This window comes from Protopterus annectens, chromosome 6.part1 (assembly GCF_019279795.1).
Source record: "Protopterus annectens isolate FY-2018-M chromosome 6.part1, PAN1.0, whole genome shotgun sequence".
Lineage (NCBI taxonomy): Eukaryota > Metazoa > Chordata > Ceratodontiformes > Protopteridae > Protopterus > Protopterus annectens.
Window position 1 is genome coordinate 247,296,628 of NC_056738.1, and position 72,089 is coordinate 247,368,716.

A 72,089-nucleotide genomic window follows, 5' to 3' on the forward strand; every position below is an offset into this window, starting at 1 on the left:
ACCTCTAAATATACTACTTGAAGTTTTTAATGTGGTCAAAAACCTAGAAGCAGCTCCCCCCTCGTGGGTTTACTCTCTCTTACTCCAATATTAAAGGCAGATAAATACCCAACAAAATGCTCGTCTTACAGACCAATCTTATTGTTGAATGTGGATTATAAATGATTTATGGTCATACATACAGACAGATTAAAACAGTATCTCCCTTCTCTAATTGATAATGATCAAACAGGTTTTATTCTGAATAGAAATGTATACGATAATATAAAGAAAATATTGTCATAAATTGATCTGGCCAATGAAACAAAAGAAAATTTAACAATAGTAAGCCTTGATATTAATTGTGCTTTTGATTCTATAAATTGGATGTATCTTTCACTAGTACTAGAGGAATGCAACTCTTCTCAAAACTTCATATGGCTCATCAATCTAGTATATACTAATTCCAAAGCATATAGTAAAATAGGATCATTTACATCTGAACCAATAAAAATAACAAAAGATACAAACAAGGATGCCCTCTATCAACATTATTTACTCTAGTTATTGAGACATTTGCAAATTTTATAAGATCGCATATAGATATTAAAGGAGCAACTAGGAAGAAAGATCTAATAGTCAGGATTCAATTGTTTGTTGATGATATTCTTTTAACTTTAAAAGACTACAATAAATCTCTTATAACTCTATTTACCCTAATAGAAGATTTTCAAAGAAAATCGGGACTCACTTTTAATGAAAATAAAATGAAAATCCTGCCCATAAATTATAGTAATAAAGATATACAAGAAGATTTCAAGACATATATAACAAAAGAAAGACAGATAAATATTTAGGAATATTTATTGCAGAAAACATTAAAAAAATAATAGATATCAATTATGAGACTGACTTAGAAAATATAGAGCTCCTTATAAATAATTGGAATAAATACTTCTTTACTATGGATGAGAGACTTTTTATTATTAAAATGATCATTCTAATGAAAATGTTGTATATAGAACAGTGTCTTTCTTTACCTCCACCCAAAACCATTATAAAACAGATTAACTCATTAATCCTAATTTTTATGGCTTCCCAATAGACCAAGAATAACATTGAATAATCATATCAGAGACTGGTCAAATGGAGGTATTAGTTTGCCAGACCTTGAATTATATTGCATTGCTTCTGTCATCAAAACAATAATCTTATGGTCAAATTCCTAGTATGCAGCCAAATGGAAATCCATTTTGGTCATTTTAATACAATCTACTTTTTTGACACATTCCAATAAATATAAATTGTCTCATAATTCCATGTATTGGATACTAAAGAAGAATTTATAAATAATTCCAACCCTAAAATCAATTCTGACATAATTAATATAACAATAATAATGCTGAGAACCTTTTTCATCAAAAATCCATCATATAAAGCATGGTTGTTTATTATTTTTCCAATAGCTTACACAAAAAATATCACATCTTCTAATGAAGTGATTATGAAAAGTTTTAAAGTAGACAACTTAATATATTGGTCTCAATTTATGCATAAAGAGAATGCTTTAACAGCCCTATATGTATTGGATAAATTTAATCTGGAGAAAGAACTATGGTTACATGCTGAAATCTGCAAACAACATGTTGAAAAAAGAATAGAGATTATTTATTGAACTTTTAACAATCTTTATGCAGTAAAAGATAGATAGTAACAACATATTATCCAAAATATATAAAATAATAAGAATAGAGATGCAATACATTAAAGAATTATACTGGAACTATTTTAAGAATATAAATAAAAAATTCCCAAGTGAGGAAAATAAACGATTCATTTTAAAAACATTCTAAACTAACTACATCTTCACTGAAATGGAAACTGTTCTCATGGAAATATATACATAGATCATCTTATACACCACATAAATTCGAAATTATATCTAAAGATAGAATCACTTGTTGGGCATGCAAATTAGATGTAAAAGCTGATTGGGAACATACATTTTTTGAATGTGTTGAAATTAAAAGATACTGGGAAGAAATTAATTAAATTTTTTAAAGGCCCTATTCCCTGACAAATTCATATTGACCAAATTCTTGATTCTTTTTAATGCTCCAATACCTGAATGTGTTACAAAGGTGAAATATCCAATTTTGTGGAGAATAATGTCATTCGCAAGGAAAGTAATAACAAGAAACTGGAGAAGTGATATTATTCACTCTTTTAAAGAATTCAGAAACATCACTTCTGAAGTTTGCCATTTGGAGATTATCACAATAAGAACAAGAATCACAAGAATCACATCCTCATACAATTCATGGAAAGGACTAAATGAATTCTTAAACAAATAATGATTGACATATGATATCAACTGAAATATACACATATGTTTAATTGTGTATTAGCAACACCCTTTGTAAATAGTTGCTTTGTTAATTTACATCTTTCTTCCTTTACAAGATAAGAACATTAATTCATGTTCTATTCAGTTTAATATTATCATAACTTTTCATTATTAAGTATTTATTATTGTTCATGTTTGATTTGAAACTTTAATAAAAAATTATTAGAAAAGAAAGAGAGAATGTATAGTTTAGCTTGAGCAAATATCAAGTATATTTCTTTTATTTTAACATTCATTATAAGTCAATAATGAAGGAAATGCAGGAAGCTCTAGAAAATGAGTGGAATCCCAAAAGTAGCAGCATTACACTAGCATTCTACATAAACAAATGTCTACACTGTATTAAGTTTTCAGTAATGAAGGTCATTTCACAGTTGTATTTTATTAGGAACTCTAGATTATTAGATCATATTGGTATGAACATAATAAATGTCCCAAAAGAATGTTACAATATGCCTCACATTAACTGATTGTGTAATTGTGATTTATACAAGGTTCTATCCCATGTACACCTGGTAACATCAAGCAGGTAGTGAAGTATTGTGCTTATAACTGATTCCCTTAGTAAGAGGGGCTGTCATCCCATTAACTCCACTTCTACCTTTAAAACTAGACAGGAGTGAGTGTTAATGGCTGTGCCATTTTTCTGTGCCAACAGAATTAAATAATACTCAAACTCAACTCACAACAGTAGTAAACTATTCTAGTGCAAAAAGGATTCTGTAACTGAGGTTACAGGGTAAAACAGAAAGTAAGAAATAAAGCATCACATGCTGTGGTGGTTGGGCTACTTCACTTCTTCCCAAGGTATAAGATTATAAATGATTTATTTGATATAAAACTTGGTCAGTTCCCCTTCTTGGGTGTTTAAAAAGTAAAGCAATACTATTAATAACAGTAATAGTACTGGTGAGAACTTCACCTGTTGAATGTATTGCCACACTAAGTACTGTTGCTATGGTATGGGGCTAGTCTTTTATCACTTACATTCCAACCAGGAAGACAGGCTACGTACCTGTACTTATTATTATGACTTGTTAATGGAGATGACTCATTAGTTGTAAGAACAATGTTTAAATGAAAAGGTAACATAAGGAAAATGTCATAGGGATTTGATTAATTGGTGTAAATAAATTGCAGCAGGCATCCGTAACTTCAGGCAGTATTCTGTAAAGGAATATAAGCAGTTGGCTTATGCCCATCTACTATATGCCAGTATCACTGTAAATGCAATAATCATAAACTTAGTTTAATTTATATTAATACATAATACGTATGTACCTAACAACACTGAGAAATAGAGATGGTATTTTTACAGTCCTTTGCACTTGGTACAAAAACCATCTGTTAACATTAAAATGTATTTGTAAAATAATATCAAACATCTGAATACAAGCGTAAGTAAACTCAACTTGCTGCTGCATCCTAATTAAGTGAAAATGACATCTTGATCCATTTTTTACAGACATATAAAATATCACATCCCTTAGACAATCAAGTTTGTTTTATAAGTTTCTAAATCTCTCAAACTCTTGCAATTTATGCAATGCAGTAATTGGATTTAGGCCAACAGCTCCTGGTATAAATCCCAGTTTAATCAGGACGGTAAGTAAAGAAACATATAGCAGTTATTTTAGTTTCTCCTGTTTTGATGATCTGGGGTGAAGCATTATAAAGAAGCCAGATACAGCATGATTACTTTGTCCAGTCTCTCCCAGGTCAACTTGCATCTGCTAAACCATTTATGAGCTGAGCAAACATTGAAATATAAATATGTTTAAAGTCCCCTGTTCATACTTGGCCTGCTTCAAGATAAAGCTGTCAATAAGCATTAAATATTTTTAGTGGCAGGCTTCTGCAAGGTTAAAAGCAGCTCCTACAAAATCAGTGATCAGGGGTGTTACACTTGAAATGTTATGATAGATGCTGCCGACAGACTGCCAAGAGTCTGCTATACAATAGCTGATTTAAATCCTTTTCCATGTGGAAAACTTTCTTTTGAAAAGGAAGATGGCTGGAAAATTGTCTGAAGCTACCAGCTCTTCTGATGTGGTATGCCTGATTCCTTTAAAATATGGTAGTGTTATGGAAATTAGTTTTATTTTATAACAGAATAAACTGGATATTTTCATAGCACAGAGAAACAAACTGAATTATCAGCCTTGTTCTCTCTCTCTGTGGATTGAAACAAAATGAAGTAAGGGAAGACTTTAAACAAAATTAAATGTCCTGTCTTTAAAGTTTAATAGCAAAAACATTGTTATAAGAGATATCACAATGCTGTAGAGAAACATATTGGCAAAACTGATAGCCATAATATAGAGGATGGTTATATGCAAATTCCTTACAGAGTATCTATGTCTGTCTTGCATTATACTATCATTATAAAGGCAAAGTACAGAAATTTATTTGGAACTGAACAGATAATTATACGTGACATTTTAATTTTAGTTTTTATTCATGATGCATATATGAAAATGATCTGTGGTGGTGGTGCTGTGGTAATGTTGTCGCCTCACAGCAAGACGTTGTCCCATTTGATTCTCAGTTAGAGCGTCTTCTGTGTGGAGACATGCATGAATGGGTGTACCTTCGTTGAAGGTTGTGTCAGGGCTGGCAACTCAGCATGTAAAAATCTACTGCCAATCATTAGCGGACCGGAGTTCCGCTGTGGTGACCTCTAACCGGGAAAAGCCGAAAGACACAACAACAACATATATGAAAATGATGTGTAAATTAATATATGTATTTCCCTTGACAAACACAAAAATCCAGATAAACCAAGTTTTAGCAATAAAAACATTGCAATAGCTTGTCTAGTGACATCTTACTGTCTGCAGCAATTCAACTGCTACAACACATAAGATGAAAATGATTAATTATGACTGCAGTTCAAGCAGTTATCACTGTCAAATAAAGATGGTATGCATACCATTAACACGCAGATAAAATACAATTGCCTTTTGTGCTATTCTGTTGGTCAAACAAAAAAATTCCTTCATATCTACATTTCACTTTGGCGTAGTTAGTCATCTTTTACAATATTTTGATTGTCTGCACAAATAATCATCCTTTTACACATAAAGATTCTAATGTGTAAATCTGTCATAGATGTGGGCAGTAAAATATCATAGTCTCTATTCATTGTCAGTTTCAAAATATGCAGGACAAGTGTGAGGTGTCTTCCATACTTTGCAAGTCCATTCTAAATCATAGATCAACCACCTGTACCCTAGATTTGCCACTGCGTGCTTTAGGTACGAAAGTTAACAGTGTTGCATGCTACTTTGGTAGTCCATAGAAGGGGGTCTTTATAAATAACTAACATGGCATACTGCCCAGTTAGATGACTTGCAAACCACACTTCATAAATCACGAAGTTACAAAAGTTCTAGATAGGGCAAGGATCTTGAGGCATAAATTGTACAGCATTCATCTGGCATTCACACTTATGCCTTTCATTGGTGAAAATCAAAGTTTCTTCACCCTGCACAGATAGCCGATGTATGTGAATCAAGTATAAGAGTGCATGCATGCATATGTTTGTGGCTCACTGTGTAGGTCACAGCACTCACACAGTTTGCGCATGTGTGTGTGTGTGTGTGTGTGTGTGTGTGTGTGTGTGTGTGTGTGTGTGTGTGTGTGTGTGTGTGTGTGTGTGTTTGTGTGTATGCATGTGCACATATGTTTGCCTGTGAGTCAGTGTCTGTATGTCTCTGTGTTTGTGTATGTTAGACTCAGAGTCAATGTTTGCATGTGGTCATCTTAATACAAAGCTGATGGTAAGTGATCTGCTGTGCAGTTGTTTCAGCTATGCATGGAGTGGCTCATATTCTTGTAAATTCATGGAAAATATGATGCTGCCTTTTTGGGGATGTGGATGACTATGAATCATTAAATGCCATGTCAGTGCAACTTGGCTCATCAGTGTGGTACATGGTGATTTGTGTCGCAGCACCATTTAATATGAATACCGACCCGCATATCTGCATTTGTAAGGGAAGTCAAAAATACTGAAAATGATGCACTGTTATTAATATAGGCACAGATACTAGTATAATACTGGCTATGCTATGCCAGCAGTGGTGACATAGAAGGGTAATGCCCTGATTATGGCCTAGGTGACCTGAGCATGATTAGTGGCTCATGGATTGGATGGCGCAGGCTAGCATTATTGGCGTGCCTGTCCTGGGAGGAGAAGGAATGCTAGGCATTTCTCTAAAGAAGATGCCGGGCTACAAGGAAGTGGCATGCACTTGGGCCCAACCGCATTGCCCACCCAGTCTATTGATGATATCAACACACAGAGGAATTGACTTAGATCTGAGGGAAAAAACTAGATGCCTGAGGATGATGGTATCAGTACCAGATACTTGACGACCTCCTCCAGGGATAGGTGTAAGCAGAACCTGTAAGCTGACATCACAGACCTGGAGGAGCAAATAGGTCAATGGACCGTAGCAAAGAGGTATGATGATCAATGGGTTCTGGTAAAGATGGAGAGACATTTTGAATACATGTTCCTATTAGACTAAAATATAACACAACCATAATGAAAGACTGGGAAAGACACCAAGTCACTATAGATACAGTTCCTGAATTATTTTTTCCTGTTTTCACATTTACCATAAACATACAAACACACCTGATTGCTTTAGCTACCAAGATTTTACTGGCAAGAGCAACTTGATCATACTTCAGGAACTCATTAATTAATAATAACATAAAATAAACACAACAAATGTTTGAATTCACTTTGTACAAGTTGCACACGGTTCATAATGCCTTAAACCTAATGTGATCACATACATTTATATGGGTGTATTGAATAATATCCAAATACCCAAATGTCGGCATTCATAATGTTAACCAGAAAAGGTTGATAATGTGAACACCGATTGGCTGGTATGCATGCCCTGAGCAATAATCTCAGTGCATGCAAAATTTAAATGCAAAAAAAAATAAAAAACATCTTTATTTGCATGGGAGCAATCTTCATGCATCCTCCCATATGGGGGGCTGTGCCCGTACACCCACTACTAATTATATATACTAACTCAGAGATCACACAATATAGGGGAAAATCCATAATCCCCAATCCTGAGAATTGGCAGTCTCATACAACTGTCGAACATCTGCTTAGTCAACCAACTCTTGTCGAATAAACATATATCGGACAACTACAGTGTTGACGAAATTCAGTATTCCAATTCAAATATATCATAGTAGAAATGCTACCAAAGTGTGGTATAAATCATAAATCCAGACCTCTGTAAAATTCATCCATTTAATCAGCAACTCAGTGAAACAAGAACTTTGAAACATCTGCAAATCAGCGCTACTACTACTACTAATATGGATACTGCTAAGAGATGACTAAGGCTGCCAGAGCTGAGAAGTATGGTTCAACAGCATTATCAGTAGGAGGCATTGTTTTTTTCAATCTGTTATGGAGTTATTATCCCAGAATTGCAGCCCCCTACTCTCAGCTGGGTGAATATCTCCAGCAGTGGACCTTCTTCAACAATAAATTATCAGAACTGTGCACATCATCAACCAAGTTCATGTACAATTACTGACAATCATCTATCACCAGAAGAAGGCTGTGAGAAAAGCTTTACCACAGCTCAAATTTTAATGGCATCAACATTCTGTAAAGACTTGGAGGTATCAGCTCTTAGTGGGGATACTACCTGAGCCCTGTATCACAGAGCAAGAGGGTGAACCTGCATCATAGTCGTATGAGCAGGTACAGCAAGTCTCTGCAACCAGAGACATAACTGGGAACTTTTATATACTAGGCAGCATCCTGAAATTCACAAGAACTGTGGTCTCTTCTCCTACATTAGGACCTATCCACTATTCAAGCATTTAAGAAACTCCAGCTTCTCTTTAATATATGTCATTTTATTACCTTTTTTTGTGTGTTATCTTATCCTTAGTGCACTTTTTTCCTATCTGACAATCTAATTTCCAAAAGAACCTTCACTAGAGCAGAATAAAACTTAATTCCCCTTTGGTTATATCTTATCAGACCCATTAATGAATATAATGCACCTTTTGGAGTGGATTTATCCAAACATCACACAGCTTGAGAGAACTCAGTGATTCATTACTAAAAAAGTCAGTGCCCTCAAAAACAGAATCCTCAGTGAAGATCTACGTTTAGCCCTTTGGGCCTTGAAAGATTCAATCTTATATGATCTCCTATTCCTTCACAGCATTAATAGTACATCAAATACTCAGTTAAAGGACCTAAACCTTCATTAGCAGATAAGGCATGTTGACATGATGGATTCATGTTCCAATTCAAGCAAAGGTAAACCTGAATAATGGGATGGGCATTGTCAAATTCTCTCAAAGTCTATCATGTCTTGCCCTCCTAGAGGACAGAAGGAAATGTTGAATCAGGTCTTTTGCCTAGGCCTGAAATGGTTTGTAGTCTGATTTCCTAGTACTTATCTATATCTATATTTATATCTATATATCTATAACTATATCTAATTTATATATCTATATGTATATATATATATATATATATATATGTATATATATATATATATATATATATATATATATATATATATATATGCATCTACTCCATATAGTTGACTTATCATTTCAATAACTTTCACATGATTGAGACCACAGTGTCAAAAGTTTAAAATAACAAACACCCAGAACATCGTATTTTCCATCCGGGAAGCTAACCAATTGGCTACCAACAACTAAAATAGAAATGTAACCAAACTAAACCTATGGAAGTGAGGCGCTTTACTTCACACACACTCCATGTTGGGGGCTGGGCCCCCCACACCCCCCTAACTAAATATACCAACTAAATATACCAACTCTGAGATCATGCTACAGTGGAGAAAAGGGTAAAGTTCACCGTGGTGGCCAAGCAGTTAGTTTCCCAGAGGGAAAATATGATATATATATATATATATATATGTATATATATATATATATATATATATATATATATATATGTGTGTGTGTGTGTGTGTGTGTGTGTGTGTGTGTGTGTGTGTGTGTGTGTGTGTATATGTGTGCATGTTGTAAGCATGTATGCATTTATCTATCTTTCTTGTTTATCTATCTATCTATCTATCTATCTATCTATCTATCTATCTATCTATCTATCTATCTATCTATCTATCTATCTATCTATCTATCTATCTATTTCAGCATAACTCTTTCCTTTACTATCATAATAATGTAGGTCCTGTAACAACAGTCATATATGATTTTAAATGCCAGTTAAAGATCCAAATGAGTTTTGGTCAGGCATTCCCCACTTAACCTTAACCAGTACAGCCACTTGCAATCCCAATGAATATGCCCTAAAACCAATGAATTTTGCAGTTCTTTATTTCTGTATGCCCTTGCTTTCCATTGTTCTTTATAACACAAAGTATTTTTAAACAAGTCTTCTTACATTTGTAGACCATAGTGATAGAAAACAAAAATATTTTTGCCAACAAGGCAATAGCTATAATAATCATTGCAACCATTTTTAAGCATTAGTTCCAAATCATTTCCCTACAAATGCAAAATTATGATGTCTAGTTTAGTAGAGATGTTAGACCTCAGAATCAGTACCAGATGTAGTCAGCCAGGTCATTCTGTGCAGTCTTTTCCACTGCAGTTGCCATCTCTTTGTAGTTATCCCTCAAGCTTTCCTTTTGCATCCATCTGGTGCACTTTAAAACACAATAAGTGAATGATTGCCACACTAGTCACTCTCTTCTGCAGCCTACAAAAAAAAAAAAAAAAAAAAAACTGATAGTTGAGTTAAATATGGCTTGACAACTATGTTTATGATATGCACAATGCTGTCCTACTTTTACACCTTGATTTTTCTTGTTCTCTTAACAGATCCCCTTCCTACCTTTTTCTCATTCAACTTTCTTCCTTTTCTCTTTCCTCGCTTCTTTACTTAATATATAAAAAATCACTAAGCATTTTGATCTCCATATCTGCTTAACAACATCTATCATTGCCTCATAGTTATCTATATTCAGCCCAAGCCTGAAGGAATGAGCTGGCGGTCAGGTCAGTCTAATACCTCCATGTTTTATGACTCTCTTTACTGCTACCATCAAACTGCTAAACCTACATAAAATCCCCTCCCCCTTTTAAGTCATTGCAAATGCAGGTTGTATAGGCCTTCTGTAATACAGAAACACATGGAGCATGGCTGCATTGTTGCACACCCAGCTAGGAAAATTGACTCTACATGCCAGTTCTGCATAATCTTCTGATAACCCTTTCTAAAATGATTGGTCCTAGATGCCCATTGCCATAACCTAACCCGATCTTTTGGAATAACCAGCACTCCCCACACATCACAGGTCTGACAGACACCTGTCCTTGGCCCCCAAAACTTCACTTATCCTAAAGGCCTAATGATACAAAAAATAAGAATGCAGCCAAGATGGCATATGACCAGTCACCACTACTAATGTTATGAAACAAACTAAGAGAACAGATAAAATGTCATCACCTACTGGTTAACTTTTATCCACCAGGCACTCTTAGTCTTTCAATATACTTCCAAGTGCCAAATGTCTGATGAAATCCCCAGCACCTTCACCAGGGGTGCAAACTTTAATGTTGCCAGATGTACACTAACTGTCCTTACTCACTCTTCTATCACAGGTTTAGTAAATACCCTAAAATCAAACTGAGTGACAATTTCATATTCTGCAGTGGCAGCAATACAATAGGTTTACCACCTGCCCCTCTTTGTGAGGTACAGTCCCTTGTTGGCCAGTCATGTCCTGCAAAGAACATTGAACAATTGCAAATATCCTGAGACTTTATGACAAAAATTATTTCCTAAATTTTCTTTAATAGTTGTGTAAAACAGTTATTTTGTACTGAAACACATACATGTAAAGAGATTAAATATCACAGTAAAAACTCCAATAGTAAATAAAAATCAGTCCAGGCCACCAGTAAATGAACATTGAAGCTTTAAGTGTCCACCATAAAATCCACAATGAGCGCTTTTGTCTCCTTACAAGACTTCATCAGATAAAATTCACTTATGCTGCCCTTATTATTTATAGCAATCCTAATAATTGCCTATAATGTCTAATTAAAATTTAAAAGACCCAAGGTCCACGTTCTTATATATATATACATATATAATTGTACTACATATTATGTGCACATCAATCCATATATAATTACAAGAAGAAACAATAAAACACTTAAACATAAAATGCTAAAACTCTTTCAATTTCTAATAAATAACACATATATAACAAATTAATTCACACCCTCATGGATTTGGCTGCTAATACAGGCTTTATACTCACATATTCATTGAGACCAGGAAAAATAGTGGCCTTTAACCTTAGTCGCCATTTTAATTCCATGTTTAACAATACATTCTTCATGTCTCCACCCCTGTTGTTACTTTTAACCATATCAATAATAACAAATTTATAACCTTTGAAAGACTGACATAAAACTGAATGTTTAAACAAGGCGTTAGTATCTTTGCCTTTCTTGATGTCATATAAGTGTTCTCGTATTCTTTCTTTAAATGATCTTTCAGTCTTCCCTTTGTAGAATGCTTTGCATTCTATACATATTGCCAAATAAACTAACATCTTACTGTTACAGTTACCCTTATAAAATTTTATCATACTGTTTAGTCTGTTGTTTAAATGGATACTATCCTCTTTGTATATGTATGGGCATAAATTACAGCTACCACAGGCACTAGTCACTTTTTTGATTTTATCCTGTTTTTACGTTTTTTCAAACAGTCTTTTGAAATTCATTCCTGTCTTGAAAATAAATGTGGGGTTGTTACCAACTACCTCATATAGTTCTCTATTTGTCTTTAACAGACTCCAATTGGTTTTAATTATTTGAGTAAAGAGTTCTGTGAAAGTAACCACACCAAACAATACAGACCACTGCTTAAATGAATCCACGGGAGGCAGGCAGTTGTAGAAACACTTCTTTAATACGAACAGACTAAACGCTTTCACCAAACACACTTTGGCATCTTCAGAGTCAAATATTCTAATACAAAGACAAGACTTGTATACCCACTGATTACAATAATTAAATAATTAACTAACTAATTATTCGATCATCTCTTAAACAAACACATACCACTCAGTAATACTTAAAAATGTTACATACAAATATATATAAACTCATATATATATATATATATATATATATATATATATATATATATATATATATATCTATGAATATAAATATATGCAAAACTTATTACAACCTAACCAAATACAATATTTGAAGTATAAAAATATTATACAATGAATAAAATAAAAATAAAAATATATAAAAATACAATAAAAAAATGAAATTGAAATATGAAATAAAGAATATATGCTAATACATAAAAACCCAAATTGACTCTATATAATTCCATGTTATTCATAATCATTGCACACAAAACCATATATACATCCATACATATAAAATCATTTAATTTCATGTAATGTATAAAAAATACAATATAGACCTTGATCTTTGACGTTATAAATATAACAATTCACTGTGCATATCTTATCAAATAAGATTTCTGCCTCAAGGCCGGCTTCAAGGAAACACAATCATTTAAGCCAGGCTGCTTCAAAGCATTCAGCCTAAGCTGCCATTCCGCTTCAAGAAGAGCTACCCGGTTCCCAATATCGCCAACCTGATCAAACAGTCTTTTGAAATTCATTCCTGTCTTGAAAATAAATGTGGGGTTGTTACCAACTACCTCATATAGTTCTCTATTTGTCTTTAACAGACTCCAATTGGTTTTAATTATTTGAGTAAAGAGTTCTGTGAAAGTATTATATTCTGTAACACATGCTCCCTGAAAGTTGTTTTTTTCTTCCATGTTGTGTTTTTTAACTATGATTAAAGGTTGTCCCAAGAGTGCTGTGTATTTCGTACCCCAACCTCTATATACCTCATCCAGTACATCCCCAACTAAATCTCTAGGGTAACCCCTTTCTAAAAATTTTTTCCCCCACATTTATTTTCAAGACAGGAATAAATTTCAAAAGACTGTTTGAAAAAATGGAAAAACAGGATAAAATCAAAAAAGCGACTAGTGCCTGTGGTAGCTGTAATTTATGCCCATACATATACAAAGAGGATAGTATCCATTTAAACAACGGACTAAACAGTATGATAAAATTTTGTAAGGGTAACTGTAACAGTAAGATGTTAGTTTATTTGGCAATATGTATAGAATGCAAAGCATTCTACATAGGGAAGACTGAATGATCATTTAAAGAAAGAATATGGGAACACTTATATGACATCAAAAAAGGCAAAGATACTAACGCCTTGTTTAAACATTCAGTTTTATGTCAGTCTTTCAAAGGTTATAAATTTGCTATTATTGATATGGTTAAAAGTAACAACAGGGGTGGAGACATGAAGAATATATTGTTAAACATGGAATTAAAATGGCAACTAAGGTTAAAGGCCACTATTTTTCCTGGTCTCAATGAATATGTGAGTATAAAGCCTGTATTAGCAGCCAAATCCATGAGGGTGTGAATTAATTTGTTATATATGTGTTATTTATTAGAAATTGAAAGAGTAAAGATTTAGCATTTTATGTTTAAGTATTTTATTGTTTCTTCCTGTAATTGTATATGGATTGATGTGCACATAATATGTAGTACAATTATATATGTATATATATAAGAAAGTGGACCTTGGGTCTTTTAAATTTTAATTAGACATTATTGGCAATTATTAGGATTGCTACAAATAATAAGGGCAGCATAAGTGAATTTTATCTGATGAAGTCTTGTAAGGAGACGAAAGCGCTCATTGTGGATTTTATGGTGGACACATAAAGCTTCTACATTCATTTACTGGTAGCCTGGACTGATTTTTATTTACTACGGATATATGAAATAGCATAAACAACTCAAATACTATAAGAATAAGCTTTTATTCTGGAAAAAAGTGAAGTTCTGGCCTTTTCACTGAATGGGTATCTTTTGTCCTGCAAAATATCATGCTTCTACAAAAAAATGTCCCACTTTGGGCTTGGGCATTTGAAAACGTGGCAACTTTACAAGCCAACAAATACCCTGTATGCTCCAAGGTAGGATTCAAGCTGCCAGTGACTCCCTAATCAAGTAACCTGCATTCATTACTCCTTCTACCATACTTCTGAGATCATCGTCTGAATCTAAGTCACAGCCAGAGCAGATGAATGAAACCTTTGCAACTGAAAGTATGAAAACCTATCAGATGTGCTATTCACCTTACCCAGGTAGTTCTCCACAGAAAAAGAAATTTTTAATTTTCAAACTCTGTAATACTATATTTTAATAGAGTCTGAATGCTGTTTGATTTAAAACTTCTTATTTTCAGGGCATAAACTACTGCTTAACTGAATGAGTGAAACAAAATCCTCCTATTGGCTAACCCTGAGGCTTATACAAATATTTTTGCATTCATTAGCACAACCACCAGAAAAGTTAGGTCCTGCATAATTTCTATGTCTAACTAATGATGAGGTTTTGAGCAAGCACACCACTTCATGTTTTAGTATACCTCCTATTCATACAGAGCACATCTCTATGAAGCTCCCCATTCATTAGATCTGCTCATTTCTGCTGCTAAAATGAGATCTCATTACAGTGTTTTAAAAACTCATCTTAAGATACAAGCCTTCCCTGACTTGTCTAGTTGGGTTTTGCCATGTTATATTGAGCAAATTCACCTTCAGTTGCATACATTTTTAGCCCACAACCACTGTTCTAAACACAAAGTTGAGGAGACACAGTAGATATATTATATCTGTCATTCCAACTTTTCACTTTGACTTCATTACATAATTTTCACTCCAGAGTTCTGAGATTCTCATGAGGTAGCCTAAATGCTTGACAAGAAACATCAATCTCCAACACAAAAAAAGATATTGTTTTGTCTGATCCTTCCAGCATATCCTAAGTCAACAGCACCACCATTTCAAGACCACCTCATCCTGATCCTGCAAGACCTTTTGGATAACAAGAATACAGGGTCCTCACAGACTGTGTTTTTGAACTTGCTCAGTGATATAGCTCAATTGGGCTGGCAAATTAAGTTTTGACTAGCCTTGCCCTGAGTTACATGTTCAGACTTTCCACTATCTTCCTTTCATTATTCTCTCCTTTTCTCCTGAATGTAGGACTGTTGCCTATTATTTGGCAGTCTCCTCCTGGGACAGGAGAAGTGAAAGAGCAACAAAATAATTTGAGGTGGTGAGGTGGGGAGACTTCCAAATTTCCAGACCATGATGCACTCTCCCACCCATGCTGATATATTAACCCCTAGAGCGAAGTCTCCTGCTATGTTCTCATTGCAATCTGCCAACCTTTATCTATGTCAGAAAACAGTTCTCTACCCTTAAATATTTACTGTTTTTGGGAAAGACAGACACCCCCTCCTCTTAAATTTTGTAAGAAACCAAAGTCAGCTTCCTCCCACTGGAGACAAACTTGTGAACTTGCAGGCAGTGATTTATTAAAGAAGCGTTCCATGCAATCACTGACCCAGTTTATAACTGTACATACCATTGTGCTGCATCACTCTTGCCCTACTTCCCCCCATGTCCTTCCCACCCCAGATAAATATAAAGAATAAAACACTTGTGAATCCACCCCATTGGTGGCTACAGTGATATATTTCTCCTTTCTATTACACTTTTTATAACCTTTACTCAGCTTATCATTAATTATTTGTTTTAAAATAAGTTACATTCATAATGTATATGAACTTACTTGTCAACTAGTCTTCCTCCACACCTTACCTTCAAACTGTTTTTAAGGTTCTCCTCACTGCAAAGAATTTTAAAACTTCATCATCTCATCCTTCAGATCTAATGTTCCCATCCAAAAGATGGTGACTGACCCACATGTCAAGTAGGCCTGAACAGATTTTAGTGATATCCTGGAACAAAATGGCAGCATCACCTCACTGAAAGACTCCATGCAATAGTTGAAACTGTTGCCAATTTTTAGGAATAGTTCTTTCAGACAAGATGTCAACAAAGGGCAAGTATATTTTTTAACAAATAATGATCAGAACTTTCTTTCAATCTTCTACTAGAATTAGCTTTTTCTAAATATATGTATAGATTTCTAAGTATTTTAAGGCAATTTCTTGAAACTTTTCCCAGGAAGCTGATCTCATATCCAAACAGATTATGGATATGTAATATTTAACTAATACACAAAATGGCATTGGACTTCTTAAATCTGAAATGTTTATCTTAACAGGTAGAATATGGAACATAACAAATTGCCAGCTCCATGAAATGACATTGTAATCTAATTTAGATGGTTTTGCTTGTAGTTCATTCTAAAGGGATTTTGAGTAGGAACAATTCTAAAATATATGTAACAATATCATCTGATTTGCCAAACCAGCATTACAATAGAGTATATGAACAGTAAAAAAGGAAGCAGATTTTGTTGGGATCTTGTTTGGATTAGATTTTTAAAAGAATTTCCTAAGAAAGTTGAGTTTAGAATTCTGACATAATGCTCGTGTTATTTTATTCTGTTGAAACAATATGCTATCCAGTTCAAGCAAATATTAGAAATGTGAAAAGAGACATTGAATCTAAAGCTTTGAATTAATTTGTAAGGCTTTGGGTATTTCTTTTTCTTGAAGTGTATTTAAAGATTTTTAAGGAAATTGATTTCTGATTTCATTTTTATTTAACAGAGAAGAATTTGTTTGTCTTAAGACTAATATATATCCTTTTGGCAAAGAAAGATCTTTTCAAAAATATTCTAAAGAATTTGATTATTTAGATAATAAATCACAGATTGTTTTCTTTTCTAAAATCAGGTTGTTAGTTAAGCAAATCATTGTGTCATTTAATTTAAGGTTAGGATTATAATTAAGAGATTGAAAGAGCTTAAATATGTAATTTAAACTTAATCCATTTATCAGTGTTTTGGAAGGACACAATTAAATAGGAAAAAGATTATTAATTATTGAAGACTTGATATATTATTTAGTTAGAAAAAAGGTAGAGCTATTTTCTGGCATTTGTATTTTATTTTGAGGTGACTGATCCAGATTTTGATCCATAGCAGTTTCCATAAGTTAGTTATTTACTGAAATTTAGTCTGTAAAAAACTGAGCTAAAAATAAGATAATAAAGTAAAAGTCTTGCAGTACAAAACCACTATGTGTGTGTTTTATGGGTAGTAAGCTTAGTGTGGCTTATTCTTACAGATTTAAGGTTTCAAATCAATTTATTTAAATGTGAGATAATTATTTTGAATAGAGATTAATGAATTAATTGAAAGGAGAAAATTATGAAAAAAATAAATTAGGGAATATGTTGATTTTAATAATTACTACTTTTGACAAAACTGAAAATGTCATAATATTACATCTAGTTATATCAACTTGTATATATGTTGAAAATTTTTAATTGAATTGGAATAGTTTTTATATATTTTTGATGATAGTATATATACCTAAATATTTAAGAGAACAATTTGTTTTAATACCTTGCAGTATATATGTAGTAACATAATTATACTTTTGGGTAAAAGGAAAAATAGCAGTTTTATATAAATTTGATATCTCAGAAACCACAGAGAATAATTTTATAGAGTTTCTAATTTTGGGTATATCTCAGAATGGCAATGTTAGGTAAATGTTTATATCATCTGCAACGACTGTTAATGGGATGCTTCTGGTATCAAATGAAGGAAATTTGTAATTTTTATTTGAAAATGGAATAAAATAAAATATTCAATTTATCAATTAAATGATAAGGTAAAAGTGAACAGCCTTGTGTAACACCTTGACTGGGATTCAAGAAGACCTGCTTGTCATGCTAAGCTTATAAGTAGATGGTGTGCTTTTCAGATGACAGTATATCACATCATGACCAGCTGGAAAAACAAGATATTTATTTATTTATTTAACATTTGTTGACCGGGAAAGTCCGACTAGGTTCCACAGATCCTGTTTTCAGTGGAGGCCTGGGGAGAAATGCTCCAGAAGCATGTCTTTAGAATGTGGGAGGAAACCGGAGTACCCGGAGGAAACCCACGCGAATGCAGGGAGAACATGCAAACTCCACACAGAAGGCATCCCAGCTGAGAATCGAACCAGAGAACCTCTTGCTGTGAGGTGACAGCATTAACCGCTGAACCACTGCGCCACCCTAGATATAGGATAAATATGTGTTAATGACCTTATAATCAGCTGTGCTATATGTTAATAAAGTAAAAAAAACTTTGTTATTCAGAAATGTATAAAACATTACCATTCTATGCTCAATTTTCCTTTTAATTTGGCTAAATTCTTTCATTGAGCAACCAAAACATTTTAAAATATGTTAGAGTTTGATGAAGCCATTGTAAACCTGTATGGGCAAGAGGGTCTCATACAAAGGCATAGGGTTTTCAGACCACATTTAACCTGCCATTTGGTCCATAAAAGCAGAAATAATGGACCACTATGGGTCATGTGACCCCCCCCCCCTTCTACAGCCCCTTGGGTATCATGCAGAATCTATTCTAGTGGGTATTAGGGTATGTGCAGCTTTATGTATTTTAACTATAGAGACCTTTAAGTGACCTGCAGAGGACACTGTGGGAGTTCCAAAGGTTTCTGCCTCCAAAATACCAGTTCCTCCGTGCAATGCTATGACATGAGGGGGAGAATAATTTACACACACACACACACACACATGCGCATACACTCACACACACACACACACACACACACACACACACACACACACACACACACACACACACACACACTACATGAAAGAGCCACCACTATGTGAGACTTCTATAGCATAACCCATTTCCCTGAAGTACTGTGGGCATAGACTGTACCTACATTGAAACAAAGACCCCATCTGATGAAATGGAAAGGAGATACACAAACCTCAAAGACTATCACTACTTCAATATCCAGATCATCTGTAATAAAGAGGGTATAATCTACAATGTATATGCAGGCCACCCAGGCAGTTTTCACACTTCTTACATATGGCACACTTTTACCTCAACCAAATTTTTGTAAAGTCAGAATTCCCACAGGAACAGCTAGTGCTGCATATTGGATACACCCATAAATCTTAGCTCATGACTCCACTTAAAAACCCACACAACCCCACTAAAAACATTACAACACTGCTCATACATAAACTTTAAACATCATATTGAATGTCTTTTGAACTGCTTAAGTCATGTTTTCATTGCCTGGATGAATCTGGAGGTGCCCTTCAATATTACGCTGCCACTTGTGCCACAATGCTAATTGTGTGCCATCATACATAATATTATACTTAGAAAACATTTACAGCAGGGTAATCCAGTGCAGAGACCTCATTTCCCAGCACCACAAGGAGCAGCAGCTGACCCAGATGAAGAGTCAAAGAAGGTGTCAGCAGCAGGGAAGGACTATGTCAGACACTGGCAGGCACAATATGCTATGGCACTGGCTAAGAAAAAGCAAATTACATATACACTCACTACATAAATATCATAAGAGCTCAACAGATGCAGACAGTAACACTGATGCATAGTAAAAAAAAACATACTGTGCTTACCCTTGCATTGCCTGCATCATCTAAAAATGAAACACAAGCAGCCCAAGTCTAGGCCACTCTCATCAGTTTTAGCACAGATGCACAATCAAAATTTCTTGAACAAATAGAACAATAGCTAAACAGAGATAGCAGACAGCAAAAAATGATGATGCATATATAGGAATATCACAACACATAAACTCATATACCCAGCAAATAAAGACACTAACACTGATACACTAAAACAAAACAGACAGTGCTTTCCCATACTTTGTCTGGCTACTCTGTACATCAGACATAAGCAGCCCAGTACAGACACCCTTCCAGAGAACAGGACACTCAGCATCATTTGAAGAGCTGAGTGACCAAGCTATCCTATACAACATCTGCTACTACTACTTCTACTACAAAATGTAAGCAGACTTAACACAAATTAAACAAATGATTAGGTATACTCAAGAAAACCAGACCCCAACTACCCACACATTGGCCAGTCACTCTGTGCATCAGACACAGGCAACTATAAGTCACAGATTGTATAAGGGGCTGGGATGAGTCTTCATCATCTGCACAGTGTGGGGGGAGGAGATTACAGGATGGCACATCTTGAATAGGGGAAGTGTAGGAGTGTAAGAGCTGAGGAAATAGCAAGTCTGCACTCTTAGGGCCAGTTCCCTCAGATAAACAGTGTGTTTTCAATGTGAAGAAGTCCATGTATGTGTGTGTGTGTGTGTGTGTGTGTGTGTGTGTGTGTGTGTGTGTGTGTGTGTGTGCATATAAGGTGGCATGGTCAGCATGCAATATAATGTATATGAGTGTGTGTGCTTGTGTGTGTCTGTGTGTCAGTCTGTAGGGACACAGCCACAACATTTGTGCCAGCACTATGCCCTGGCATATTGGACAGGTCTGAGCCTTGCAGGGAAGAGGATTAAGTTCATCATGGGTGCCCCCACTCATGAGAACTGCCTCTGACAGGAATTACACTGTCAGTTCTATGGCCATGGCTAGCAGCTGGAGTGTTACGTAAATGTAAACAATATCTGCTGCATGAGATGTCATCAGAACCATGACTAATGCCATGACTATGTGAACAACCTCCCCTGGGTATAGATACATCTACCACCATATAATAGTGGAAGTGCTACCACTGAAGAAGTGTGGTCTGCAAGTCTATGGCCATGTTGTCTGACATCTGATGATCTACAAGTGGACTGGCTACATTGATGTTGTCCCTCCCCAAATGGAGAGACACTGCATAGTCCAGTGTGTCATTCATCCTGTCCACAGAGTCACACAATACACACACACACACACACACACACACACACACACACACACACACACACGTGCATGATTCATGAAATTGAGTACATTTAGACTACACAACTTGCAGTCATCTTACCATCTCTTCAGATGGCCTGATGAAACTTGCCTGTGCCTCTACAATGGCCCTGCACATATGCAGGTAGACAGCTAATGACACGCTAACCTCAAGGGAGGGCAGTAAGCATACCTTCATTGACCACCTCTACCAACACCCCTGTGTGATATCTGTCATTTGCAACACCTGATGAAGAAAATTTGGCCAGTTCTTGTTTCACTATGCTAGTAAATAAGTAAATATGTGAAATATTTTCTAACAGTCTGGGTTTGCTAAGCCTCAAAAAAGCATGTTACTATATAAAGAACTGCAACATTTAGCATTTTTGAAGAATGCATAGTAAAGCAAATATAAATATTCATTTAAACGTTTAGGCATTTTAATAACAAAAGGGAATGCATCATTGTGTGAGCTTTTAAGTTAAAGCTTCAGTAAAATGAGTTGTTAGACAATCTTATGTTGTAGCATTTCCATAACTAAGCAAAAATAACTTGGTATTTTACAAAGAACAACAACAGTGCACCACTTTGACTAATATTTGTCCTTGGGGATATTCTTACTGAAGCTTCTAGGCTGCTGGTACTTATGAGTAATTGATTTGCTGTTTGTCTCTTGTTTGTTTTACTTCATTGTTATTGACTTATGAGTAATTGCCCTGAGAGGGACAGAAGAGAGTTGGCTTTATTGACAAGCATTAGTCCTAGATGAAATGCCAGTTCATTGCAGGATACATGAGTATGGTTCTGTGGCTGTACACAGAATGAAAATTATATCAAACCTCTGGGCCTGGAAGAGTCTCAAAAGTAGAATGTAAAACTGGTTGCCATTGCTAGATTTTAGGCTTTGTCCAGATTTCTTGCCCTGAGTTTGAGGTGTGTGTGAGAGAGTGAAATGTCCTAGTGAGGCTTATCAGGTGGTTAAGGTCAAGCCCTGCACCTTAGCTACAGAAAACAAGAGCCTGACTCCTCTACCCCAACTACCAAGCTGCATTTTTCAACGAACTGAGTTTCAAGTGCATTTTTCAAGGAATTTAGTTTCAAGTACATTTTCAAGAAATTGCTGCTTATGCTAAATCTGTTTACAGTGTGCAACTATTTTGTTTAGTAAATGGTATCACTATTGTGGTTTAGAACTTTAAAGCAGTGTTAGCAGCATAACAGGTAGCATACTTGTATATTGTATATTGATCTAGAAGGTGGTGGGCTCTACTCCCACAACATATAGACAGATAGTTCATACTGTGTTGGTTGTATTTTAATGGGGTAGGGAGCTGCAGTCTTGAATATTTCCTCCTTTGGATGAGATGCCTAGTAATTATGAACCTGTTTTCAGTTTGCCATCCATTTCCTATTGCAGTATTATGAGCTTACCATTTTTTTAAATTAACATAGGCAATCAATTCTTCAAGGTCAGCATGCATTGATTTGTAGATGAAATACTGAAATATAAAATTGTTTGCTAGCAGCAACCTTTTCATTAGTTACAGATCTCTTTGATGTGGAATTATTTAGATGACTTTTACTTCTGCAGAGATTGTGCATATTGACTGATATCAGTGGATCCTAATGACAGAAGTCTGAATGGTCTTTTATGCTTGAAATTTTCTGAATTGTGCAGTTTTTTCAATGCTTATTGGCAAAATGTTTAAAACTATAAATTTAGCACAAAGTCTAACAAGTGGTGATGTATTATACAAGGGATATAATTTAATTATTATGTATTATAATTTAATACAGTCAGCAAGGTGAATTAAAGAACTTTTGCATAGCCTTAAAATGTGTGTAAGGGGCCTATGATTTGAAAAAGCCCAAAGGTAAGCTTTATCCACCACTGGCCAGATGCATTTTCTTCGAATATAGGTTTCAATGCTGTTTCAGTGAATATAAGTTTTAAAGGCAAAGAAGTATTAAAGCTATGTCTGTTTTTATTGAGAGACTGTATTGCTTTGTTTAGCAAATGTCTATTAGTGCTTGTGCTGTAAAATTTGAAATAAAAGTTTTACATTTAATCCAAATATCTGTAATCATTGTAGAAGTAAAGCAGAAATAGTATGCACACAGTGTTTTGAACAGTATTTATGGCAACTGGGGGAAATGGAGAGATAGTCAAGTAGTCGGATGCTGGAATAAATGTGTGGGGGGGTTACCATATTTTACTTTCACATACATGTCCAGAATTGTTGACATAAAATGTTGGCAACCCTAAATAAGAGCTAACAACCTAAGTTTCAGTTTTTGCATTCTTTATCCCATGGGTTTGATTCCCAGCTGGGGTAAGGCAATTTTAATGGCGTATAAGCCCCATCCTCAAAATATGTCACCATTTATCCAATTCATACTCCAAACAACAGGGAGTCTGCAGACATGTCTGGCAATGGAGAGAATGGTGTTAAATTTAGAGTATAAAGGTGTGGTATTGAGGAATCTGGCATTTTTGTGGCCCTCCTTGTGAAGTGCTACAGCTGTAGGCTGCTGCAGGAGGATTATACCAAGTCTCCGTATAAGGCTGAGGGTTGTAAAAGCTTTGCCTAGACTGACTCAAGTGCCAAATAGCAATCCATGCATTGAGGAACAATGTCATCATGACTACAGTGACCTTAAGAAGCAAAAGCAGGACTTCCTAAACTGAATTAAGGACTGCAAACACCCTTCAGTTTTGTAAATATACTGACCCATAACCTGAGTATGATATGGCATTAATTATGTAGCCATCAAATGCAGTTAGTCATTATGCTTTCATAATATATACATATATATATATATATATATATATATATATATATATATATATATATATATATATATATATGGATTCACTTCATAACACTGAAAACTCAAAACACTGAAAATGAGAAAACTTCATAATATAGAAGACCAAAACACTGAAACTTCAAAACACTGAAAACTCAAAACACTGAAACTCAAAACACTGAAAACACATATCATACATATACTGAGTTTAAACAACATAAATCATAGCACTTTCCACCAAGTGTAGCAGGGGAACAAGCCCCCCTGCACCCCCACACCTCCTGCCACTTAAATATATCAACTCCAAGATTGAACTTAGTGTAGTGAAGTGCAATCTTGGAGTCGCTATATATATATATATATATATATATATATATATATATATATATATATATATATATAAGCAGGGGATCATGGGGGAGTCCAGGGGGGCTTGCCCCCCTGCTTACACTTGGTAGAAAGTGCTATGATTTGTGCTGTTTAAACTCAGTATATGTATGACATGTGTTTTCAGTGTTTTGAGTTTTCAAGATTTTGAAGTTTCAGTGTTATGAGTTTCTGTGTTTTGAGCTTTCAGTGTTATGAAGTGAATCTATATATATATATATATATATATATATATATATATATACACACATGGGTCCTTGCTGTTTTATCGACAGTACGGTTCATTGAACCATACTTAGTGGAAATTCCTTTAGCGAAAGTGCATTTTGTCGAAAATGCACTTTCGCTAAAGAAAACAAAAAAAAAAAACATGCCGTTAGCATGTACTGCTAGTTGTACATCAATGTATACTGTTGATGTACAACTAAGGAAACTCTTGTTGAGATCTTAGTACAGTGGGGATAAGGGAATATTCCCTTTTAGTGCGATCTTGGAGTGAGAATATTAAAGTAAGGGGGTGTGGGGAGGGTGCTGCCCCCCACATGGAGGATGACGGCTGCATATCAGTGTTTAATGTGTTGTTTTCTTATGTTTAGGATTTTTTATTTGTCCGCAAAAGTGCATTTTCAACAAAATTCCCATTTTTATGGAAGTCAGTTCGCAGAAGTAAGGTTCGATGAACCGTGCTTTCGAGTAAAGAATATAGACCCATATATATATATATATATATATATATATATATATATATATATATATATATATATATATATATATATATATATATATATATATATATAGATATATATATATATATATATATATATATATATATATATATATATATATATATATATATATATATATATATATATAAATATATTTACATAAACACACAGATATATATATATATATATATATATATATATGTTTACTATCCAATGGTTGAAAGGCCAATAGTTGAAAGTAACATACCTGAATAACATATATGTGAAAATCCTTTATTTGACTGTCATAAACACCCATTCAGAATGTCAAAACTACAATGCAATTCGAATAAATGAACTCGAGCACTTCATTGTCATCAGCGACAGCCCAAATCGCCAAAAACTCATTTTGCTGAATTTCATTACATCCAAACATAGTAGAGGCAGTGTATATGCTGTTTTCCCCACTGTAGCTTGATCCTAGAGTTAGAATATATTGTTGGGGGTGGGGAGGGTGGGGGGTTTGGGGGCTGTAGCCCCCCACCTAGCTTGGTTTCATACCGACTAGTTTCTGCTAAGAGAGTAAATAAGTAGTGTTTAATCACACTGGGTTTGGTTTGATGGAAATTTGGTTTCACAAAAGGTGGAAAAATGTTGAAAATGGTCGAAAATGTTGAAACGTTTTGAATTTTGACATTTTGAATGCTTTCACATTATGGATTTCAATGATATGATTCTACATTATGATAGCTTTACATTCTGAGCTTCAACCATTTGATAGTAAACCATATATATATATATATATATATATATATATATATATATATATATATTTTTTTTTTTTACAGGAAATAGCAGTAAACCATGATGCACAACACCAGGACAGATTAACTCATCTAAGAGAGACAGAGTGTAAGTTTTTCAGTCCCTTAGTCACTAGGATCTTAAACAGGCATACCTCAACCTTGATATAAAACATGTATGCCTTTCTCAATAGCTTGTTGTTTACATTAAGGAATGAAAACACCAGCTTAGCTGTGCGTGGGTTCAATATCCAGAAGTGGTAATCATTTTTTTTTTGCAGATTAGTCTTTCTAAAATATTAACAGCAATATTATCTGAGGAACAATTCAAATATGGTAATTGTAATTATTGCATTTAAATGTATATGTCCTATCCATCATATTGAAATAAAGGCTTCTCTTTCTTGTATCCTAGCAGTGAGATTTGTTTATTTCATGATATATTAATACCTTCACATTATAGATAGATGTGATAAAGGTGTACAGTAGACTTCCTACACTATTGAAGTAAATGAATGTGACATATCATGGATCTAATTATATCTTTTTTTCTCCTATCCTATTTTCTCTCTCTCTCTCTCTCTCTCTTTTTGCAGGGGGTCTCATTTATTAAAATTCTGCTGTTTGCATACCTTTTCACTGAAATAAAAACAACCAACAACACAGAGATGTAGAATGATCACTGTGGCTCAACCTGCCATACCTCCACAACTTTCAGCACAGATTCACAATGCTTTGGGTTCACAACCAGTCAGCAGTGCCTCCACAGCTACTGCCCTATCTGCTCCACCTGTGTCAAGTAGATCTGCCCTAGCTGGTGGTGCAGTGTTACCCTCCTAGTGGAGTGCCAGTGGAGGTGATAATTTTGTCACCCAACAGGAGCTTACTGGACTGGTGGAGGATATCATGGAGAGGGTCCTTGGTGCAGGTATTGTAAGAGTTGAAAAGGTCCTGTGTCAGATTCCCAAATTTATGCTATGTCTGCTTATGACCCTGGCAGCTGATACTGGAGACAGTGATGAAGGTTGTGGAGGGTGAGGACTAGATTTTCACTGTTCTCAGGCTTGAGGTCTGGGTGTGCCTCTGATGTTCCCTACTTATCCCCAATCATGCTTTATCTCCAACACCATTCCAGGCTGTCTTGTATGTCTGTGCATGCTTCCTAACCTACCCTAAGCCTGCCTGACCTACCTGACTCTCTCATTCCTAAGCACCATCCACAACATTCCTCTCTCTCCCACCAAAAAAAGGGCACCAGTCTCACAAAAAAAAAATTAATCCCCATAGATAGCTCTCCACTTCACCTTTGTGTCATCTTGACACACTTGATTTGGTCCAATTGTCCATACAACATGATTCTGTTCTTGTCAGTCTAGTGACTCCCAAAGTCATGAAAATATGTGTACAACAGTACATTTATGTTGCAAAGAAGTTGATAGCTATGATTGGTGTTTTTTCTCCTGTGTCCTACCCTCTACATAACAACCCCATTTTCTTCACTGTCCTATCTACCCCTTTTCCACACTTTTAATCTGATCAAAAATAGATTTACACACAACATAAATGGCCAGAAATGGCCCATGGGAATGTCTTCCCTTTGCCTCCAGCATTTCTGCAAAGGTTGGCATAGCACAACAATGCTAAGTGATGGTGAACACTATTTAACTTCCTGTTGCAAATGGTGAGGATCTCAGTTTCAGCCATAGTGGTTTGGTTACTTTCACACAAATGTACTTAAATTTATGGTGCTATGGGTATAAAGAGTAAAGACAGACTAAAGGCAGTACTGTGAAACAGTTACTGTAAAATTTCTGGGGCAGCTGCATATAATGAGCTAGGAGTTCCTATGCAGTATGTTGAGATAACTACCCTTTTTGTAGAGTGATGTTTTTGCATATTGTAATGGGTTTGATTACAGTTCTAGGACAAATTATTATCTCATGACATTTCATATTTCTATCCTGTATTTAACTGCACATGTCTGTATTTCTCCATTTTTATTTCTTCAGCTTACAATTTCAATAGTGCAGCAAGACATAATTTGTGAAAACATTGCAGCCCCAATGTGGAGACTTAATAAGCCAGCAAACACAAGAGAAGTGAAAAAACAAGCCGGTCACATCTGGTACTTAGCATATTTTCAGTTTAATCCAAATGCTTTTGTCTTACTAGTTTCAGACTTCTTCAGAATAAAAAAGTGCACAAACACATACTATATACCCATTTCTCCATCCCTTCCTTAATTAGTTCAATTCAGACCCACCCAGTTGTTAAAACACAGCACAACATGAAAAGCATATTACATTCATTTGATACTCTATTGCAGACTCACAAAATATACTAAATATTGCAAATGATGTCATAAAATTCATAAAAAATATGTTGCTTTCAATTTCAAATAGGAACTTAATGACAGTCTGTCATTAAGTCCAGGCTTTTCATCAGAGTTAAGTTTAATTTGCCATTTTAGCTCTTTAAATTCTAAATATTCATCACTTTGCCCACCCCTAGGTCCTAAGTCAATGCGATCTATGGCACAAAATTTAAAGGCATGTGAAGAGTTTTCCCTAATATGTCTGTATAGGGCATTTTTTTTCATTGTGATATTTAATTTCATAAATATGCTCGTAGATCCTAGTCCTGAATGCTCTTTTGGTTTTCCCACATAATGACTGCCACATGCTTGACATACTGCAACATATACAGCTCCTCTGAAATAACAAAAATATTTTTAGGAGGTTTAATGGTGCCAAAGTTCACAATAGTAATTCTATCTTGGTGAACTACATGTTGACATTGGGCACATCTTCCACGTTTAAAACATCCTCCATCAACCCTTCCACCACAGCTACTCTCCAACATCCCCTTAAAAGAAGTCTCTTTTTTGTATACAATGGCTGTTTTTTCTCCTAACAAGGAAAGTAACTCAGGGTCCATTCTGAAAATTCTCCAATATTTCTTGACAGTGTTACAAATATCATAATAGTCAATGCTGTCTGGTAGCATCAATTCCCCACCTAAACTCGCTCTGTTCCCTTGTCCAGGTGTTTGTAACATGGCAGTGGTGTTATCCAACAACACGATACACCCCTTCATTCCTTTTTGTCTGAACCTCACTCATTATATTGACCACCATCTCCTTCAGGTACCCGCTTCTAGTTAACATACCTTCCAAAATCTCACATTCCTGGAGGAAATTATCTAGTACAGAAACTATTCTGGCCAATCTTACAAACTGGCCTTTAAACAAGGCTCTCTTTTGATGTGTAGAGTGCCAACTATTGTAGTGCAGCACGGAATTAGAATAAGTAGGCTTCCTATAAAGATGTGATGTAAAACCTTGTTGTTATAATGCTTTCTAATGGTGACATCCAAAAAGTGAAGCACATCTCTGTTCATACACATGGTAAATCTCAGAAAATGTGTCACTTCATTAATATATTGAAAGAATTCATTCAGCCTAGCCTCACCATCTTTCCAAAATAGCACATCATCTAAAAACCATCCATAGAGCACTCAACAGTCTTTAAAAGGTGAATTAAAGATAAAAAGATCTTCCCACTGGGCTAGCACTATGTTAGCAAAAACAGGGGCACAACATGCACCTATAGCTACCCTCTGCCTCTGCTTAAATAAATGCCCCTCAAAGCTCACAAAGTTGTTCTCTAACACAAGCTCTAGGCACTCCCTCAAGTCCATGTGTCCAATGTGTTACAGGTAGGCTGCACACAGCACATGCGTAACTGGGCTGTATCCTGTTATCTGTTACCTGTATGGGTGATGGTGGCATTGGCCACCTGAGAGTGGTACATGGGCCATATACCAGGTATCCCATGGTGTAAAGACAGTGTACACAGAACCCACATTGCCCAGTGGATATTGTACACACTAGAACCCATCTTGATACTCTGACATACCCACTATCACACATTGGCCACAACGCAAAAACAACCCATTGCATATCACAACAGTGGTACCACAGGGATATGCATGTGATGCACATGCCACAGGCATAGTAGGGTGTTACATTGCATTGCTAAACCTATAGGCAACAACAACAATATCCGTACTATTGTGTGGCAATGTGTCTCGTAATAGGAGTATGTAGAATCGGACTGGTGTACCCTACATATATGCACACATACACACACATGGTAGACCTCAATGGGATTCCCATGCCTACCAACCCATTGGTGTGACACTAGTGTGCTAGTACTGCAAGGCACATATAGCTGTTAGGGTGCGATGTGTAACAGGCTACGTATTAGGTTAATGGGGTTGAGAGGCACCACTCACTATACGAGTTGTATAAATAGGCATCCCCCCCAACAAAACACGTCCACCCTGCAATACACTACCAAGTGTTGGAGATACCATAACCAGGGCCAGTGGCAACATGGGCACACAATGTTACCTGTACTACATCCCACCTGTATGATGTCAGGCTGTTATTGGTAAAATATCATGCAGTACAGTCTGGCTCCCATGGGGAATGTATTATGTAGAGGCCATCAATATTACCAGGCTTCAGATACACAGACACAGACACAGATATGCTACACATACACATACAGATAGACTACACATACACATGCAGTTATATGTACAGTATGATACATAAGTGGTAGGTGCACACAATATGGAACAGCCACTATGCCTACAGTTGACCCCTGAATGACTGGACACTGTATGTGCCACCCATACAAATGACAATTGTTGCCTGTAACATACACACACAAAGAGGTCATAGGTGAAACAACACCCACAAGTTTGCAGACATGGAAACCTTTCATCATGTAGTATAACGTTCTACATGCCATGCCATATAGCTGTTCAGACACTGATAACTATATCAACGGAGTGATGCTACAGTGGACCAGTTACACTCATACAGTAGGCTGGAAAGGTTCACAGCAGTTGCTGTCCAGGCCAAGCCATTCACGTTGTACAATAGGAAAGACACAGTGGGCCACAGAAAACCTAACAATTGACAGTATGTATTCCAGGTGTGTAGTTCAGCAGCCTCTAGCTACACACTGTACAAACACAGTAGGTGGTATAGATGTCTTATGACCACATGGGTTGTAACTGCTACATAACATGGCATAACTGACACCATCACAAGCACACCAACACACAGAACAGTTTATATAGCAGGGGGCAGTAGTCCTGCAGTATCCAGATCCATGTCAGTAATGTGTATATAGGTAAAGTATATGGTACTGTACATCCAGATACCTTTAGGCAGCTCTGCCCTGATACCCCCACATTTTGTAGCAGCCTAGATCTTTCCCCCCCTAGACTCAATAATACAGGGCCATATACCACTGTTACATACACTGGGATCTGCAGTGCATGAGGGTACACATGTATTGTGTAGGTGGCACCCACACATTTATGGCCCCAGCCGCACCATATGTGTGGGGGTTACAATGGCAGTGGACTGATGGCAGGCATGTCAGTGTGTTATACTCCCAGCCCATAATGGATCAACCACTGACATCATGACATATGTGCACAGCTTGGTATGTAGGTGATGGACAGAGGTTGGAATACAGGCACATATGTGGACAAATGTTGCCATACACTATGCAAGGTGCAAGTGTTACAGGATAGTCTGTAACATACTCTTAGTCAGGGAATTACTGGTATGGATGGCCATGGATGTAGCCATGTACCAGTAACACGCAACACACACACTGCCAGTGTATTATTTGACACAAGACCTGTGTGGTGGACAGACAAGACATGATAGGCACAGCTCTGGCCAGCATGAGGGTAGGCCCACAGTTGTGTGCTATGCAAATGGACTGATTCCATGGAAAACTAGTATGTACACCCACATCCTGTAACACCAGTACTGTACAAAGCATAACACAACTCCACTCACAGTCTGTCTGTACTTCCTGATCCTCCTACAAATATGTGGCTGCCCTGAGTGTGCCAGTTCTCCTGTAAGGGGTATTGCTACATGCTGTCAGTAGCACTGCTGTCCACACACAGGACGGAAGCCCATCACACAGGAGATATAATGGGACTGTGTACACATGATGTGGGAATCTATAGTGGGTGGTTGCCATGGCAGTGTTAATTGGGTGTAGTACACATGCGTAATTGTATATCTGGCTATCTGGATATGTATATGTACAGATATCCCCACCATAGTTCCGGGACATGAAGTGTAGGCTAACCCCAGCTCATATGTTCCCAATGTCGTAGTTGCAGGGGATGTCAAGTATCTATAGCAAGTATACTAGTAGACTATTACTACTTTCATTGGGATTATCTTCACAGACATGGTGTGTGTGGCAGGTCACATCTGCTCATAACATGTGTGCCATTGGTTACTGAATGACATCCAAAGGACATCAGTGTACAGTACCGCTGCTAGCAAGTAATACCGCTGTGGACTGCAACAGAGATATTGGCCAATATATGTGGGGGTCTGACATACAGTCCAGAGGTATATACATAAGCCCTTCGTGCTATACATGTGTACCATGCCTGACAATATGGATGTGGAAGGCCATGTAGATGGGTATAACACATAACAACTGGTATATAATGTCCACCATAGGTCATGCATTCACACACCCCTGCCTGGCCTGTAACAGTATGACCGCTGGTACATTGGTGCCATGGCCACATATTACACAATAAGTATTGACATACATCTGCACTGCATCCCACTGCCCTGTCTGATATACATGACTGTTAGGGGAGGTCTGGGAGCAGGACATATGGCTAGTATCTGCACATGACATCTCACTGGGTAGGTACACTCAGCTGCTAGGCATGTAACAATGCACTGTGCAGGCTGCAGGCAGACTGGCTCAATACTGGCCTACACCTTCCAATGGGGAATGCACATGTACCTGCATATAAAGCAGGCTCCACAGGCATGTCACAGCACAGGGTAAGATACAGCTGTGTGACAGTGCATATCCACAACCAATGTGAACACAGCCACAGCCACATATGGTTAGCTAGCATGGTATTAAAGTATATGGACTATGTGTTCGACACCATCCTCATATGTGCCACTCACAGACTGACCCTACATATACTGGCCTGCTACACAGCTTGGTCTGGTGGCTGTCTGTGGTATGGGACATGTGTATTTATGGTCCTACAAACATGTACGCCACTACAGTACCATGCAGTGGGGCAGCATGTAACATCTGATAGTAGGGGAACTAGAACAATGTCATCTACCACAGTCTGTACACAGGCTAAGGTACATATCAACACTACACACACTGTCGACATTCACCATAGGTACACAGACCTCAATACTATACTAACATCCACAGAATGTGCTGATAATGTAATGTAATGTAACCCCTACTGTACCTAACATGTGTAGCAGTCGGATATATCAGTGGCTTGTTCTCAGATATGATGCCACATAGTATGGTGTACAGCACATATGCACCACTTCATGCATGACATATGTACAAATTCTGACAGAAGTGTGGCTGAGAGCACATACACAGAGCCAATATTGACATGTTGCTGTGATAACCAAATACTATTACTGTTGTTACAGGGTTGTTGCAACATACGTCCTTTGAGGGACATGACTTCTGTGACTACCACAGCTTTCTCCATCTACTGACTGCAATCCTCACATTACCTTCAGCAGTTGACAGCTAGATGCTCCGTGGGTGACACATGCAACCATGGACACAACACTGCCCAGGCTGCATATGACCCTGCAGATGGAAATTCCCCATCAACATGGAACTGACATGGCAGGTATTGAGACATGTACAACAGCTATATCCACACAAACACTGTGAAAGCAACATTACTCCAAATGCAGTATAGCGGCACTTACAGTCTGTTGTCAGATCAGGCACATCCTCCTCCTGTTTGTTGTACTGTTTCCACAGTGTATGTTATTAGAGGTACACCACAATCCATCTGACTTGCTGTTTGGCACACGACAGATCTAGTTCCTGCTCACAGTGGGTGAAAAGGGCAAACACCTCCATGATGTTCCTAGGTATTGAAGTGTGTTTCCATACAACTGGCTATGGGGATGTTACCACAGCTGTTTCACATGCAATCAGCTAGGGGAGGGCTGCAATTTGTGTAGAGGCCATCAGCTGATCATGAGCATTACTTACATTACGCATGCTGTTGCCTAAGCAAAACAGGTGTAGGTCTCCACGTCCACCTGAGAGGGGGTGAGGGACACAGACAGAGGCTAATATGTGTCAGGGAGGGGTGGGAGGGTAAAATTGAAGCATGGTTGTGTCACACACATAGCAGCACAAGGTATCAAACCCCTGACAACTATGTAGTGTTACCACAGTTTGCTGCAATTACTGGATGTGCCACATGGGTTACCTGTTGTGGAGCACTCAGAACATATATGTGATGGTGAGTGACATCTGCAACAGGGATGCAGTAACTGTACGGTAGGTGACATACATGCATCTGTCAGCATGAACAGATGCCGGCATCAACACAGCCGCACTCTCACAAGGACACACACACACTGACACATGTGGCTGGGCCAGGTGTACAACTCATCAGTTGTGCAATTGCCACATCACATCACTGTGCAGGTATCCCATGCACCACACACGTCATAAAGGGACTGTATGGGTGAAGGGTATGGGACGGTGTCTGTCATCAGACAGCATGCTTCAGTATGCCCATGGGAGGTCATAGGGAGTGTGGATGTGAACATCTGCAGCATGCAACACACACACAGACACACAGGGTGCCACTACTGACATGCATGGGTGCATGTCTGCACAAGTGTGTGGTGCTCAACTGCGCCAGATGGCTGTCCAAGGCTAGACGATGGGTGTACCTTGGGATCAGGCCACATGACGATGGTCTGCATTGTGGCACAGAGATTTAGTGTCTGCATTTGCCCACACAGGCAGGTATTATATCCCCCATCCAATCACCTGGGTGACTACTGTGTGTGGGCAATGCTGTGCATCACTTGTCATGTCTGTGTTCCTTTGCCCATAACATGGACAGCATCTGGGATGTGCACACCTCCCACATGCATGTACAGAGACATGTGGAATTGTACCTGGGGTGTCCGGTCCATGTTGTGAACACAGATTATCATCAGATGTGCCGGTCCTAGCCACCTGTGGTGGCAGCTGGTAATGGCCAGCAGCTTTACCCTGCACCTACATGGTGTGCATGCTATCAGCATTCCTTGGTGTCAGTGGCATCTGTCCATATGGGCATGTTTTCAGGCATGGTATGTCCATTGTGGGTCACATGTGATGGCATCACAGGTGGTGCAGTTGTCCATTAGGGAACATGGGGGAGGTGCACTGTCTGCAAGTATGTGAATATTGGACAGATGGACTAGGTGTCATGCCCTCTGTGGCCCACCGCTGTCACTCCATAGTTACTATCAGTGGCCAATATGCAATGTACTACCCACATATTGGCTGTTACCTAGGCATGTGTGTGTGTATGACACATGGAGTGAGAGTGTGCTTTGGGTAATACTGGGGTTGCTAAGTGTGATTGCCTGGCCTTGATGTCACATGTCTGGGTATGGCTCTGTGACATCGGCAGCCTTGCCAAAGATGGGTATGTGAAATGTAAGGGGTGTGAGTACCCTAAAAGCATTGCTCTCTACACAGTCAGACATGCACACATACACACACAGTTGGCAGGTCGGGGGCTAGAACTCCCAACTAACTCCTTAATCACACTATGGCCATACAATGTTGTGGGATATGCTACAGAGATTACTGGGCTACGATTGTCCCAGAGGTGTATTTCAAGTTGCGTGACATCAGCAGCCTTGCCAAAGGAGGATATTTGACTTGTAAGGGGTGTGAGTAGCCTAAAAAGCATTGCTCTCTGCACAGTCAGTGAAAGACAGACACATGCACATACTCACACATGCACGGTTGCCATGTCTGGGGTTTTACCTCCTACCTAACTACATTATTACACTACAGCAGTATGTAGTTACAGCATGCGCTATGGAGATTACTGGGCTACAGCTTTCCCAGGGGAGTATTTCTAGGTGGGTGACATCAGCAGCCTTGCCACAGTTGGGTATGTGAAATGTAAGGGGTGTGAATACCCTAAAAGCATTGCTCTCTACCCAGTCAGACATGCATGCATACACACACAGTTGGCAGGTTGGGGGCTAGCACTCCTAACTAACTCCTTAATCACACTATGGCCATACAATGTTATGGGACATGCTATGGAGATTGCTGGGCTATGACTGTCCTAGAGGTGTATTTCAAGTTGCATGACATCAGCAGCCTTGCCAAAGGTGGGTATTTGACTTGTAAGGGGTGTGAGTAGCCTAAAATGTATGCACCTGATGTGTTTGGGGCCCTTTGGCTGTGTGCTCGGGGGGGACAGGCTTCGATGGCTCCTTGTCACGGTCACCCTCTTCTACACATCTATATCCATCTACCTTTGGCGTATTATGGTGTGTTGTCCTTACATATATGTCTGTATTCCTATCCACTGTGCATGCAAGGCATGAGTAGTGCATACTGACATGTGTCTGCGGTAACTATTGCAACCTCTGGACATGTCTCGTCCACTGCTGTTTGCATACATGGCCTTCATGTGTTTGTGTGTGAGCATGCCCAGTATGACCTTTCAGTATGTGGATGACTGACACTGCCTTAATTTCTCTAAGTGTGTGAGCATGCCCAGTAAGGTCGTCTATTATGCATGTGTGGAGCATGTCCGGTGGTTTGTACTGCACAGCTGACCTTTGTGTTGTACACCAACAGGTAGCATGCTGCATCTGCAGGGTATCAACCAATCATTTGGCATTGACTGTTGCAACATGTCTGCATAGTGGGGGGTACACCTGACTATTTCTATATGTCTACACAGGATTGGGGGGGTGCACCTAACTGTTACTTCTGTTCTTATCTTTTGATTGCATACACATTAGTTTCTGACTTTCTTGTCATCACAACTGACATCCCTCTACCTGGCCTGCTGTAGTCTGTCCGTGTAGGCCTGGGTGGGGGTCACCAATACCCCTCATTCAGCGGCCATAGTAAATAATTTGTTTGTGTTTGTCTACACCTGTCCTGCTGTCTGTGACTGTTGTTGGGTATGTGACCCCCTCCTGACTGGCATGTGTGAGTCCCTTATCTTGTGGGTGTCCCAGTATTGGGGGTGGTGCTTCAGGCCTGCCTATGTCGGATGTACATAGTACACTGCCTACACATGGTTAGGCACAGGCAGTGTAATGTTTGGCATCCCTTTTACTGTATGTGAGATTCAGAGAGAGGTGCTATTCCCTTGGTCCCTCCCATGTCAGTGTATGTACTATGCTTTGCCTCTTTGACAGGGCCAGGGCATACTGGGCATGCCTCCTTGTGCCTACTGGGGCAGGCTTAGGTTGTTCCTCCTCTGAGTCACTCTGTGCCTGTGCAGGCCTTGGCATTGGTGGCAGGCTATGTGGCCCTGCCCCTTGCTGCTCGTACTGCAGCTGTTTCCGCAGGATCATATTGTGTAGCATGGCACATACAAGGACAATTTGGGTACATGTAGTTGGTGAGTACTGCAAGACTCCACCGGATGTGTCCAAGCACCAGAACTGTGACTTGAGCATCCCAAACACATGCTCTATCATGATTATTGTTTGTGCGTGTGCCTCATTATAGAGTTTTTGTTTGGGTGTGTGTGCATTTCTGATGGGTGTCATCAGCCATGGCTGCAGTGCGTATCCAGCATCCCCCACTAGTTGACTGTGTGGGATGTCCCCATTGGCAAATTTCTGGTACAGCTGCATCAGATGCCAGATGAGGGAATCCTGATAACTTCCAGGGCAGCCAGCACACACATTCAGTATTATGCCCTGGGCATCGCACACATCCTGGCAGTTGATGGAGGGGAAGCCCTTGCAGTTGATGTAGACCCTACCCTGCTCACCGGGTGGTGCTTTGATGCATATATGCATACAGTCTATTACACCCATAATCTCAGGGTATTATATTTGCTGGAAGAGATGCATACTGCTGGCCAATGCCTCACGGGTGAGGGGGAAATATACATGCTCATTGACATGTGCTGCCATGGCATCCAGGAACTGGTGGAGTACCCTGGATGCTGATGCCTGTGAGATCCCCATCATATCCTCAGTTGGCCTTTGGAAGGTACCTGTAGCTAGTATTTTTAGGCCTGCACATAACTTCATATCCACTAGGATGGGTTCCCCTCTGTTAGTTCTGTGTGTCAGGCGTGGCCAGCATAGGTCAACAATCTGCTGTAGGAGGTCTCTGTCCACCCTATAGCGCTCCACTATCTCCAACTCATGTAGCCCTTGGTAGGTTACCCTGGGTCTGCACACTCTTCTCTGTCTCCTCACTGTGGGTTGGTTGGCAGCATTCCCATCCTCACCACCCTCAGCTTCTTCCACAAGTTATATGATAGCAATTGCAGCCCCTAACATTTTCCTGTTGTGAGTGTTAAGAGTTCCCCGCTTGTTTACACCAGTGGTGGAGGGTGTGAGAAAAAACAGAGGGGTAGGTGTTTGCATAGTTTATAGTGGCATTCTGGGCTGGGCTGGTCTGCTGCCTGTGTAATTGGCTGGTTCTGATATGTTTCACCTGGCAGCGAACCTAGTACCCCTTGATTAACTTCCTACTGCTGCTTTCCCTTCCCATTGGCCTTCTGATTCATCCTGGGGGCACACCGTGCAATCTGTGCACTGCAATGTGCACACTGCTGCTATTTCCTGGGTTCACTTCCTTTATCTTACTGCAGATCCAGTTGCACAGTGCGCACACCTGCTTACACTTTGTCATATGTGCTGGGTGGGTTTAGACACACCTCCTGGCTTTGCTGTGCTAAGCTGGATGCAACCCCAAGCCACAGGGCTCCAATCCACTGACAGTATGCCTGACACTCCCACACATGATGTCAACTACCTCCTAGTCTTGCACTCAGCTATTCATACTCATACACTATTGGGACCTTCCTCACATGCTGGGGAAAACTGGGGTTCACTATCCTTCTCCTCATTTGCATAGAATTGCCTGCTAATACATAGTTACATGTGTCACATTGTGCCTCCCCGCTTAGCAACCACTACTCACTGGCCAGGTTGTCTTTTGCCTGCCATTGACATGCATGGCGGAATACTGATTTTAGTTAGACTGTTTTTTTTTAGGTTTATTTTCTTATTTCCCCACCAGTCCCATTTGTGCACCGCTGCCCTATGCTTCAATGGCTGTGTTCGGTGGACATATCATATAAGTTGTATTTTGTACATTTGTCATTGTTTGCAATGCCATTGGCCTTCGACTTGGCCATTGGCATCCTTCCTAAATGATATGCAGCCTTTATTTGGAGTTGTCATAACTCCATTTTGAGTTTGCAGTACTGTACTCGGTTACTAACCAAGTACATTTCTGCATATTACGCTAGTCCTGCATGCCCTAAATCCTGCTTCCTGGATGGCAGATTTACCTCATTTGCAGGTTTTCACCTGCAAATGGTGTGATTTGCATTTGGGGGCTGGGGACGTGCAGCACTAGTGCTACAACACTCGCGCACGTCAGATGTGCACATACGTGGATCGCTCGGCCGCCATATTGGCAACATTTCCTCTTACACTAATCATACATGCTGTGCATGCCTTTGAGAATCCAGGGGATTGTCATTTTTAATGGAAATAATTTCACATATATCCATTTTGGTTGACAGTTGTTCTAACATTTTCCTATTGCTATCAGAAATCAAAATCCACCATTCAGTGGCAGAAAGGAAAAGGCATTCATGGAGAAAATGGGAATACCATAATCATGTCACTGCTCTAAGAACATAACATTAAAAGTTATTTTAATAATTACATAAGGAATATATTTCAGAGTGAAGGATACTGTCAAGCTGAGCAGTAATAGTAATAAAACTATCCATCTGATGAGTTTTTAGTTCAGGCGAGTTATGAAGTTGAGTCATTTTTCTGTTGTTCCATAATCCAGGATTATTCAATACTATGTCCCTCCAAACTGAGCTGTTTCTATACCTCCATACAGACTAAAAAGAGAAATCCTTTCATTAGACTTCATAGTGACTGCTTTATTTTGTGGACACACTAGAGATTTCACACTCCTTATATATTTTTAAATTAGCAATTATTTTTTTTTCAAAGATGCTTTGGTTGTACTGGTGGAGAGGGTATAGAATGAGATTCATATAAAATTTATGGCTATATGCTTATATATTAAAGATGTTTTCTCGTACATACAGAAAAAGCATTCAATTTTATGTGTTGTTTGCTCTGCTGTGTAGTTATTTAGTAATTCTTATTAAAAATTCCTATGCGCTGGGTTGAAATTGAACACCCAAGTGCTTAATATTGCATGTAATTAATTTAAAGATAAATGGTTTGTGATAGATTTGCTAAAGTTTCAATAGTCTGCCATTCCTGCATATATTTTTAAAAAGACTTCCAAATTTAGCTAGCATGCCCATGAGCAATAAATAAAAGTGTTTGCAGTAGGTATAGTGGCAGAACATGAAATGGCTGTATAGATGTGTGTAAGGATCTACTTAAAGTGCGTTATATGTATCATTTACTTTTTAAATTGCAATGAAAAGTGTTATTCACCTGAATGTGTATAGCTGATATTGGAAAATGTTATCATTTTTTGTAGTGTTTGTGTATTATTTCCCATGGCATTATTTTATATTGTGGGTATGAGATTCTTTGTTTTTGTATGAACAATTAAATGTCATAATTTATTCCTGATTGTTTGTTCAAAGGGTTCTAAGTGAAAGGAATGAAAAGTGGAATAAAAAGATCCCACGTGTTACTCATGTATGAAAATTAAAATGACTGAAATTTTATCTGATATTTTAAGTTGTGTTACTGATTTTTATGGATTTTAAGAAGTAGCTCTACTAAGCTAATCAGAAGAGTTAAAACAACTATTCACATCAGAGCAATTTTTGCAATTTCTATTTTCAGTTAAAACATGGATGATAAGGAAAGCAAAGGGTGGTTATTTCCAAGGAAATTTATAAAGAAAAATATGGAATTATTTTTCAAAACAATGATATTATTAGCTAATATTAGGTCATTTGATAGTACTAGGCTATCTGCCCTTCTTAGCCATTTTAAGCTTAGCCAAACTCCCATCCAGAAGATAAGGATCCGGCCCTGTACCTTGTGTCCATGACGTAAACACCTTAATCATTATGCCAGCCTTCAACTCCTGAACTGGAATGGAGAAGCTGGGGATTGAACACTGGGCCTCATACAAGCAAAACATGTTCTACCACTGAGCTAGTTCCCTCTCACCCTCTTGGGTTTGGACCAGTCTTTACTGACATCTCTGAATGTTATTATTATTATTATTATTATTATTATTATTATTATTATTATTATTATTATTATTATTATTATGTATTTATTTATTTATTTTAAAATCACCTTTTGGTTGGCATCATAAACATAACAATTGAAGCCACTGTCCCCTAACAGACCTGTTATTGCATTCTCATTTTCAAGCATCTAAGGATGTCAGGCAAGGAACATAAATGCCAGGGACTGACTGCCACCCAAAGAATCATTTCTAGGATGGTCTGTACAGATGCCTCTGATTTTGACAAATGTAGCTAGTCAAGTGCTTCTTTGACTGCATCTCTATTTGATCTCTTACAGATCCAGAGCTATAGAAAGATACTCCTGCATTGATTACTATGTAGAACATGAGACCCTCACAGCTTTATTATTATTTTTTTTTTCATTTTTTGAACATTGTAGCCTTGCAGGTCATCTTCAAAACCCAGTACGTTACGTATTACACATGACTTTGTGATTATAAATATATGCAGCCTGAATGATTAGATTACAGCCAATGTCCAAAGTATATTGTTTCTCATAATGCCTATATTGATAAACAGTAGTAATTCACCATAACTGAGGTTCCCAGATTTTATTTTTTAGCTGAATGAGGTAGTGATTCTCCACTGCCTGTTACAGAAGGTCCAGTTTTAACCGAATGCAGCAAAATAGAGCTGTTGTGACATGTGCATCCTTTTAACACATGTATTTACCTTTTGGTAGAAAGCTTTTCATACCTAGTCTACTAAGGATGGGTACAATAGCCAGAGACATGTCTCTGTATGATATATAAGTGTTGCTTTCCCTGCTGGATGAATGAGACCACATAATGACATCTAGAAAGGCCTGGAGGAACATTAGATAAAAAGTAATTATAAGTTATTGCATGGTAAGTGAGCCAAATAGATCAGAAGATGACTTCCAGAAGACAGCAAGGTCTGAAACTAATAGCTGGACCTCTGTTAGAATTCATTTACCAATTGGCAGAATCAGTTTAATAGTCAGTAACATATAGAAAACAGGCAAGTAAGTTAGTTTTTCTCCCTGTCCATGCCACCTTAGTAGTATAACTAAACATCACCAGCCAGTGATTACAGTAAGTTTGACAATAAGGTCAGATGTTGACCTTTTGTTCAATGTGATCCTACACTGTTCAGATTTGGCTCATGTTAGTAGAATGTCATAATTCCTTCTAGGGAGGTAGTGCATTCAGCTGATCAGTACACAAAGTCAACGTACAACCTGGTAATATTTACAGGCACACAGAAATAATGGATAAACAATGTTTGAGAAATGACTAAGCAGAATACAGGGTCTATATTATAACATTGACGTTGAAAACTTTGAATGTTATAATTTCAAACCAACTACATTGAAGGATGAATATAGCAAAGCCCCGGAACATTAAATCCTTACCTAGGGCAAGATTTTGGTGGGCCATTCCTTGGCTTCGCTATTTCCTCCACTGTGGTGTGACAGTTACAGACCTTAGGTTTAGGGTGCGGATTAAGGTTAGTTGAAAGATAGGAATGTATGTGCGGTTTAGTGTAGGGTTAGAAGTAGGGTTTTGTTAATTGTATGTGTGTGGTTTATTTATTTTGGTGTGCTTGTATTGTGTGTATGTTTCTCGGAACAGCAAATCTTTTCCCTGGGAAAAAAATTTGCTATTCTGAGTGTTCAATGCTATCATATTTCAAAATTCCAAGTGTGAGCATATGGTGTTTGATATTTTGGAATTTTGAATATAATATATGATATAGACCCAGAATACAATATGAAAAGACATAAATGTACAGATGAGAACATTAAAAAACACATTTTCTCTCTGAATAGCGGGACTATGATTAGAGGCCGAATTATATACAATTTGCGCGTCTAAATCACCACATCGAAGACGCAAAATGTCGAACGCTCACAAGAGCGAAAATGCCGAAATTTGAACTCGTTATTGTGGGGGGCTGCTCTCCCCACACCCCCACTAAATATATATTCCAATTCCGAGATTGCACTACAGTGAGGAAAGGGCAAATATCCCAATCTTCACTGTACAGCGATCTCAAAAACGGACCCTCAACATTTTGACACTTTTGTTATTGTGCTGTTCGACATTTTTACTTTTTGATACAGTGATATAAACCCACAATATGCACATTAATAATGGAAAAGCAAAAATATATCAGATGCTATGTAATCCCAAGCCTTATCCTACGTCATAGATATTTAAAATACAAAGAGGCCATCAATCTCACCAATTGCATCTACTATCTAAATGCTGGTAGCAAGGATTACAATAAATACCAAAATCTCAAAACAACTAATTGTCCTGCCACCCCACCCCCAGCCCCCACATACACATCCAAAGACATTGGCATAAGCTATTTTTCACTACAGGAACCCACCTGAGTACATGTAAAAGAAATGCTCTTTGATCAAACTGATCTGCCTTCTACAGACTGTATGCACCCAGCAGGGGGTTTCATTCCTGATTATGGTTAAACTCTTATTTCATGACTATTTTTTAACATTTGATGATAATACTTCTTTCTTGGTTTGCTTTGATTTGCAAATAGACGTCTGACAGACAGTGCCTCATGATGATCCTGCCTAAATAGTTATGTGCTCTGTGACAGACAAAAATGATTAAAATAACAGCTGTGAATCTCTCCAGTGTTTAACACAGTACACTTTTTTTTACGGATGGCATGTATTATTTGCCTGCATTTTAAATTAGTGCATTCCATAACACTACCTTGTCTATAAACTCTAACTAGCTCATAGAAGACTGATCATGGCTTACCTTATGGAGCTGGACTAATTTCATGTATAAAGGTATTCATAATTCAGCAACAGTGTGAACAAAAGGACATAACTCACTGAAAATGACACTGTGGTCATATATTGGATAATAAAGAACTAAATATCAAAAAGTAATTCATGTGATCAATATTAATTTTTTTAAGGTTGCAGACATTGCATCTCACTGACTGCAGTCTGGTACTCTCATTTGCTTTTAAAAATCAGTAGGAAAGAATGATCCATTCCTTTCCTGAGACACAAAAACATTCAGTATGTGCAAAAGCAGTAAAGTCATGCAAATCTTGGCCAGAGGAGAACTGATCTCTTTTACAAATGTTAACATGCAAAGGGCTTTATGTTTTTAACACTAAAAGGAAGACTAGCAGTCATTTTACAGACTGCCGGTTGTAAAATCTCAAACAATGTAAATGAACAGAAATGTATTAAGCACTAAATAGATTTGTCATACATCAGCTATAACAAAGTGAATAATTAGCTCATGACAAAATTATATAAACATCTAAATACACTTCCATATTGGTTGCTCACAATATGCTTAAATCATCAACAGAGGAGCTATTAATTTAAAATGCGAAAAGCTACAGTGCCCAAAATCTCATTATTAACTTAAAGGCAGAGTAGAAACTTATGCCACAATTAGAAATACAAAATGCTTTTTGAATGTAAAAAAACCGAATACAGAAACCTAATACATCTGTCACAGAAAATGTGAAAATTAAGGCTTTACATTGTGCTGCATGGGGGTGTAGCTATGACTTAGGACCCACTTGCTTGGGTTCCAGTATCAGGATCAGGTATTGGATAAGCCAGAAGTGGTGGCAGGAAATGACTGGCCAATTATCTGCAAACATTCCTGAGTGGGAGGGTGTGGGGATGTTTGGCATAAGAGCATACTATTGTGGAAGCCAAAATCTAGTTTTGAACTTGTGAAATAAGTGAAATATGGTGTGCACATGCAGGGTGATATGTAGAGAAGTGCTCACTTCTTAGTAACAGTCAGACTTTGGATGCACTGCACTTGCATGAAATAATAAGCTTGGGAGTTTATGGCTTTTACTGTAAAATTATCTGACCTTGTTGCTATCACCCATCCAACAACTGATCTTAATATTTCCTGTTGGCGTAATTGTGCCATTGAAAGTTCCTGCTGACCCAGAGTGAAGAGGGATGCTACTGGGACACAGGAATGCAAAAAAAATTAGGGTCATTGGCAGTTGATTTTGCTTAAATATTGCTAAAGATATGGGAGTAAAACAACTTCAAAAAGTGGTATGAATGCAAAGCATAACATTCATAAAACTCTTGTTTCATTTAAGTAACTTTGTACAATTTTAATTGTTTCCTTTACATCAGGAAACTATTATTAAATATGGTTTATGTTAAAATACGTTGCTGCTTGATGTCTTGTCAGCATTTAGTGATTTATACTTTTTGTTAACATTGCCTGCTTTGACAGCAGTAGGTGCACAGTTTTATTAATAAAGATTTACACTAAATATCCAAAGTCTATTCCTTCAAATTTCTCATAAATTCAGGGGACCCCAAAGGTAGCATATAGAGGTGCTGTACATTTAGATCTTTAGGCAAAAAAATGATAAACTTATGAACTCATATCAAAGCAAGCGTATTTATAAAAGGAGACAATTGTTTCATGGCTGTTACTTTGAAGCACATTGCATCAGACAATATTCAGTGATGTCCCATTTCTTCGAGATTAGATAACAGCAATAGAAAGAAGTTTGCACTAATCCTCACTGCTGAATGATACAGGAACTGGTATATTTAGAGACAGACACCTGTGTGTCCCCTATATAGTGGAGCTAAGGGTTTGTCCCATGTAAAAAGCACTTGTTACCTTTGTGGTTTGTCCTTTAGTATTTTGTCATATTGCTTACCAGCAGGTTTAGGTAATATGTACTTTCATACTTTGTAGTGCAACGTGAGGGACATTATATTTCAAGATATAGGGGTTTTAATATGCAAGGAAGCACACTTTGTAAAATTTTACTTCAGTTTGATGGGTGGGTACTTAATGGACTGCAAGTCCTATACTACATCTCAAAGTAAGTGCACTTCAGTGATACAGATTAGACCTTTGCTAATATAGCAACCTATTCTAGATTTATCAGCAGAAAGGTACATTTATGAAAGTAGGTTTTTGCATTTTCTCTTAAAGATCGATATTTAATTTGTTTTTTTACCTTTCAAGCTATCTAAAAAAAGCAATAGCTTAAATATTTTCTTATTAATTACTCAGTGAGGCAACAAATCAACTTCCAGTTATATGCACCACTCATTTACTAGATTACTTAATCTACAAACCAAAAGTTTGCCAAAATAATTGGAAAAATGTTTAAGAAAATATTATAGAATATACATCCGCCCCTCTCCTTTGAACCTTGGCACCCTAATCACATTATTTGTAATATTGCATCCCCAGAAGTTGTTTTTAACAGAAATGCCTAAATCTCCTAATAGTAAATAATGCAGGAAAAAAGTTATGCTGTTCACCATCTTTAGCTTCCGCTCCCATTCCTTGCCATGTGACCCCTAACTATTCCAGTCCTGGAAAGTGTGCCATTATGGAAATGTTGTCCAAAAGACCACTTCATCCAATACTTGTTTTACAGAATTCTAAGCCTCTCCTAGTCTCTAAAAAACATAAACATTTCGCCCCTTATCTTAAAGCCTCTTATTAGCTCTTTTATCAACATTAACATTTCACTATCTATATTTGGTTACAGCTTTCCCTTTATTTCTTTCCTGTGTGTCTGCCTTGTTGATTAGCACTGAATACTGAGTAAGAATTACTTGTATTTCCCTTTTAGTCGAGTCTGTTTAAGAACCAATAATCTGCCAAATACAAAAACTCAAATATAAACATGATGAAGAGGGCAAGAGTCAAGTGAAATACATTCCTTCTTCCTATAGAACAAGGTAGTTTGGGATTTTCTGGCTTCAAGTGATATTTCCGAACCACATAGCTAAGGCTCCTATACATGGCACAAGCAGAAAGCTATAATTCAAGGTGGAAATGGATGATGATGAAATAGAGGGGAAGTTCAAGAAATAATGCAAGACTGGGATTTTAGGTGTGGATCCCTAAGGAGAATAACAATATCCATACACAAAGTATCAGAACGTATTCTTAGAACTAAGTTACCACAGGAATGGAGAAAGGAGATTCTGTCAATAGGGATGACTGCAATTAGAGGTACAGAGAATAGGCAATGGGTGGGCTGGAATTTCTTGGAGAAAACTAGCAAAAGAACCAAGGTGTTAGGAGAAAATAATTAGAGAGGAACTGCCTTCCCTATCAAGGAACTACCTTCCCTATCAAGGATTGATATCAGAGTATAAAAAAAGAGAAAGGAATAACTGATAGAGTCTTTAGCTGAATCTAGAACTGAAGTTGCTTTTAAAAAGGAATAATTAGTAGGGCATACAAAATATTGCATGATTACTATAGGAGTCAATCAGAGGTGGTTATAAAGGATTGACAAGTGAGATTAGGTAAGCAATTCACAAAAAAGCAATGGGAGGATATATGTATGGCTCCCAAATATGCAAAAGAGTATAGAAGTTTTTTGCTTGGAAATGCTTGCATATGTGTATTTATACCCTAAGCAGACTGCAAATATGTTTTCTGTGGGTAGATTGCAAATGCTGGAGGTGTGAAGGGGAAGATATTGGGAACATATGTTTGGGAGTGTAATGAGTTTTCAGACTTTAAGAATTCCCTGCCAAGTTCTCTGTCAGAATTATTGGGTGAGCAAACTGATATAACTAAGGAAATGATTTTTTGAGCTGTGGTACAGGATCAAATGGTCTGACACTGTAAAGCCTTGCTGAGTTTAAATCTGGTGGCTGTCAAAAAAAACAATTACTAGAAAATGGAAATCAAAGTCTAAACCAACAGTACTGGAAGTATTGAATGTAGTAACAGAGATAAAAGAACTGGAAGTGTGATTTTTCGAAAAGGGTAGGAGCAAACAGCCACATTGTTGAACATCATCTTGTTGATAACGCAGGCTTTCAACACCTCTACATGTGGGGGGCTGCACCCCCCCACCCCCTGCTAATTATATATACCAACTCCGAGATCACACTACAGTGGGGAAAAGGGCAAATTTCCTGATGCTCACTGTAGTGCAATCTCAGTCAGAATGGTTCAATGGCCTGCATTGTCATTGAGATGGTACTTTCTCAAATGTGGCAGTTTGACTGTCTGATATAGACCCAATTTTTGGATGGCATTCCTCTTCTTTAGTCATTATCATAGTTTTAATGGCCACTAATCAGAGATGTATTCGGGATCTTTAGAACTATACAGCTTTCCAGTGATTGCCTTGATAAATATAGAAACCCTACCCTAGACAGTGCATGCTTGGCTAGCATTTCTTCTCATTGTTGAAAATTATTGCAATGACAGGCTTAAGCCAATAAAATAGCAATAAGGCATTATTAAAAATTACCTTTAACAAAATATATAACACAATAAAATAAAATCTTGGAAAAAATGCCAGAATGTATTTAATTTTAGCATATATCATTGCCCAAAATAAATTATTCTGAAAAAAGTATATATTGGACTGCATATGGTGCATGCCTGATTATACCCATACCAGTAATATTTATTCTTCAATTCTTTTTTTTTTCATTAGCTTTGGGAGAAATGAAACCTCAAATTCTTAACACCATCCCCCATCTTCAACAATGTTGCAGTTCTAGCATACCGTATATACCCACATATCAATAACATTTGGCTCCACTATGTTTCCACATCCATGCTTCAACTATGATGCACAATTTCCAGGATTTCAAATTTATATCCCCAGATATCATGCTTCCATCCTGCCAATAGCGCATTTTTTCTCTTTTTAGCCTACTTAGTTACTGTTATTTTTTATTTATTTATTTACTATTAACTCTCCCCACTCCACTTATTTATCCCAAGCATTGATACATAACTGGACTAGTGATGCAATGCCCAACTTCTTCACATTCTGCCTGCCCTATCCTCAGCCAAGCAATTCTACCTCTTATAGGATAGGGTACCCACTTGACCACTTTCCCATCCAACCATACAAGGGTTTTATCTGAATGTGAGATATGGACATTCCTTAAAACTAACCTAGAATTAAATGGTTAATAATTTATGTAAAGCAGTTAGCAGAAGCAATTAATGCAGCAATTTGTTCCTGTTACTTTCCTAGAAGTTGCCTTATCCCTATCGGTGGTCTGCCCAATTCCGCTGAATTATATCTCAGAAAATCCAGCCTAGCTAGATTCTCAGCTCATCAGATGAACCCCACCATCTTTTGTTGTTGTGAACTTTTTTCCTTGTTACGCTATAACCTAAAGCTTCTTCAAATGCCAGCAACACCAGTGACACAACCTTGTGGCACACACCTTTTACTTTTAATATACAGTCATTAGCAAAGTAGTAGAGCCGTTCCCAGATGTTAATTCATATATTCTTTGATTTGTTTCTTTTTTCACCTCTTTCAGTGAAATAGAGTATTCATTAATGATATATTTCTGATCTTAATATGCTCAGTCTCTCAGAAAACATAGCTCATCTTTGAAGCAGCTTTTTTGAAAGAGTCCATATGAATTTGCATGGGGTTAAAGTCATTATGACTTGAGTTATATTGCAGTGAAAGTTTATTTCTTGTGGTGATCCACAGCAATTAAGCTTTAAGGTGATAACCTAAGCTGTTAATCCACATTAGTTTAGCTGACTATACTGCAAGGCACATGATGTAGTATCAAATATCTTGCTGAAGACTGCTTATGGTGCAAATCTGCAAGTTCCAACAGTAAGTGGAACATAGCTTTATGAGTATTTGTTCAGTAAAATGCTTGTGTGCCACAATCTGAAAGGCTACAACAGCGAAATGGATAATGGAGTTAGGCAAGGCCTAACTTGTTTTCGCTTGTCTGATGAGGTAAACAATACCAGATGACTGAGAAGAAGTGATAATGATCTTTCTTCTAAAAATTAAATTTATTTTTCTTAAAAATAATCAGAAACAATCAAAATATTTCTTTTAATTTATTTTTTTACCACTGAGACAGCATTATTCTGAAAGTGTATGAACATCTGTTGAGAGACCATAATTAACTGTTCATCTGGACAGAGCAGAACCAAATTGCATGACATGGATCTGACTTTATGTACAGAGGAAAATAGGAAGGTGGTGACCAGATTTATATCACAATTTCAATTGCCTCTTGCAGCCAAATTGTTTCTGGTATTCTGTGAGGTGAAGGAAAGTAATCAACTTGAAGTTTTGAATCCACATATACCATTTACCTTCTGCTCCATCCTCCCATCGTGAATCAATTTATCTTCACAGAAACACAAAACACACACATACACAGACACACACACAGTGTGTGTGTGTGTGTGTGTGTGTGTGTGTAGAAGGGAAATCTGAGTCATAGACCCCACAACGCAATTCTTAAAAATAGCTGCATTTTCACTCCTTTGTTGAGTCTATGATTCTATATTTCCTACATTTCAACAACATTTGGAAAAACTGGTGTGCCATCAAGGTATTGTCTTCAGTGGTGAAGGTGGACCCCACTTTTATGATTAAAACATCTGCAAGTATAATAGTGTATATCTGCCCACATGAGCAAACAGGATTCAAAGTAAGATATTCAAGTGCTTCATTAAAACACAACTAACATAAAGGGTACAAACTAAACAGCAACAGGAAAACCTTGGTTTGTGATACCTTGTCATCACAGCAGACAATGATATAAACTCCAGTAGTCAAGATAAGAAGAACCGCAATGGCATACATGAAAAAAAAAAAGACAAAGGTGACAAGATGATGATGGTGGGCTGCATAGTCTGGAACTTCTGCATCTTGGCTTATTCTGTACTTAGAATGATTTGAGATTTGTTTTAACTTCTTGGTGTTATTGAAGGATTATTTAACCCTGTGTCTTATGCTTGCCATCCTTAGAAGAATGTCATGACTTCTTAGGCTCTTTATTACTATTTTCTCATCTGGGACTTCTGGTGGTATTTTGAGTAAGATTTGCTATGGACTAGAAGATTTCTTTAGTCGTTGGTTTCATCATTTTATTTCTTGATAGTACCACACTGCTTTGGTGATATTGTACTCGGGCATTTACAGTTTGTTTGCCTATCACTGTCTAATGATGTGTCCTTGATATTTCCACATTTTTTAATTTTGCTATTGCTTTATCAGGACCTGTGATAAAGTCTATGACTTTGGATTAAAATATATTTTATATTTGCAACTACCTTAAAACACTGCATTGGCTGTTTTTTGAGTTTTGTTACCTTTAATAAACACATATGCCTCAGCTTTAAAAGCTATTTTGATTACTAACTCTTCAGTCTATACATGGCAGCTTTAATTGTTGCAACAATGCTCTAGTCTGAATATTTTTAATCAAAGTTTAAGATCAACATTATGAAGATATTTTATCTAAGAAGAAATACACATAAAATAATGAGCTGGGAAAGCAGAATGTTTAACAGGAAAAGACAAACATCTAAAACAGAAATATTAAATAAATTAAATGCATATCAAAATATGGCAGAATAGGTGCAATAAATTCAGACATCATTAATTTGTAGAATAGATCAAATGGCGAGGTCTTTAGGGAACATGTTCACTCTAGTAGACTCCCTCAGCCACCCAGCAAGCACATTCCAGAGGCACAACAGTTGATAGGCGATGACAAAAGGCCAGTAGACTTGATGCAACTCTAAAAGTGCAAGCAGCCCCTGGATGGCTGAGTGCAGGGAATGGTGAGGTCAGTATCACACAAGGAAATCAACCCATGCAGTAATATCATGTCTAGAATTTTGAATATAATTCACTGGCAACTCTGGAGGCAAAACTAGCATAATATGTTGGCAAATACATAAGGGTATAGCCTGTGAGATTTAAACCAACCGCAGGCCATTACGTTCACAATAAGGAAAACAATGGTATGTGACATTTCAGTAACCCAAACAGGCAGATATCAGGGAATGAAATGCTACAGAAAGATTTCAAGGTAGAACAGACCCTTAAATAAGGACAGTACTCCTTAGCAGGGGAACAGGAAGCTCTGACAAACAGTGGAAACCTAGTTTGAAGGGGTAACTTGTTATAAAGCAGAACAAACAAATAACGTGCCTTTGACAAAATTCCAGTCTCTAACATCTATGTGTAGTATTATGGGACAAAATTGAAGCAGACAAATCCCACAAAGGGGGCATGTGTAGACATAATGATTGTATCTAAGTCAGCCTCAAATGACTTGCTATGACAAAATTCCAGTCTCTAACATCTATGGGTAGTATTATGGGACAAAATTGAAGCAGACAAATCCCACAAAGGGGCATGTGTAGACATAATGATTGTATCTAAGTCAGCCTCAAATGACTTGCTACCTTCCAGTCATGGATGTCTCTGTGGATTCCCCCCCCCCCCATATTATTCCACTAGTCAATTCCATAGGTCCACAACTAATGTGAAAAAGTTCTTCTGGAAATTCAAGAAGTAGTACATTCATATAATGTTTCCCTTTTTGGGAATTGAACAGCTAACTATGTAATTCTACTAACTAATACCATGAGGATGAACCATAAGTGTCACAGTGAAAGTCTTAACAGAAGTGTGACACTCCACGTATGTTAACTTATTGCATTATATGTGTATGTTGCAAACAATCTCTTTGAGATAAAAAGGAATGGGTTAAGCCTTTCCAACTCTAAATGTACACATTGTAACTGTGGTGGAGGCAATTAATGCACTGCAGTTTAAGGCCCCACAATGCTAGCAGTCACTGACTGTGGATGCCAAGCATCTGAGCATTTGACTACGGAAAATGCATGATATTGTAGAGGCTGAATACACCATGGTAATGTATTACTACAATTGTGAGCGATGTCAGTCTTTCAAGGCATTACATCTTGTTATTGCTGCAACAGATATGTGTGCCTGTAATTGCTGTAGTAAAGCAGCAACATACAGAATATTGTCTCATTCACTGGTGCCAGAGGAAAATGCTTACTGCTAATGTTACATAAGGAAAATGTAATGACATGTCATCATTACTTTGAATAATAACATTCATAGGTGAGAAATTATCACAGTTTTTGTAAGAGGAGTCAGTATCTATATGTGTACACAGCAGGTGTGTTTGACAACAGTGTTAGTGACATATGCAGTCAAAATAAGAATTTCACAATATAGTCTGATGAGTAATGGCTGGATTTGAACTAACTACAATAGATCACAAGCTACAGATTAGTGCATGAATCACAAGCACCACAACAAGATATTGTGGTACAACTGTGACAGTGCACAGTTGAATGGATGACATCACAATTATTTATTAGTTGGAGTTTTATGCCAAAACGTGGTCAAAGAGCACAATAACACTGTACAACTACTCATCATATATGTATTTGAAGAGTAGTCTATGCAATATGAGGGTGAAAGACATGCTCACAGCTAAACCTAAACCACTTACAGGAGAAGGATGGACTTGAACCACCTGCCTATCTAGATTATACAATATATACAGAACATTATCAGCAACCAGCACCAAAGGAGAATCCTGCATACAAGTGAGACATACAGCATCTATGAGGGGATAACAACAGCAGTGTATTACGAAGATGATGTGTAAGTGTTTGTGTGTGTCTGTTTGTTAAAAGGATATTTACAGCTCTCTGGGGTTGTAAATATAGGTTCATATGTTCATAGGTGTGTACTAGGCTAATGGCCCTTGGGACTTTACAAGCCTAGCCATAGGATTACCCTGGCATAGTGCCACCCAACCTTAGTTCCCAGCGCCTCTGTCAAGGAGAGCCACTGGAGTTATCCCGAGGGTGAATTTTCTGTTTCCCATCCACTCATCAAGATTTCTCTTAAAGAGGGTCAGCAAGGTGCTCTGCTTGACATGTATGGGATGTCTGTTCCATAGCATGGGCAGTCTCTGGGTTATGAACCTGTCCCTCCAGCATGTTCTGTTAATTGTGGTAATGAGGTTGAGGTCTCTGGAGTGTGTGGTGGGAGGGATTGGGATTTTTTTGGATGTAGCATTTCTAACAGAGCTGGGTCAGACATGGCTTTGTAAGTCAAGCAGAGATCACCTCTAAGTAGGTGATATGAGACAGAGAATAGTTGGATTTTTTTGAGTCTGTCCATATAGGACAAGTGTTTAAGGCCTAGGATCCTCTTTGTGAGGTACTTTTGCAGCCTTGCCAGTTGTTGCAGGTGTCTAGTGAGGTACATGCCAAATGGGGCATTGTACTCGATGACTGGCCTAATGAGGGAAGAGTAGAGGGAGACAATGACCTCTTTCTTCCTGGATGCAAAACCCTTAGTAATGAGATGTGCCACATAGAAGGACTTTCTGACCACAGTAGCAATGTGGTGATCAAAAGAGAGATTGCTGTCAACCTGTGTTCCCAAATCTCTAATACCTTCTGTGTTCAGTGGACTACCATCAATGTGGTAATTCATGGGAACTGGGTTTTTCCCAAAGGGGATGACAACACATTTTTTGGCATTGAGCCTAAGGCCATGGTTCTGACACCAGTCGTTGGTCCCTGTGAGGCCATTCTGTAGGATGTCAACATCACTTGGGGAGTTAATAATAGCTCCCAACTTGCAATCATCTGTGAACTTTGTTAGCCAGAGTCCCTTCATTTTGGCCTGGACTTCAGAGAAGTAGATACCAAAAGTACAGTTTTGTACCTACTATAAATGTAGATGTTCGAGTGTATTCACTGCTGCAGTCATTACACTTGGGTTATCCTGCCATAAGGTGGTCCCGCAATTGGCCAGAGTTCCAAAGTCTTGGTCCGGCGTTGGTTGCTGTCGCTTCTTCCCTGACGTCAGTGCACTAGGGGTATATAAGATGTAGCCGACGCCATTTTCTTCAGTTTTTCTTGCCTCAGATGTCAGGTGCCCCCAAATAGGTAGGCAATACATATTGCTAATAAAACATACATAAAAAATAAAATCAATACCTTCAGTTACAAGCAAATACACCACATAGGTTGTATAGGGTAAAAGGTATAGATAAGTCCAAGCTAAGAAAGTGGGGATGGAGGGAGGGAGGGTAACCTGGACTGCAGCAGTGAATACACTCGAACATCTACATTTATGGTAGGTACAAATCTGTACTATGTTCATCGTGTTTCACTGCTGCAGTCATTACACTTGGGTTGAATCCCAAAGCTGAGGTTGGGTGGCTGGGGCTATAAAGGATTTGGGGTGGCTATGAGGCCCTGTAGCACTGCAGTGGCAAAGCCAGCTCTGGATTTAGAGTATAGAGGCAAGTGGTAATGCTTGGTAAAGGTGTGCACTGAACTCCAAGTTGCAGCTTCCAAAATATCCTTGGTAGGTACTCCTCTAAGGTAGGCAGCTGAAGTGGCTGCTGCCCTGGTAGAATGTGGCCTAATGTTGCTAGGTACAGTTTTTCCATGCTGTGTGTAGCAGAAACGGATAAAGTGTCCTATCCACTTTGAGATGGTCTGCTTTGAAATAGCCTTTCCCTGTGATCCTGCAGCATATGCTACAAACAATTGCTCAGTTTTCCTGAAAGCTTTTGTTTTGTCCAAGTAGAAGCGTAACTGCCTGTGTATGTCCAATGAGTGCAGAAGTCTCTCCCCTTTATTCTGGGGAATTGGATAAAATGTTGACAAGTGAATAGTTTGGTTAAGAGCCACACTGGATACCACCTTTGGCATAAATGTAGGGTTTGTTCTTAAAGAAACCCTGTCCTGATGAAAAATTATGAAAGATTCCACTGCCATTAGTGCCTGTAACTCTGAGACTCTTCGTGCTGAGGTTATTGCCAGAAGCAGAGCAGTTTTCCATGACACATATTTTAATTCTGCTGAATTGTCTGGTTCAAAAGGAGGTAAAGTTAGTTTTTCCAAGACAAAGTTGAGGTCCCAAGTTGGTGTTGGTGCTCTCCGGGGCGGTCTTATGTTTTTAGCCCCTCTGAGGTACTGTTTTAATAATGGATGAGAGAAAATAGGAGAATTCATGTTGTAATGAGCTGAGATGGCAGAGGCGTGGATCTTAATGGATGAAAAGGATAGGCCTTTGTCCAGCATCTCAGTTAAGTATTGTCATATCTGAGGAATATTTGGAACAAGAGGGTCAAAGCTTTGAGCCTGGTTCCAGGCGCAGAATCTCTTCCACTTTTCTGAATAGGATTTCCTGGTGCTGGGCCTCCTTGCCTCCAAAATTACATTCATAACAGCTTTAGAGAGAGGTGTTGGCTGCTTGGCTAAGTAATCTGCCATGCAGCCAGGTTTAAGGTTTTGAGCTGGCTGTGCAGGATCTGATTGTTTTGTTGAGTCAGAAGATGAGGAATTTGAGGTAAAATCCATGCTGGGCCTTGAGCCAAGTTCTTTAAGATTGGGTACCAGTGCTGGCGTGGCCAGTCTGGGGCAATCAGGATCATTTTTGGCCTTTCTTGTCTGGCTTTTAGGAGTACCTTTGAAAGGAGAGGCAGTGGTAGGAAGGCATAAACTTTTAGGGTTTTCCAGCTGAACGAAAGAGCATCCACTTTCCATGCTTGTGTGCGGTAAGTCCTTGTGCAGAATTTCTGTAGTTGGCAGTTCAGAGGGGAGGCAAAATGATCTATGTCTGGGCACCCCCATTTTTGTGTTATCATGCTGAATACTTGTGGATTTAATTTCCACTCATGAGGATCCATGATGTTTCTGCTTAAATCGTCTGCCAGAGTATTTTTCTTTCCTGGCAGGAATTGTGCTTGCAGATGAACTTGATAGGTCAGTGCTGTGTTCCACAAAATCATGGCTTGTCTGCAGAGGGGATATGAATGAGTGCCCCCTTGCTTGTTTATGTACCACATAACTGTGGTGTTGTCCGTCTTTAGTAATAGTTGTCCTGGATGCAGAAGGTCCTTGAAAACTGTTAGGGCATTTTGTACAGCTAGCATCTCTTTTTGATTGATGTGAAGATGCATTTGGTCTGTGGCCCACTTGCCCTGAATACATTTTCCTGCCATGTGTGCTCCCCAGGCATAATCCGAAGCATCTGTTGTTAGTGCCTGCCTGGCTGTCCCTTGTGGTGACATGCCTGTGCCCACCATCGAAACTCCTGTTGTAGGCAGGGAATAAGTGGTATTACTGTTTCCAAACTGTGTTGAGTCCAAGCACTTTTTAGGTACCATTGTAATTTCCTCATATGAAGTCTGGCATATGGTATTAGTAGTATGCAGGATGCCATGAACCCCAAGGCCTGCAGAATTTTTCTTGCAGGGAGTTGGGTTTTTGTTGCCATCAATTGAAAGTACTGAGTCAGTTGTCTTTGTTTTGTCTGGCGTGAGATAAGCCCTCTGGGCCATTGTATTTAAGCTGGCACCCAGGAATATTATCTCTTGTGAGGGCAATAGTTTTGACTTCTTTTCATTTACTGTGTACCCTACGCAAATTAGCAATCTTTTTACAAACGCCAGATGCTTTAGAAGAATGTCCTTGCTCTTTGCTTGAATAAGACAGTCGTCCAAGTAGGGATATATCTGAATTCCTTCTTGTCTGCAAAATGCAATTACTGGTGCCAGGCATTTTGTTAAGACCCTGGGCGCAGTAGATAAGCCAAAGGGCAGTGCAGAGAATTGGTAATGCATTGTGCCAGCTATGAATCTGAGGTATTTTCTGCAATTTTGTCTGATTGGGACATGCAGGTATGCCTCTTTGAGGTCCAAAGTAACAAGCCAAGCCTTCTTGCCCAGCATGGGAAGAAGTTGCTGTAGTGTCAACATTTTGAATTTTGGAACATACAGGTAAGTATTTAGAGTAGATAGGTCCAGTATGGGTCGCCAGGTTTTGTCCTTTCTGGGGAACAAGAAAAGTCTTGAGTAAAATCCTTGTCCTTGTTCCTGTTGTGGCACTTTTTGAATAGCTGTCATGTGCATGAGTGCTGTAATTTGTTTTTTTGCCTCTGCCCATTGATTTTGTGGCAGGTCTGGCATTACTTTTGGCCTTGGTAGAGTGTGAAAGTGGAACCTGTAACCTTGAGACACAATATCCACACCCCATTTGTCTTGGGTGATTATATGCCAATTTTGTGAAAAAAAGAGCTAGTTTTCCCCCTAAGGGAGCTGCCAAAAGGTAAGTGCTTGGCATGTGAAGGGGGAAGTCATTGGGACTGTTTCCTATAAGGTTGTGACTTGTCTTCTCCTCCTTTTGGGGTTGAAGCACCCCACTGTCGTGGTCTGTAAGAGCCTTGGGGCTGAGATCTGCCTCTTGGGTGTCTGTATCTGCCTCTTTGTGGTCTGTCTGACACTGGAAAGGACCAATTTTTGGAAGGCCAATTTCTGCTAAATCGAGGTGGCTGTACCTGTAAGAAATCATTCACTGTTTGCATAGATTTTGCCTTATCCTCCATTTTCTTTAATACCTCTTCTGCCTTAACACCAAACAAGATATCATGCTTTAAAGGAGCATCCAATAATTTTGCCTTAACATGATCAGGTAAACCTTGTTCTTTTAACCAAGCATGCCTTTGAATCACAGATCCTGTAACTGCGGCTCTACAAGAAGCCTCTAATGAATCAAAACCACATTGCAGAGTATGCTTTCCCACTTGTTCAGCTGCATGCAATTAATCCTGCATTTCCTTATAGTCAGGACCTTCTGAGCTTGTAAGCATTTTCTGTTTTAACAGAAGAGACATTAAATATTGTTGGTATTTAAGCATGTGGAACTGGCAATTTAAAGCCCTTACTGCTAAAGTTGCAGAAGTGTAAACTTTCTTCCCCCATCTATCTAATGCTCTAGAATCCCTGTCAGAGGGAACTGGATTTTTAGCAGTGGAAGCCTTTACCCCTTTGGGACCCTGGGAAATAGTTTCTAGGTCAGCAGCAGGGTTTCTATAAAGAAATTTGTGAGAGTCAGGGACTCTGTAGTACCTATCTGGCTTGACTGGTGCTGGGGGCAAAGAATCAGGGGTTAAAATGGATTCAAAGAACACATCATCCATAATATCTAACACAGGCAGAATAGCAAGGGGCCTGTGCTGAGGCAATAAAAAAAAATCTCTGAGCCTTTTCTTGGATTCTGAATAATCCTGGCTCTCCCAATGGAAATGCTCCCTCATGGTATGTAAAGTTTCCCCAAAAGAGTAATCCTCAGGAGGAGAGGCTGAAGGGATAGATTCTTCAGCATCAGAGTCCTCATAGGGGGGTAAAGAGTATCCCTGGTCTGAAGAGGAATCAGAAGAAATGGAAACCTGGTCAGAAGAATCATAGTCTGTATCCTGCCTAGGCCTTTTATCAGGAGGGGGATGGGAACCTCTGATCAGAGTAATTAGGTCTTCGGCCATTTTGAGCATCTGTTTTTTAGCATGGAGGCCTGTCCAGGTGAATGCTGTACTTGTTTCTTTGTCTTTAATCGAGTTTTAGACTTGGTTGTTGTTTTGATGGTAAGCTGTGAAGGTCTGAAAACACCCTCAGAAGCTGATGCCTGCTCAGCAGCTCCGGATCCATCTGAGGGGTTAATTTCCATAAGCCTAATACCTTGAGTTTCCCGAGGCCTAGAAATCTCCACGTGGGAGTCAGAGGCAGCCTGTGGCTCTGAGGTAGTGGGTGTCAGGGGCTGCGAAAGGGCTTCACTGAGAACTGGCGACTGGCCTAGAAGAGGCTTCATCATCAGTTTTGGACCTCAGATGCCTGTCCTTATCTTTGTTTTTGTGTTTTTTGTGTATTCCGGTCATTGGTTGTTCCAACGGCATGGTATAATTGAACCTTCAGCCAAAATAATGGTGAGCAAAATCAAACCGACGTTTAATAGTGCACTAGTTAAATCTAGCACAAAACCGACAACTAGTGACATCGTGGTCTGGGCCTAGGCATGGAATACAGTAAGAATGGAAATCCTTATGAGGTATTTGCTTCCCACAAGAAATGCAATTATTAACTTTCACTGACATCGGTCTGAGGCAAGAAAAAGTTTCCCCAATGGGGTACTTAGCTTTATTGAAGACTTTGGTTCTGAAATTCAAATTTGAAAATCTTAGGAATCGGCCGACCGGCACTTGCAAACTGCTTTTGCTTCGGGCACCGCACGGCAAGAAAGACTGAAGAAAATGGCATTGGCTGCATCTTATATACCCCTGGCGCACTGATGTCAGGGAAGAAGCGACAGCAACCGATGCCGGACCAAGACTTTGGAACTCTGGCTGACTGCGGGACCGCCTGACAACAGGATAACCCAAGTGTAATGACTGCAGCAGTGAAACATGATGAACATCAGGAGATGACCCAGGACTGAACTTTGTGGGACTCCACTCATGACTAGTCTTCAGTCTGACTTGGAATCAGCTACTTTCACACTGTGGGTTCTATCTGTGAGCCAGTTTGTAACCCACCTAGTGATATAGTGGTTGATGCAAAACTTAGTGAGTTTTTCTATGATTCCTGAGTGGGGAATGGTATCAAAAGCCTTGATCAGATCAAGGTAGGCTGTATGAACCACCTTGCCTTCATCCACAGCTCTGGCGACTGACTCAAAGAAGTCGACTAAGTTGAGCAGGCATGATCTACCCTTCACAAAACCAAACTGTGTGGGATCCAGAGTATGGAGATTCCCTGTATCCTTGCTTATTAGGCCCATGATGAAGTGTTCCATAGCTTTGCATATCAGACTCGTCGGGCTAATGGGGCAATAGTTCCCAGAGTATGTAGTCACTCCTCCTTTGTGGAGAGGGCTGACTGTAGCAGTGTGCCATTCAGTAGGGACAAAGCCTGAGGTGAAGCTGTGATTGGACAGGGCACACAGGTGAGGTGCAGTTCACTCTGTAGTTCATGTAGAACACAACCAGGAATATCGTCCGTCCCATAGAAGCTGTATTCTTGGCTTTGAACAGTGCTGTTTTAACCTGTATAGCAGTACTACTGGATGCCTGGCAATCTACTGGTATTGTGATTGGTCCTTTGGGGGGGAGAAGAGTAAAGTTGGCACTGAATCTGTCGGCCAGTATACTGGCAATATCTGTTGGCTCGGTATAGGAGGTACCATTGTGCAGTAGCTCAGAGCAAATCTGGGTATTGCTGTGGAGATTCTTTACATAACTATAGAAGGCCTTGTGGTTGTCTCTACTATCTGCTGCAATTCTGTTTTCATAGCTAGCTTTAGAGGATTTGATGATGGATCTCAACTTTTTTTTGAGGCTGATAAGGGTGTTTTTCTAGTCTTGGGACTTCACCTAATTCTGCATCAGTTTCCTCCTTCTCTTGTAAAGTTTGTTTATGGCAGGGGCACCAGATTGGCTTCCTTTTTTTGGAGGAGAGTGTCTTGTTTCTATTGGGTATGGCAAGATCCATGCATTTGTGTACGTGTTCGTACAGTGCATTGGTGTATGATTCTGTGCTCATGCAACTATTCTCCATTTGCATAGATGTCATGAAGTTAGCCACCTCTGTTTTTAGGAGCCCAAAGTTAGCTTTTGAGAAGTTTTTCATTGTGGTTACCTTTGAGGGGATGTGTATTTCCAAGGTGATTCGTTTGTGGTCGGATCTAACAAGGGAGGAGTTGAATATTGGTGTAGAGCAACAGTTGCCCATATTAGTTATGACCAGATCAAGAATGTTGCTACCTCTAGTGGGGGTAAGAACAAGCTGGTCCAGGGCATTGGAATTAATGAACTCCAGGAAATGTTGGACAAGTGTATTGGCACATGAGTAGTTTACCCAGTTAATGGAGGGGTAGTTGAAGTTGCCTAGTATGAGAGTATTAGGTTAGACTCTAATATTCTCCAGGGTGCTTAGGAACATGGAGTGCGAATCTTGGGACATGGTTGGGGACCTATAGCAGTCTACGACCTGAATCGCTGTCTTACCCAATGTTAGCTGCACCTCAAGTATCTCTGGTGCATTATGTTGGGCTACCATTCTGGAGATTAGTGCATCCTTTATGAATATGGAAACACCACCATCTTTGGAGCTTCAGTCCAAGTTCTGGGGCTGAAAAGTATGGAATGGGTTATAGCCTGGTAGTGCAGGGATGCTTTCTGCTGCCTTGTACCAGGTCTCTGTTAACAGCACAAATGTCAATGTTCTCCATTTTAAGGAGTGCCTCAAGCGAGTGCATTTTGAGATTTAGACTTCTAGCATTGAGCAACATGACCCTCAAATTGCATTTGTTAGTAGCTGTTATGGTGGTAATTTGGTCTTTGGAACACTGCCTAAAAAAAGCACTATAGGGGTGGCAAGAGCCTTGCCAGTATCCGGAAGCCCAGGAGTGACAGATGCAGGCCTTGTCTGGCAAAGCATCAAGATCTGTCAATCATGTCATCCTAGGCAGACAAATACTGGATCCCCCTTAGAATGACACCAGAAACTTAGTGTCTACCTGTTATGTGTCAGTCAATGTGTATATGATGGTATGACACACTATATATTCACCATATACAAACATTATATCCCCATTACCATAATGTATGTGTCTGTGGATGGTCTGCATGTAGCACGTGATCTGGTACATACCTCACCCTACAAATGGTGTCGTGTGTGCAACGACAGCCACACAGTTCAGTAGCACTACATACCCGAGTTGGGGTCTAGAGACGTTTGTGTATGTGGATGGGTTGATATAAGGGTGCAGATTATACCTGTACCATCAGGCCACCTGTCATGTTTGCACGGCCAATAACTATTATACATACCTGTGGCAGGTGTGCAACTGTACACCACATATGTCATGGCCATGGTGTCACCATACTGACATACCCCTGTGGAATATGACTGCGGACCATCCTCCTGCTGACACATGTAAGCCTACAGCACAAATGGATGACAGCATGGGTATATCAATTGGTGTTACCAACAGCTGAGATGCATCATAGCTGCAGGACTACACTACCTAACATGTATGCAGTACACATTACCCCTGACTACATTCTACACTGCAGTACATTGCGGCACTCTATCATAGTCATGGTGTGCATCAGAACCATGTTAATCTGTCCCTGCAGTGATGTTATGGATGGCAGGGATGTGGCACAGGTATCATCATATGCACAGGGTGTGTGAATGTCATCTTAGCTGCATGGCTACACTACCTGACATGTATGCAGTACACATTACCCCTGACTACATTCTACACTGCAGGACATTGTGGCACTCTATCATAGTCACGGTGTGCATCAGAACCATGTTAGCCTGTCCCTGCATCGATGTTATGGATGGCAGGGATGTGGCACAGGTATCATCATATGCACAGGGTGTGTGAATGTCATTTAGCTCCATGGCTACAATACCTGACATGTATGCAGTACACATTACCCCTGACTACATTCTACACTGCAGTACATTGTGGCATTCCATCACAGTCATGGTGTGCATCAGAACCATGTTAGCCTGTCCCTGCATTGATGTTATGGATGGCAGGGATGTGGCACAGGTATCATCATATGCACAGGGTGTGTGAATGTCATCTTAGCTGCATGGCTACACTACCTGACATGTATGCAGTACACAATACCCCTGACTACATTCTACACTGCAGTACATTGTAGCACTCTATCACAGTCATGGTGTGCATCAGAACCATGTTAGCCTGTCCCTGCATTTATGTTATGGATGGCAGGGATGTGGCACAGGTATCATCATATGCACAGGGTGTTTGAATGTCATCTTAGCTGCATGGCTACACTACCTGACATGTATGCAGTACACATTACCCCTGACTACATTCTACACTGCGGTATGTTGCGGCACTCCATTACAGTCACCGTGTGCATCAGAACCATGTTAGCCTGTCCTTGCATCGATGTTATGGATGACAGGGATGTGGCACAGGTATCATCATATTCACAGGGTGTGTTGCAGGTGTGCCAGAGGCTGAGGGTGGTCCAAACATGTGTCACCATGTGTGTGGGTGAGGGGTGTGGTTCCTTGATTGGGGGGTGGTGATGTGGTGTGTGTCGGTATGGGTTCGCCCTAGGTGTGTTTGCATAGTGTGTGGGTATGCATGCATACAGTTCCACCATGTGGCTGCCTCATACGGGTAATGTTGGACAGCTGCAGACCATACCTGGCAGGGTGTGCAGTTCAGTGCCTCTGGCCACGAACACGCTGACTGTGCCTGCCAGGGGTTCCATGGGAACATGCAGGTACAGACCTTGAGGTGCTACCCTCTCCTGGTGATGACATATGTCCGCTGGAACCATGTCCCGCCTGTGCCTGGCCAGGGCCATGTGCACAAGGCCTGCTGTGGTGTGGTGTGGACAGCAACTCCTGTGGTGTGTTGGGGCTGGTACTTCCACTATGGGAGCAGCTGTGCATCCTGGCATGTCCACAATGATTGCCAGCTGCTGGCGTCTCTGGCCTACATCCACGCGGCCATCGCACCACTCCCACCACACGTTCTAGCACAGACATACCATGGTCGAGGAGGCCATCCATCTCACTCTACCGTCTATCCATGACCTCAGTATATTCACGGAAGACACCAGTGAGTTCATGGAGGTTGCCACTTACAGCTGCGAAAGCAGACTTCTGCAGCCTCAGGACCTCTCTGGAATGCATTTCCATATGTGCCTGTGCCTCCATTATGGTCTGAAACATGCTTCTAGTGGTACCAGTTGTGGTGTCTCTGCCAGGGGCATGATGACCTGTGGTTCTCCCCCGAGCACCATGGTATATCTGCCGACATGGTGGCCTTCCGGACATCCTGCTATGCTGACTGTGACCCAACACAGTTGGCATTGACACCACACTTTCCTGGCCATTGCCACCAAGCACCAACTGTCCCTCTGCTATGGCCACATGTGATGGGGTTTGTAGGGTCACTGTAACTGTGTGCGGGCATGAGGTGGCTAGGAGGATGATGACACATGTTGGCACAGTGTCAGCCTCTGACAACCCCACTTGTGCCACACCTGTACCTTTATCATCATCGGTGCCTGTAGGGACACCTACCTCAGTTTGCATGCAAGAGGGACCCTGACCCACCTCACCACCTGTGGGGGAAACAAATACAGATTTTAAGACCTGTGCAGCAGTGCATAACAGTACACACACTCACACACACACTCACACTGACAGCCACCTTACTACCTCACTTTCCCTGAGTTTACAGACAGTCCCACACTCAGTTACATATGTTCCCCATCCTGCATGGCACTTGCTAATATACACATATCACTACAGCCCATTAACATATCATTCCTCTCCATGCCTACACGTGTGGTTACCACACCTGACCTGTTACTCCATCGCCTTCCTGACCTGGGTGGAGTAGGTTGTACATGGCCTCACTGCTGTCATCCTGTATTACCCTGTGCATGGGCAGTAATGGTGTACGAGGCCCCTATATGGTTGGGGCTGCTACATTCACTACATATGTCACACACCGGAGCCTCATACTACAGTCTTGCTCTGTCCATGCCACAACTGCTGCACAAGCGACCCATCATGCGGACAACAGTACTACCTGGATACACTAATTCCCCATTGCATTTGTAGTGCTGCATATGTGGGTAGCCAGTTACCTATCTACTGCTGGCAATATGATGTGTATACCTGGTATGTACTGCACCTCCCAATGCATGCTCCATGCTACAGACTTTGTTATGCTATCAGCTGTCCTGTGTTTACATACCTGACAGGTTGTCATGGTGTTCCATGTCTCACACCATGTACAGCACAATCCCAAGGGGAAGTACCACCATGTGGTCAATCCCACTATCACCTATGCATACACAGGCACACACACACACACACACACACACACACACACACACACACCTGACATGCATTGCCCACATTCCACTAGATTACACTTACGAACACAACCGAGACACACGCACACACCCCACACTCCTACATGAGAAATTGCACAACATTTGTACACACAGTCCTCCCATTAGCCTTCTGTCAACATGCATTACATATGGAGTTCAACAGCATGCAGTGCAACTATAGTGACATCATGCTAGTGGCAATATACATGTGTGCGAGGCATGGGCTTTGTTGGTAGGTGATGGCACTTCCCCATGTTAACACTGCACCCATGTACAAAGTGCTACTGTGGATCTGTTCCACACCCTGCCTTGTACTGTGCTCCATACCTCACAGGTGTGGAAACCATTGATGCATCTGTAGTACTGTGTTGGCTATGTCAGCTCCAATGCTCACAGCACCTATGTGTTGTAGCAACACATACCTGGGATGATATGTGAACACCTATCAGTTGTGGATGCCTGATGTCTGTGTTACAGATCTCAACATCAGCAGTGCATGTATGACCAGTACATGACTATTACATTGACAACCAGCGGAACTTACCATGGCTATGAGGGGTGCCCTACACATGTCCCAGACCTCTGCATGGTTGCAAGGTCTACTCATGTGCACATCCCTTGGAGTGCACACACTGCTGTCACAAGTACTGTGGGGTCAGGGTTATGTCTGCAACGTTTACTTAATCGGATTGTGTGCAGCTGCAGCCATGGTGGTGTTGAGTCACACATGTCCCTACTGTAGGCCATGTGTCCTGCCACACGTGTGGACACATTGCACATTGACAGGATGTTAGTTATCTTGCATGTGTCTGTTGTACCTTTCCGATACCCGAGCATGGTCTCTACTGTGATGCAGTGTATTTCTCAGCAACAAAACATGAATGTGTACAGCATGCAGTATGGGTAGATGTATTAGACGTGTGCATGGGGGATATCCGATAGCTATTACATGCCCAGTTTATCATCATGCATGAACACGAACCATACTCACCAGCTACGGGCTGCTGCCATGGTGGTATCCTGGAGGGACCTACACAGGAGTGAGAGAAAGCTGATGTTAGTGGCCACAGCTGTGGCATTCGTAACAGGTGAGTGCAGCATTACGTTATATCAACAGTAGAAATACAAAATATTACAGATTATACACAACTGTTTATTACTACTATACAGCAGCAAACTATGTACATGACATCTCAGTTTTGCATGATGTTCCTGTACAGATGCAGATGCATACACATGAGTGGGGTACCGATGAGCCATGGGGCCTTACCTGCATGCTCCTCAGCTGGTGTGTCATTGGCACCCACCTCCAAGATGTGCCCTGTCAGGTGTTGATGCTGCAGGCAGACAGGTGCCACAAGGCTGCTGAGAAGCTCCTTCACACAGGTGAAGGGTGGATGGGCAGGTTGCCCCCCCTGTTGTGAGGTGGTCCCCCCTTATGGCACCTGCACGCCGACATACATGGCGAAGCAGGCTGGTGCAATGATGCTGGACCTGCTCATAGCCGTGGTTATGCAGTCTGAATCATTAACCCTGTGGACTAGCTCATTCCACAGGGCAGTCCTCTCCTGCTGGTTGTGGGCTGTCTGGCCAAAAAACAGTACATAGTGCTGTACCAGGTGGTCGATAATGATTGCTGTTTCAATTAGTTTGACTTACATGCCTACAGTGGGGTGTTGCAACCATGTGTTCTTTGGTGTCATTTAGTGGGTTTGCAACAACATATCTGGTTATTCTACCCATTGCCCTGTAAACTACGCATTGCTGCTGTGGGACTCGTACTGGGTGTGGCTGCTCGTTAGGTGTCAGGTCTGCCCAATGTACACTATTGCTTACATCCCTGGGGCGGTCCACATAGAACTGCTCAAGTCAACACCTGCACGCATAGGCCCATAATTACATACCCATAGTTCCCCACCCGCAACTCCTCTTCAGCACTCTTCCTTACTCCAGGTGCAGGTCTGGCCACACCAGTACACACTGCCCACTTCCCACTTCTTGGGACCCATCACGTATGTTGTCTCATCCCATGGATCATCAGGCTCCCCCAACCTTGTAGTCAAAGAACATGCATGCCCTGCCATTAGACATCTGTGTAATTGCTGGAAATCCAAATATGCATAGAATTTTTGGGTTGTCCCAGAAGGGACATTCTTGTCTTTGTTCCAAGATTAGACATGGCGGGTCTCTCCCACTGTTAGTATCCTGCCTGTAGTCTGGGAAGCAGTGGTTTGTTTACTTTTATTGTGTGTTTGCGTGTTTCACCTGTCTAGCCGGGGGGGGGTTGATGCTATGTGTTACACATTTGATTGGACCCCTCACCCCCATTGGCACAGCCTGTGAACATATGAAATTCTTAACTGCTGTATCATATCCTAGCTATATATATATATATATATATATATATATATATATATATATATATATATATATATATATATATGTGTATATTTACACATACACACACACACACACACATATATATATATATATATATGTATATATATATATATATATATATATATATATATATATATATATATATATATATATATATATATATATATATATATATATATATATATATATATATATATATATATATATATATATATATATATATATATATATATATATATATATATATATATATATATATATATATATATATATATATTGCTGTATATGGGTGTATGGGTGTCTGCAAATGTATATAACTATATGTGGGTATTTATATATATGTCTGTCTATGCATGCTACATTTGTACTACAGAGAGGGAGAGGTATATCTCCATGCAGTTATGGGTATATATACACACACATACCTCTACATATTTAGCTACATATCCTGTAATGTTGCCTGTTATTGCTGGGTACTGTGTTTCATGTGCATACCGGCCATCCTTGTGTGCCATGTATGCTTTGCAACACCTACAACTAAATCTGTTAGTGTACACAGAGTCACACATGAAATTTATTGTTAGTACCAGGTAATCATTCGTCCCATGCAGGACAGCCTGAACATTGGGAATACAACTTTCGTCTACACTCAGAGTTACATAGGTACTCATGGCTATGTGCATGGACTACGGCGTGTGCCTGACCTAGGATACCTGGGTCGAGACAACATTAGGGATGGGTCCAGAGGGGTGTGTGTGTGTGTGTGTGTGTGTGTGTGTGTGTGTGTGTGTGTGTGTGTGTGTGTGTGTGTGTGTGTGTGTGTGTGTGTGTGTGTGTGTGTGTGTGTGTGTGTGTGTGTGTGTGTGGAGGGGGGCTATGTGTGGTGCTGTGGTAGCTGCAGGCCGGTAACCACTGTAGGGATGGTGGCTGATGTGTGCAGTGGGTGGGGGGGAAGCGGAACTGTGAGTAATGAATATGTGGGTCAGGGATGGCCTTGGTTGGATGGGCCTGTACTGCTCGGCCCAACTAGTGGGTGGGGGAAAGGGTGATGTGATGTCAACATGTGAAACATTTCAGATGGCTAATTTAAATCCCTATTTCAATAACATGCGTACAATACAATGAGCTTGGTAGTGTATTGCAGGGCAGATGTGTTTGGCTGGGTGGAGTGTATGCCAGTTCTTACATGACATATATTGTTTGGGGCTTCTCAAGCCCATTCACGGTGCATGTGGACATATATGTGTCTGTTAATCTGCCATTGCTATCTACAGATGTCTGGCCATATATAACTCTGTGGGTATATATATTTGGTAACATATTTCTAACTATGTCCGTATATACCTACGGAGACATATGTTTGCGTACATACATGTAACTTGCTGTGTATATGTGGACATATAGATGTTGACATTTATATGTATAGTTGTCAGCATTTGCATGTATATCTGTGCATATATTTGTATATATATGTATGTATCTCTGGATATTTCTTATATATATATATATATATATATATATATATATATATATATATATATATATATATATATGTGTGTGACTACAACTATAGATATGTTGTAACCGTTTAGATAGTAATAAGTAATATATTTCCACACACACGTCCATCTAGCTGTAGGTATAAATTCTCTGTGCTGTTGCATGACTGGACTGGATGATATGTATTTGACAAGATCTACTTTATTTGTATCTGTCATGGCTTAGAGGTAAATCCCTTTGTCTATGGTATGCAGGGTTCTTGGTTTGAGCCCTGCAGGAGCTGTTTATTTTGTTGCTGGCAAGAACTTGGGCCACTGGGTACAAAGTGATTACGGTACATTAAAGCAGTTGTACGCGGGTGTGCATGGGTTTGCATGGAGCTGAGCACTGCTATCATCTGGTTATAGTTTCTAACACTCAATTAGCTTCTAACTACACTATTGCAGTTCTGCTTAGTTTGCATCTTTCTACCTTAATGTCATACCCATGCTCTCTTTCCCTGGACCCCTCGCTCCACGTACACAGCATCCATCCATTCCCCAGTTTCTAGCCCAGCCATACCACAACTCCACACATTTCCCTCTCTGCACGTGTCGGTACTCCTCCCTTATACTGTCTCGTCCCAAGCTTCAGCAGGGTCTTCATCTGTTTAGTCCATGTACGTTCAAGTCTTCCCTTGATCCTCCTACGATACTGGTGGAAACACCTATGTGACCCACAAGATTTGGTTCATCCCACCAGGGACGGACCTGTTGTGGTGCCAAAGGTAGACTTTGCTGGTCTACACTGTTTCTCCCACTGGTAGCATCCTGCCAGTGGTTCGGGAAGCAGCAGTGTGCTCACTCACCAGGCCAGGCTCATCTCCCGGTTCTGCAGAACCAATGCCCCAGGTGTGACATTTGCTGTATGAAGCACGCACACACACCCCCACGGCATGCACCATTATTCATTCTTCTCTTCGGTATTATGCAAGACTACTGTTGTCACAGTATATTTGGACAGGCACAGTTCATTGATACACATAGACTGCTCAGAATACTGTGATTGAGCGATGTGCACATGTTTGCTGGTATTTATCTACATACCTACATACATTTCCTATACTGTTGAATAACTGTGCTGGATGATATGTTTGTGATAACAGCAGCTGAATGTGTATCTGCCATGCATTAGTGGTAATTCACTTCGACTATAGAGTGCAGGATGGGGGAGGTTGGAACCCGGGAGTGCAGATTACTTTGTTAATGGGAACAATGAGAGCTGCTGGCAACAGAGGGCCTAAGGCACTGTAGAAGAAGTGTAGGCCGGTATGTGCTGGTGTGCACGAGACTCTGATTGGCTCAGATCTGCTGACCGCTGGTTACAGCATCTTACACTTGGTTGGCCTCCACATTACTTAACCAGTGTGTGCATAACTTACTGCCGCCCAAACAAGCATAGTCCCACTTGCTGCAGCATACCCCCGTGCTACTTCATGTATTTAATTCACATTTGTTGTCCGAGACAATCCAGTTGTCACAGTATATTTGGACAGGCACAGTTCATTGATACACATAGACTGCTCAGAATACTGTGATTGAGCGATGTGCACATGTTTGCTGGTATTTATCTACATACCTACATACATTTCCTATACTGTTGAATAACTGTGCTGGATGATATGTTTGTGATAACAGCAGCTGAATGTGTATCTGCCATGCATTAGTGGTAATTCACTTCGACTATAGAGTGCAGGGTGGGGGAGGTTGGAACCCGGGAGTGCAGATTACTTTGTTAATGGGAACAATGAGAGCTGCTGGCAACAGAGGGCCTAAGGCACTGTAGAAGAAGTGTAGGCTGGTATGTGCTGGTGTGCACAAGACTCTGATTGGCTCAGATCTGCTGACCGCTGGTTACAGCATCTTACACTTGGTTGGCCTCCACATTACTTAACCAGTGTGTGCATAGCTTACTGCCACCCAAACAAGCATAGTCCCACTTGCTGCAGCATAACCCCATGCTACTTCATGTATTTAATTCACATTTGTTGTCCGGGACAATCCAGTTGGATGCTTCTCCATTGTCAGTGGTGGCCTGGGAGTGAAGCTCCACAGTAATCCCCAGCTACACATTACACGTAGTAATGAGGTGTACACATTCATAGAGAGTAACAGACTTAACATAGCTACGTATCACATTCTTCCTGCTTAGTTCACATTAACATGTCAGTATTATACATGCTTAGGTCAGGTTTACATGTCAGGTATGACTGTTGACACAGGTCAGTTTAAGGTGAA